The sequence below is a fragment of the Crinia signifera genome, chromosome 19, assembly GCF_055691185.1.
Source record: "Crinia signifera chromosome 19, ASM5569118v1, whole genome shotgun sequence".
NCBI lineage: Eukaryota > Metazoa > Chordata > Amphibia > Anura > Myobatrachidae > Crinia > Crinia signifera.
Window position 1 is genome coordinate 87,761,889 of NC_139226.1, and position 72,089 is coordinate 87,833,977.

The following is a 72,089-nucleotide window of genomic DNA, read 5'->3' on the forward strand; positions in this document are numbered from 1 at the left end:
TTTGGGGTCTATATGAATAGTATGGGACAAAAATTTTTTATCACCAGTGCAACATAACAAATACCAGTACAACTACTTCATGAATGATGCATTATGTTAACATACCGATCTGCTGGTATTCCGGGGCCTGGCACGCCTCCTCCCCATCGTCATCCGACTCCTCCGGTGCAACCGTGGCCTCCTCAGCCCCCTCCTCCGCCAGCTCCTCTGCCACAACAACCTCCTCCTCACACTCCTCCTCCACCTCCTCCTCCTCCTCCTCCTCCTCCACCACCACCACCACCACCTCCTCCTCCACCTCCTCCTCCGCCACCAACACCTCCTCCTCCGCAACCAACTCCGCTTCCACATCCTCCTCCACCACCTCCTCACGCACCTCCTCCTCCTCCACCACCATCTCCTCCTCCTCCACTTCCTCCTCCTCCACCCTTGCCGCCACCTCCTCCTCCGGGTCTTGGGCCTCCTCCTGGCCCAGGGCTGCCTCCGCCTCTTCACGGGCCTGTCGTGCTTGGGCTCTTGCTGTGTGGTAGAAAAAAACATCATGGTCAATGTGGGGTCATTGGGGCACATGTATTAATCCATAACAAGACATACATGGAAGGGTGATAATGATGGCAAACGATGCAGGAAAGTAGCTCCTTACTGTTAATGGATTCCAAATTGTGACATTTAAATTAGTATGTGATTGGTAGTAATTTGTTCACACATTACAACCCAGGCATTTATCAATGTGTAACACATATTAGATCTGGCACATTGTATGCATCATAATCCTCAATGCTATGGCATTACATATAAAAGCCACATGACTGCATGTTAACCAGGAAGAAGCACACATAACAGTCTATGGACTTTTAAACCCATGGACACCCACTTATCATGAGACACATTTTATTGTTTATATATGCTGTGTTGTAAGTGCGAAATTTCATAGCTAAAATACTCACATTCAGCAATTTCGCCCCTGAGTTGCTGGAGCAGCTGGGGCTGGCGCCTGCGGAGGTCCGACCACCTCCTCTCCAGCTGCCCGAGGGACCTCCGCACCCGAGTGCGGGCGTAAATTCGGCGCCCTGCCGCAGCATAGGCCCTCCGCTTATGCCGGTTCGTGATAAAGGGCCCTGCACGGCCCAGCCTTGTCTCCATGACGGAGACAAGAACCCTCAGCTCCGCATGTGTGAAGGGTTCTGCCCTTCGTGTCTCCGCCATGTTGACAATGGCATCTATCAACCAATCAGGTGGTGGCATTGGTTGATCACAGTTATTTGTGTTAATAACTTTATTGTTCATCTTTACATGAACAGCGTCTCTGCGCCAACACAAATGGTGACAAATTCGCTTGCCTTCAAAACAGTAGTGTTGATGTATGGCAATGAACAAATCTGATATATATAAAACACAGTGTGTATGCACTTAGCAAATCCAATGACGCCTCGCTCCGCCAAGCAACGCGTGCTATAGCTTAGCAACGCATAGCTGTACTTAGCATTATTTACTCTATGCATCTATGTGTATGCGTACATTTATGTGTAAAAGACACATACACACACTTGCAGGTATCCTGAGACCACCATTATACAACAGCCCTGCCTGCCTGCCTGCCTGCCTGCCTGCCTGCCTGGCTGCCTGGCTGCCTGCCTGCCTGGCTGCCTGGCTGCCTGCTCCTTGAAATGTTGAAACATGTGAATAAATTCTAATATCATATATATAGATATATATATATATATATATATATCTGCAAACAAATCAGACATCAACACATGAAAAAATCCCAAACACATTACAGAATAAATCAATGTACTCACCAGTCATCAGGGATAGTATCAACTACAATAATGAAGATATAACAAACACATAAGATCCCTTGAACAAGGTATAATAATTAGCACCAATATTTACCTTCCCCCAAAACTAAGCACATATGATAAATATCTCCTATTTCTTTGCCATTAGGAGGGCAGGCTGGCTAATTTTCGTGTTGTAACACTGACAACTAACACACTGTACTTATTTGAAGGGGTGATTTGTACAATAATTGGTGTGTTCTGTCAACTCGATAACATGTACCTGAAGTATCTTTGCGCCACAGAGTCCCGCAGCTGGTATCCCCTCCGGCATTCAGGGGCGCGGGATGGGCGCATGGGCGGATCTTGCGGCTCAGATGGTACCTCCCACTCATCAAAGGGTATCTCACGCCGCACAGCAATGTTGTGGAAAAATATACACAGGCCCACGATCCTCGACACCATTTCAGGCGCATATTGTAAGTCACCACCAGTGCGGTGGAGCACTCTAAATCGACCTTTTAAAAGGCCAATTGAGCGCTCCACCACTTGCCTGGTGGCAACATGCGCCCGATTGAATGCCTCCTGTGGGCCCGGTGCTGGGTAGCTGTACGGCGTAAGTAGCCAGGGCGTACATGGGTAACCGGAGTCACCCAGAACCCACGCATCACGGCCTTCCAGCTCTTGGAGTCTTTGCCATATCCCGGTTTGTCGGATGACATGAGAGTCATGGGCACTTCCGGGAAACTTCGAGTTGAAGGCGAAAATCTCCATGGATGGGCCACATACCACCATCACGTTCAGTGAGTGGAACAATTTGCGGTTCCTATATATCTTCTCACTTCGAGATGGAGGCACAAATGGTACATGGGTGCCATCCACAGCCCCTATCACATTAGGGAAGCCAGCAATTTGATGGAAGGCCTGCTGGCTTCTGCGCAGGGTCTCGGTGGCAAATGTCATGGCCATGAAGTGCCCCTTGCGCCTGAACATGGCCGACGTCACACGCCTCAGGATTCGGCAGAAGGCCGGCTGAGATATTCCAGCAAGTACTGCCACTACTTGTTGGAATGATCCTGAGGCGCAGAAATGCAACACCGCCAGCAGCTGTGTGTGAGGCGGAATTGCTGTCGTGATCCCGTGTAGAGGTTCCAGATCGCTCTGAATTAAGGTGAGCAGATCCAGAATTACATGTGGCGGTAACCGGTACCTAGTAAGTACCTCATCATCGGGCATAGCAAACAGAGTCACCCGTGTGCGATAGATTCTAGCACGTCCTGGCCTCCTTGGCCGACGAGTGGGGAGAGCCGCAAGTGCCCTTAGCCTCCTCTCCATGTAGCGCATAATAGCTTCAGCAACCTATAAAGAAATGAACATAAATACTGATGCACCTATGCACATAATGGGCATATCCCACTACAAATAGATTTGTAGCCTTCAATACGTACAATAGATGGCCGCCCCGTGAAATCCCGCAGATCCATTTGACTCTCTAATGATGACACAATAATATGAACTCAATACACACCGTCCAAAACACACAGATAAAGGTGTCAGCATTTTTTGCCGACATCATGTACTATGACACATTTCATCTATTGCTGGGACATGTTGTCCTGCAATAGATGAACCCACACAGGTTTAAGACCTGTGAGTGAAATAGTGAACATGTGACATGTTGCAATAATGATACACCCACTTTGCTGGCCCAACAATCTGTAGTCAGTGAGGCAATGGTGCATACATTCATACACTTACATTGTTAATGGATATCATATCTACAAGGAGCATGGAAGAGCTTACCTTAGACCCTGACAAGTCCAGATCTGGAGACAAATGATTCTAGCAGGAAGTCACTATTTATAGGGCTCTCACATGTGTGGTCTATAACAGTAGAGATGAGTATTGCATGACTTGTGGCCTGGATTCTCTAAGGGATTGGGCTACTTTTAGCTTGCACTAAAACGCCACAATACCACAGTAGTCATGAATCAAATGTCATGTCATGCTAGCAAATAGCATGTGTATTGTGCAATAGTCACAGGTGTATCAGAAGATTCTATGCAATGTTAGCATTGGTGACCAGTATTTCATGTCGAACTTTCGCCAGGTTTTACACAATGGAATTTCAGCCACCGTATGCGGCGCGAAAAAACAGCGACGTACGCACACGCACGGAACGCAGCTGCCGCTGATGTCCGCCAAACAGGATACACAAACAGTATATAAAGGTGTATTAGAAGATGACCATGTTGTTGCTAACATGTCTGGATCACAACCAGAGGTGGACCCAGATCTGCAGCAACTATTTGACCAGATGGACTCCAGCACCACCTATGTGCCACTGCACATGCGGCCAGTGGGTAATGAGGAGGCTGCTGGCCCTTCTACAGCAGGGGAACCTGCACCTGACCATTCTACAGCAGGGCAACCTACACCTGGCCCTTCTGCAGCAGGCCAACCTGCAGCTGGCTCATATGCACCATCAGCAGAATTGTTTGGAACACAACCGGGGACTTCACAAGGTAGTACCATGGCCAGCACTTCAAGTGCAGCGACACGTGACAGGGGGCGTGGCCAAGGACGTGGCAAGGGGAGAGCCAGGGCAACAGAGGAACCAACTACAAGAAATAAGGCATATGAAGCACAGGAGCTTGCCATCCTGGTTCCCCGAGCACGTGATTGGATTGAGTGTCCATCGGAGAAGCTGACACACACACGCAGATGGAAGATTTGGGAACAGATAACGGCAGAGATTAATGAAGTGGCGCCACAAGTTCGTGAGACGGACCATGTGAAGAAGAGGCAAGTTGTTTTGTGATACATGTGGCCAGTAATAGCCAAGTAATGATTGAATTGATGCTTAGATGCATTTAGCAAATGGGCCGTGAGGTTGTTACGATACACATACATTATTGCCATGTTATTTCGTTGAGAGTTAGAGTAGGGTGATTGTGAATGTGTATTGTAACGGTTGATATCATAGTTGCATGTAATATTATATATGGGACATTAATCACATGTTGTAATATGTAGCACAGAGCAATGGCTGCAACAGCTAACATTGGGAGTGACATGTATTAATATGTCAACTTACATTGCAGGTGGCAGGACTTCAAAACCAACCTGAAGAGGAAGATGACCAAGCGGTGGGAACACAGCCAGACATCTGGGGCCGGGCCCATGCCATCAGGGCTAGAGCTCACCCCCCTGGAGGTGATGGCCGAGAGCTGTATAGCAGTTGAGGAGATCAGGGGGGTGAGCACGATGGATAGCGAGGCCCCAGCTGAAGTGTTTGCGTCTTTTCTGGAAGGTAAATATTGGTCATGCCATAAACTTGTGCAAGTAATTATCGTAGAATGTCTCCTAATTGGGTTTATCTTTTCCCACAGACACCCCACCGCTTGGTGACGACTCTGCTCAGGAGGTGGAGGAGTCCGTGCCACCTGGCCCCAGAGGTAGGCCTGTGCAGCAGCAGGCATCGGCCCAAGCCGATTTGGCCGCCTTGGCCCAGGTGCTTGGGGACATCAACCAGCAGGGAGACTTGGCATCAGAACGGATGCGTAGGACCGAGGAGATCCTGGCGAGCTTGGTCAGCACCCAGCAGTCCATGGCTGCGAGCATGCAGGCCATGGCTGAGTCACATCAGGCCATGGCTGCAAGTGCTCAGGTGCTGGCCGAGCAAGCCACCCGCCAAAATGATCTCCTCCTCCACCATAATGAGCTTATGGTGGAGCTGATTACCAGCAACAGGGTCCTAATGTCATCCGTTTCTGGTGCATTACCACCGGAAACACTCCCTGCTGGCAGGAGGGGTAGACCAGCCAACCCCTCCACATCATCTGCTCCACCTGCCCCAGCATCTGGCCGTCCACGAAGAGCTGCTGCACAGGCCAAGGAGCCTACCAAGGCCAAACGTGGTCGGAAATGAACTTGTGGCTGCATTAATCTCCGCCGTTATGTGTTCCCAAATCTTCCATTGTGCTGTGTGTGTCAGCTTCTTGTGTCCAATCACGTGCTGAGGGTAACCAGATGAGCCCTTGCTTCATATGTCCTTAGTGGTTCCCCTGTTGCCCTCTTTTGCCTGCCATTACTGTCAGCTGTACTTGAAGTGATGGCCATGGTACTATCTTGTGAAGTCCCCGGTTGTGTTCCAAATGATTCTGCTGATGGTGCATATGAGCCAGCTGCAGGTTGGCCTGCTGCAGAAGGGCCAGGTGTAGGGTGCCCTGCTGTTGAATGGTCAGGTGCAGCTTGCCCTGCTGTAGAAGGGCCAGCAGCCTCCTCATTTCCCACTGGCTGCATGTGCAGTGGCACATAGGAGGTGCTGGAGTCCATCTGTGTGCAATTATATATGTTTTGTATTATTATTTATTTTGCAGCATTCCTGCCATGTTGTTTATTGTTTGTATGTATTATTTTATGGTCATTGCATCACACTGGCATTGAGTGTGACATGAATATAAATAAATGTGTTTACTTTACCCAAAATGTGTGGTTTCATGAGTACATGTCGAATACACATGTGTATTGATAGTATTAATATTCTGGCATGTCCATTGTTAGCAGTTTGAAAGGTCTGACAAGTACAGCATATGTGGGGGACTAGTAAGGTTTCCTTGAAGCAGCAATGGTTTCAATTAAAGCACTGACAAGCGGCCTATTAGTCAGTAATGAGTAAAGGAGTAGATTCTATTGGGTTCAGGTGTTAATGGTTGTAGTCATTAGGCGTACGTTCGCCTACCGCATGAACGAGTGGTGTCCGCAAAGCAATAGTACACTTGTGGACACCGCACATTTCTGCCCTTTTTAATCGCGTGCATTCGGAGTGGTTTCCGAATGTACGCCCCCCAACATAAGTGTACTCCCCCGTGTCCGCCCATGTTTCCGCCCCGTTATGCCCACTTTGAAACTACGCCCATGTGTCATTCCGCATGACGCCCATAATACGCCCCTATTTCCCGAATGATAGCGGTGAACAGTTCTGGACGGGATTTGGCCGAACTGGTACCGAGTCAAGGCGTGGCACATGCGCGTTGCGTTCTCCACGCATGCGCAGACGCCGTAAAGACGCGATCCGAAAGTATGCGGTAAAGTCCGCGTCAATCAGAATAAGGGCCATAATGATGTAGATAGATCAATTAGCAATCTGCAGAGCATATCATTATTCACTGCCATTGTCTCACCTCTTTGTACGGTCTTAGGGGTCATTCAGGTTGATACGCTATGCAGCGTATTTGGTCGGGGGATGATGTTTCGGGTCTTCACACACTGTGGAAGCGGGCAGGGGCCTGTCACATGGGAATGCCCAGACTTTCCTGGGCAAGCCCACAAAAAAAAGTGTCTGCTCCCCGAAAAATGCACCCACCCCATTGTCGCCCGTTTCTGAGGAAAATAAAAGTCAGTATTGACCATTCACATGCTGACACCAATATTTATGTTAGCGAGGCAGGCATTTGCTCCCCCGGCAGGTGGCTATTACCCCCTCGCTAAGCAGCATAAGAATTCCGCATTGCGAGCGTGACTTGAATCAGGCCCTTAATTCTGGGAACAGCAAGCGCAGAACTCTAGGCTTGCTTGGCCTGTGCTTCGGCGTCTAAAATGAACCGTTTTGCTGACAAACTCAATTTGTGCAATTCTCTCCACAACGCTGCTTACCTCCAGGTCGCGTTAACCCTCCAGCTATCCCGCAGTTACCGTTCTATCCCCAAGAGGGCGGTAGATCCACTACGGGAGAGAGGCCTCTGTGTCTCAGACTGCACAAAAGTCTTTTTATCCTGTTCTGCTTCCTTGGAGCCCCAAATGAGAATATCATCAAGGCAAACAGTGACACCTTGCACCAACTGCCGTAGCTGCCGTGTTTTCTATAAAAGTAATTTTATACGTGACTGGAAAATTTCCCAACCTTTTGAAAACATCATCAAATTCTGCCATTCCAGATTTGGTGCCTAATGAGATGTCTCATGTCTGGGAGAACTGTTTATTTATGAGACAAAGTTCCTGCCCAGATTCCCTGGTATTTGTATTCTGTCTCCTGACACTGTGTCAGCAACTTGCAGCCTTCACATTCCCCCATAACGGCTGTTAGCTAGCATTGTCCTATTATTGCTAGTAATTGTCCATTACGGGCTCTCAGAGGAGGTGTCTGCTGCCGCGTGGAGGTGGTTTGCATCTTAATACTCTTCCCCCACTATTCTGCTGTCAGTTAATGGATTTCAGTTCTGTTTCCTTCTACAGGAATCCGAACTTGGCGTATAATTATATGGAAATGCTGAAGTATGGGGAGCTTTTATAAGTTTTATGCCTTGTTCTGTAACTATTGGTTTGTCTGCCATTGTTTTATAGTAAGTTTTAAGTATTTTGGGATCACTGAACTGTAGCAGCATTTGCATGTGGTGCTGTCTGTTGATCTGAGGATCACTTGCCATTTATGTGTAGTGGGGGGGGCACTACCATCTTTGGCACCTGGTATGAACGTACGCCACTGGGTGCAGGAATCACAGGGCTGGATTACCAAATAGCCCCACAGCACCTGGAAAGATCTCTGCTGCATATAAAAAAAAAAATGTCTTCTGCTGCAGCGTCCTAAGCCCCGCCCCCTCCAACCTCAAAACACAGCCCCAGCTCATGTACTGTGTAATGAGCATCGCTATTGGTGCGGCGTCACTAGGGGGTGTGGCCGCCCCCTTCCCCACAAAGCTAAAGCTGTATCTGCACAGGAAGGGGGGGGGGGCGCAGTAGCGCACGCAGGGGGGGGGGGATTTGAGTACCCAGAAACCCCCCCAGGAGTCTAAGGACCATCACCTGAAAGCTGAGGGTCCCCTCTTTCCATAGGTTTAAGAATTTTAAAAATTGGCCCATGGGAACCGGAGATATCTGACTTCAAAGCAGTGGTCCCCATCCAAGCCTGTTAATTGCTCTTCTTAGTGAGATATTTCAGGTTCTGTCTGACATAGAGTTTTTCGGAGGGAATATTCCAAAAGCTGTGACTCTCCCCCTTTGATGGACAGTAGTAGCTTGTCTCTACTGTTCCCAGAACCAGAGATATCAGCCTTCCAGCAGCTGGTTACTGCTCCAGCTCCACACACCTGGTATGTAGTTTTATATACTCATTGGCAGATTGCTCTGCCTCCTGAACTCTGATCCCCTAGTCCCCAAAACCATTTGGTAGGTGGGATTCTCTAGTTTTTAATTCCATTAAATTCTAAGTAATCTATTTCCGGGAACTGGAGATATCTGCAGTCAAGCAAGCTGTCCTCCCACCAGAAAATTATGAATAATAAGCCCACTCCACTATACACCCCTCCTCTGCGTATTAAACATCCTCTACCACCCTGGAAGTTATGTATTCATTCAGCCCAATGCCCCCTTCTCCCACTCCATCTCCCACCATCTGTGCAGTAAAGGGGTAATTAGTGGAAATTACTGATCCAGGCCCTACATGCGGAGCGGTTGATATAATACCCCCTACCACTCGTGGGACATCAAAGCTTCCCCCACCCCTAACGCTGGAGGATTGGTAGGGGCCCCAATACATTGCTATGCCCAGGTGTCTACACTGTTGTTGACACTGTATGTATATATAAGTTAGTGTCCACCTCCGTTGCTTTGCTCCACCCCTCTGGAAACCCCCTTCTGAAAATCCTGCGTTTGCCCCTGCGGGGGGCGCTGTGATTCGCGGGTATTAAGGGGGCAGGGCTTAATGCCACAAAGTGCCCACCCCCATCAGATACCTTGGCTGGAAAAGGTAGGGTGCTGTGCTCACTCCCCTCCCCCTGTACCTGACACTCTCTCTCCCCCTCTGCCTGACACTCTGCCCCCCCCCCCTCTCTCTCTGACACTATACATACCCTCCAACATCTGAAGGCAAGAAATCGGTACACATTCAAAAAGGGAAAAAGGGGACGTGGCCACAGGCAAAAGGGGCATGGTCACATCCCCTTTCCGAATGTGTACTGATATATACAAATTAAATTTTTCCCATATTTACAGTTATTTTACATATTGTAGATGTGGGATCAGGCACCTGGGGCAACAGAATTGATTAGCTTATTGTGACCCTAATTAACATGGACATACATTAAATGCATAAATAAATTACCCTAGTTTAGTATAAATAAATTACCCTAGTTGTCAATTGAGAGTGATACTACTGTGCTGCGGCCGGCCGCTCCGAATCCCGCTACAGACGCAGCTCTGCTGCACTGCATTGCACAGCAATGGTGTCCGGCTATATCGGCGGTACATGCACCGGCTGGGTGTCCTTTACCGCATCATAATGGACAGTGATGACAGCCCTGCGGGAGGAGGAGGTCCACGAGCCGCATGCTGATGGCTTGACACGCTGCTGGGTGCCGTGCCCGGACCGCACAGCAGCGGGTACAGGTGCCTCACTGCTGGGCAGTATTAACACTTTACACCCCCGCTGGGCCCAATCCGACCAGAGGAGCAGCTGCCATGCTAACCTCAGAGTTATCAGAATGGGGGGAAATCGATTCGGTACAATCTGTACATTTATTTTTAGCTGGTACAGACCGTTTAAAAAAACGGTACTGTACCGGCTAAATCGGTACACTTGGATGGCATGACCCTCCTGACACTCTGGCCCCCTCACTCTCTGACACTTTGTGTACCCCTCTCCCTTACTTTCTGCCCCCCTCTGCCTGATACTCTGGTCCCCTCTCTCCCTGACATTCTGGTCCCCCCCTCCTCTGCCTGACACTCCCCCCCCCCCCCCTCTTTCTCTGATATTCTACCTCCTGGACACTCTGGCCCCCTCTCTCCCTGACACTCTGTGTCCCCCTCTCTCCCTTACTTTCTGCCCCACCTACTTCTGTGGCAGTCTGTCCCTGTCCTCTCTCCCTTATACTCTGGGCCTGATTTAGCTTCAATCGGCCCGCAGCGAACTTGCTGCGGGGACCGATGATGCAGTTTTGCAAATGCGTTTCAGCAAATATGCGCATGTGCAGGGCCACAGTGTGAACGCCTTCTGCGACTAGCACAGTCACCGAGGTGTTTGCACAGAGGGGGCCGGCCAGTGGGCTGGCGCATGGGGACGGACACCCAGTGTTTTGTGGGTATGCCCAATAAAACGTTGGGCCTCCCTTATACAAATGCAGGCGGGTCGAAGCCTGCACGGGAAGGCGGCTCATGTCACATGATGTCAGCACCTGCCCCCTGTTCGGCCATCTCCGGCCCAGATAAAATTCAGATCAGACTGACTTTAATCTGCGAGCAGGAGAAAAATCATTCGATGGTCGCCGACCATCGAATGATTTTTCGCCCATACGGCCGCATCCGAATGGATGTATAGGAGAACACATCCATTCAAATGCAAATATGGTCATTCGCTTGGTGCAGGGGGACAGGCTTTCGTTTGCCTGGCAGGTGACGTTTGCCCGCTCGGTAAGCAGCAAATTTACACTGCTAATCTAGCCAACCTGAATCACCCCCTCTGTCCCCGTCCTCTCTCCCTGACACTCTGTCTCTCTTGTGCTTTCTCTTCCTCTGTGACTATACTGTCTCTCTTTCTCTGGCTAGACCACCAGGAGTCTCATCCTGTCCCCTTGTTGTTGGGCATGCCTTCACAAGGAAGCTGCCAAATCACGACGCCCAGGGGGTCGCACGGCGTGTTTTTTAAACTAGCCTGTTCCAGTCGCCAGATGTTGTGTTCAGGAGCCGCCATAAGAAGAGGATTAGAAGCCTCGCCACTGGAAGCTCCGATCGGACCTCGCAGCGGATAAACCACTGGAATAAGGTAAGCCCTCACTAAGGCCCTTTTTGTTTTTATCTTGCTCCCACTACACCACCACCAATCTGGCGCTAGGCCAAGGCCCCATTAGTCTTCCCCACTTCCTGCTGGTTAGGCAGGCCACGGCCATGATCGATTTTAGGCACTAGGCGCCAATGTTCTCACCCAGTCTCCCCCCTCTCCCCTTGCACCCTCTCCGCCCTGCATCCCCCCTCTCACACTGTCACCCCTCTCCCTGCATCTCCCCTCATCCTGCATCCCCTTTCTCACTCTGCATCCCCCTCCCTCTGCGCCCCCTCTCACCCTGCGTTCTCCCCCCTGTATCCTCTCTCGCCCTGCATCCCTACTCACACTGCATTGCCTCTCTCGTCCTGTGTTCTTTCACCCTGCATATCCTCTCACCTTGCATCACCTCTCTCACATTGCATCCTCTCCCACCCTGCGTCCCCCCACTCACACTGCATCCCCCTATCCCTGCATCCGCCCTCTCACCCTGCTTCCTCTCTCATCCTGCATTCCCTCTCTCTCATCCTAAATCCCCCTCTCTTACTCTGGGCCCGTTTTCTCTGACAGGTAAGAGCTGATTGGCCGGTGATAAAGACCAGAAACGTTATCACTTCACCAAGCTTAATAAATCTACCTCTGAGTTCTCTCTCTCTCCCTGCGTCCTGCCTCTCTTACTGCGTCCCACCTCTCACTTCATCCTCTGACACCCTGCGTCCTGCCGATCTCAACATGTCCTCTCCCACCCTGCATCCCTCAGCATCACCCTGCAGCCACCCTCTCACCCTGGTTTCTCTCCCAATCTGCACCCCACCACACTGCACACTCTCTGACATTGTACCCCCCTCTCACCCTCCATCCTCTCCCACCCTGTAGCCACTGCATGGACCAGCCGTTCTTCCATCGCTGCTGGAACCTGTCGGGCACTCATGTGGAGTGTCCCGGCTCTCCCCCCATCCGCTGACGGATCCCAGTCGCCGTGTGGCCTGGCTTTCCTGCCGCCCGCCTATTGATCCCCTCTGCTGTGTGGCCTGGCTCTTCTCCCACCCACCATGCGACATTAGCCATCAACACGCCTGCATTCGGAAAGGTACTCCCAGCGTTTTCATGGGCACACCCACCATTTTTATGGGCATGCTCATGAAATGCCGGGCTTTCCCCTGGTCCACCCCCTGCCAGCGCACTATGTAGCAAACGGCTCGGGTCCCGGGGTTTGCACATGCGCATCTTTGCGCATGTACAAACCCAGACCAAGTATAAAATTCCTGATAGGAAAGGTATAGAGCCATGCTCATTATGAATTACACACGTGAAAATGTAATGGTCATATTTAGTGTAAGCCACTCTGTCACTGCCCCTATGACCCTGCTGTCACCCTCTGTCCCGGCTGTCACTGTCCCAATGTCCTTGCTGTGCCCCTGCTGTCCCGCTCCCTGTGTCCTTGTACCCTTGAATTTTTTCTATTCCAAGTGAGTTTTGGCTCATACCATCTAGCTTAATGTGTATTTTAAGTCTGTGAATTTTGGCTCATTCCGTGTGACCTAATGTGACGTTTGTCTCATTCCATGTGGCCTAATGTGTAAGGGGTACTAGATAGAATAAGAGGTCATACTATTGTGGTGCATAATATATTTTAGTAATATTTTTAGTCATTTGCAATATTTTTTGGGGTCAGAAAGGGCCAAAATCGCACATTTGTGATAAAAATAGCACGTATTACCGTGACCAAAAAATAGCTCATCCAAAATCGCAAACATCAAATTTAATAGGGTGCGATCTTTCAAATCGCAAGTGATTTCTGACTTTCATTCACCCGGGGACCCTTCAGGAAGCGGAGATGAATACTTCAAATCCCACATACTTTTATGTTAGCTCCGCCCATTGTTGATTTGTTGCCACCCACATGAGGCCACTTCCAGAAATTTTCCATGGCCACTTTTGTTTCCCAATCCGCCCCTGAAAGGGGGGTATTCAATCCTGGATCTGACTGTCCTTTTTTTATAATGTACCGACTGACGAGTGTCGGAATCTCCGCAAATTGGTGAAAACAGATGTGAATTCGACAATTCACAGCCGTTCCCGACAAAACAGATCCACTGTTTTAAAGTTGGATCTGTGTTGTCGGAAACTGCCTTCAATGCTGTCAATGCTTCAAGTCTAGTCTTCCCTCGCTGCCTTTGGTCGGACGGGTCACGCATTCGCACTGCGTACCATGCTCATGCGATATTCACTCAAGCTGCAAATTCACAGCAGAGTGAGTGAGTCTGAATCAGACCCTTTGTCTGTAACATATGAGAAATCCATAAGTGTGTGCCGTGCTTTCCTCAAATACATGTACCCACTATAACTTCTGCGTCTCCAACAACATAGAAGTTACCGCCAGGTTTCTCAGACTTTACCAATAAACACATTTAACTGCAGGCTTTAAAGATGGCACGGTCACAGCCCATGTAATGTCACCTTGGATCTTTTTATTTATCTGTGTCCTATGAGAGTCACAACTGCATAACATTCACTCTGTGGGGGAACATACTGTGTTATAGCACATCTGTGTTTAGATAATTATGGCTAAATCATTACTCTCACGGGCGGCAATTGCAGTGTTCTTGTCCCCATTTTCCTCGCTCATTTATGTACCAATCAGACAGGGTTTAAAAATCTATTGATGATCTGTAAACTCCTGCAAATATAGTGTAGCACATTTATTGTTGCCTTATGCAAGTACTGTATTACCTAAAACAGGCTTGTCCAACCCGCGGCCCGCGGGCCGCATGCGGCCCAGGTCGGGTAGTAATGCGGCCCAGTGCATTTTATAGGCATTCTAAATATAAATTATAGGGCAACTCTGCCCGCAGCAGCGTCTTCGTGCTGGCCGCGGCACTGTGCCCAAAGTAAAGATGGCCGCGGCCAGCATCTTGTTCTCCCAAACTTAAAATGGACGCGGGAGCGCTGGTGTGCATGCGCAGGCGCACTCAGCTGCTCCCGCGCGAAGGACGTCTGTGCTGGCGCTTTCCCCACGTGCAGCGCGCAGGGCTGGATGATTATTTGATGCGTGGCGGCGGCGTCGGCAGGAGCAAGCAGGCAGCCAGGACAGCGGTGACTTATCATACCCCCACTACCATTAGCTGTGGTTAGTAATCACTACAGGGGGCATTATGAATATAAGTGGCATTACCAGGGGGCATTATATTCATAATGCCCCCAGGTAATGCCACTTATATTCATAATGCCCCCTGTAATGCCACTTATATTCATAATGCCCCCTGGCATTACCAGGGGGCATTATGAATATAAGTGGCACCCTGGTAATGCCACTTATATTCATAATGCCCCCTGGTAATGCCACTTATATTCATAATGCCCCCTGGCATTACCAGCATGTGTGTCACCTGGCACTGTGGGGGCATGTGTGTCACCTGGCACTGTGGGGGCATGTGTGTCACCTGGTACTGTGGGGGCATGTGTGTCACCTGGCACTGTGGGGGCATGTGTGTCACCTGGTACTGTGGGGGCATGTGTGTCACCTGGCACTGTGGGGGCATGTGTGTCACCTGGCACTGTGGGGGCATGTGTGTCACCTGGCACTGTGGGGGCATGTGTGTCACCTGGCACTGTGGGGGCATGTGTGTCACCTGGCACTGTGGGGGCATGTGTGTCACCTGGCACTGTGGGGGCATGTGTGTCACCTGGCACTGTGGGGGCATGTGTGTCACCTGGCACTGTGGGGGCATGTGTGTCACCTGGCACTGTGGGGGCATGTGTGTCATATGGCACTGTGGGGGCATGTGTGTTATCTGGCACCCTGTGTCAGAATGTGAATTTTTTACTCATTCCCTGTGTCAGAATGTGTATTTCAGCTTATTTTCTGTGTCACAATGTGAATTTTGGCTTATTCTCTGTGTCAAAATGTGAATTACGGTTTATTCTCTGTGTCAAAATGTGAATTTTTACTCATTCCCTGTGTCACATTGTGAATTTTGGCTTATTCTCTGTGTCAGAAAGTGAATTTCGGCTAATTCTTTGTGTCAGAAAGTGAATTTTGGCTTATTCTCTGTGTCAGAATGTGAATTTTGGCTTATTCTCTGTGTCAGAATGTGAATTTTGGCTTATTCTCTGTGTCAGAAAGTGAATTTTGGCTTATTCTCTGTGTCAGAAAGTGAATTTCGGCTTATTCTCTGTGTCAGAAAGTGAATTTCGGCTTATTCTCTGTGTCAGAAAGTGAATTTCGGCTTATTCTCTGTGTCAGAAAGTGAATTTCGGCTTATTCTCTGTGTCACAATGTGAATTTCGGCTTATTCTCTGTGTCAGAAAGTGAATTTCGGCTTATTCTCTGTGTCACAATGTGAATTTTGGCCTATTCTCTGTGTCACAATGTGAATTTCGGCCTATTCTCTGTGTCAGAATGTGAGAAACAATGTCAAACATCTCACTAACTTCATTTCCAATTAAGTTTAATATGTTAACTATGTTTTCTATGTTTTTTTGGATGATCAGGTATCGTTACTGTTATTTTATTTTATGTGCGGCCCAAACCAAATTTTCATCTTCTAATGTGGCCCAGGGAAGGTGAAAGGTTGGACACCCCTGACCTAAAACCAAATTGTAATCACTTTAAAGATAACTGTTTTACACTGTAACTCAGATCACGCCCTCCTCTCTACACTGTAACTCAGGTCATAAACTCCTCTCTACACTTTAGCTCGGGTCATACCCTGCTCTCTACATTCTAACTCAGATCACGCCCTCCTCTCTACACTGTAACTCAGATCACGCCCTCCTTTCTACACTCTAACTCAGGTCATTAACTCCTCTCTACACTCTAACTCAGGTCATGCCCTCCTCTCTACACTTTAGCTCGGGTCATACCCTGCTCTCTACATTCTAACTCAGTTCATACCCTCCTCCCTACACACTAACTCGGGTCATACCCTCCTCTCTACACTCTAACTAAAGTCATACCATTCTCTCTACATTCTAACTCAGGTCATACCCTCCCCTCTACACTCTAACAGGTCATACTCTCCTCTCTACACTGTAACAGGTCATACTCTCCTCTCTACACTGTAACAGGTCATGCCATCCTCTTTACACTCTAACTCAGGTCATACCCTCCGCTCTACACTCTAACTCAGGTCATGCTCTCCTCTTTACACTCTAACTCAGGTCATACCCTCCTCTCTACATGCTAACTCAGGCCATACCCTCCTCTCTACACTCTAACTCAGGTCATGCCCTCCTCTCTACACTCTCACTCAGGTCATACCCTCCTTTGTACACTCTAACTCAAGTCATGGGCCAGATTCTGTAAGCTTCAAAAGTGATAAAATGAAGAGCGATAAACAGCCAGCCAATCAGCTCCTGCCTGACATGTTTCAAACACAGTCTGTGACATGGCAGGTAGGAGCTGATTGGCTGGCTGTTTATTACTCTTCATTTTATCACTTTTGAAGCTTACAGAATCTGGCCCATACCTTCTTCTCTACACACTAATTCGGTTCATACCCTCCTCTCTACACTCTAACTAAGGTAATACTCTCCTCTCTACACTCTAACTAAGGTCATACTCTCCTCTCTACACTCTCACTCAGGTCATCCCCTCCTCTCTACACTCTAACTTAGGTAATAACCTCTTTTCTACACTCTAACTTAGGTAATAACCTCTTTTCTACACTCTAACTCAGGTCATGCCCTCCTCTCTACACTCTAACTTAGGTCATGCCATCCTCTTTATGCTCTTACTCAGGTCATACCATTCTCTCTACACTCTAACTCAGTATACCCCCTCAGCTTTACACTTTAACTCAGGTCATGCCCTCCTCTTTACACTCAAACTCAGGTCATACCCTCCTCTCTACACTCTAACTCAGGTCATGCTCCCCTCTCTACATTCAACTCAGGCCATACCCTCCTCTCTACACGCTAACTTAGGCCATACCCTCCTCTCTACACTGTAACTAAGGTCATGCCATTCTCTCTACACTGTAACTCAGGTCATGCCATCCTCTCTACAGTGTAACTCAAGTCACGCCCTCCTCTCTACACTGTAACTCAGGTCATACCCTCCTTTCTACATTCTAACTCAGGTCATACCCTCCTCTCTACATTCTAGCTCAGGTCATGCCCTCCTCTCTACACTCTAACTCAGGTCATGCCATCCTCTCTACACTGTAACTCATGTCATACCCTACTCTCTACACTCTAACTCGGGTCATACCCTCCTCTACACTGTAACTCAGGTCATGCCCTCCTCTCTAAACTCTCACTCTGGTCATACGCTCCTCTCTGCACTCTCACTTAGGCTATACCCTCCTTTCTACACTCTATTTCAGGTCATACAATTCTCTCTACACTGTAACTCAGGTCACCCCCTCAGCTTTACACTCTAACTCAGGTCATACCCTCCTCTCTACACTGTAACTCAGGTCATACTCTCCCCTCTACACTGTAACTCAGGTCATGCCCTCCTCTCTACACTCTCACTCCGGTCATACCCTCCTCTCTACACTCTAAGTTAGGTTATAACCTCCTTTCTACACTCTAACTCAGGTCATGCCATCCCCTCTATGCTCTTACTCAGGTCATACCATTCTCGCTACACTCTAACTCAGTATACCCCCTCAGCTTTACACTATAACTAAGGTCATACCCTCCTCTCTACACTCTAACTCAGGTCATACCCTCCCCTCTACACTGTAACTCAGGTCATACTCTCCTCTCTACATTCTAACTTAGGTCATACCCTCCTCTCTACACTCTAACTCAGGTCATGCCCTCATCTCTACACTCTAACTCAGGTCATGCCATCCTCTCTACACTCTCACTCAGGTCATACCATTCTCTCTACATTCTAACTCAGTATACCCCCTCAGCTTTACACTATAACTCAGGTCATACCCGTCTCTCTACACTCTAACTCAGGCAATACCCTCCTCTCTACACTCATACTCAGGTCATGCCATCCTCTCTACACTGTAACTCTGGTCACACCATTCTCTCTACACTCTTACTCAGGTCATACCCTCCTCTCTACACTCTTACTCAGGTCATGCCCTCCTCTCTACATTCTAACTCAGGTCATATCCTCCTCTCTACACTCTTACTCAGGTCATACCCTCCTCTCTACACTCTGACTCAGTTCATGCCCCCCTCTCTAAACTCTACATACACTTAAACTCATTTGTATACAGTACACTACTCACCTTGTGCCTGATGACAGTCAGTCCTCTTGTCCAGCAGACATTCCCGATCTATGTTGGACAAAGGAGCTCTACATGTACATGTGGAACCCACATGGTTCCTTTCACTTGTATAGCTAGTACAGATAAAAAATTCACATTCATGTTTTTTTTTTTGTACAATTTTTCTACATCTATTTTAGAACGGTTTATAAATTCCCATCATTGTGCTTTAGAGGCCCTGCTGTTCTATAGTCTTTTGATCTGATAATTACACATTATATCATCGTCTCACTGCATGTTCATTTCCTGTTCTGAGTGCAGTTAATGACTGACCTCTTATTTGTTTCATTACTTGCTTTTATAGCACATTTTACACTGTCTAGGTGAGAACATTTTATTTCTGATGAGTTTAGAATTGTGGGGAATGCTGGATCCAGGCCAGATTGAAATAATGTTCTTGCATAATAATTGTTCTTGCGGGCCAGTTTAGTAAAGGAACTCAGCATAGGAAGGGACAGCTACCGGGCATCTGGCATTATGAAAAACAGGCTCCTGACCTCTGTGATAATACTAACAGGCATCTATCTAGTAATCAGTGATAATACTAATGGGCAACATTCCAGTAGTCAGTGATAATACTAACATTCCAGTAATCAGTGTTGTTAATGCTAACAGTCAACTAGCCGATAATCAGCAATAAAACTAACAGACAACTATTGGGTAATCAGTGATGATAACATAATACTTATACCCAACTATCCAGTAATGGGTAACCGCACTAACAGGCAACTTACCGGTAATCAGTGACAATACTAACAAGCAACTAACTTGTAGTCAGTGATAATACAAATAACTAACTGGTAATCAGTGATAATACTAACAGGGAACTATAGTATCTGGTAATCAGTGACAGTACTAACGGCCAAGTATCTGGTAGCAATAATACTAAAGGCCCATACACACTAGAAGATTTTTCAAAAGACTTGGCCAAAATCTCTGATAGATTTATCTTTCACCAAAGTTGTGCGTACACACTGAGATATTTTCCCCAAAGAGCAAGAGATTTTCAGGAAGCGAAAGACTTTGCTGAAAATCTTTCATATAAAGGCCCATACACACTTGCGGTTTTTCACCTGAAAATAGCTAATTTTAGCTGTTTTGAGCAATTTTCTGCTGAAAATCACCTAGTGTGTATGGCCCACCGATGGAAGACTAGCGATGATGCGCGCTCCCGCATCATCGCTAGCAAAGTCTCTCATCTGCTGGTTTTACCAGCATGACAACGATGATGACTGGTTTCTCAGCCATCATCGCTGAGTGTGTACAGCAGCCGGGCAGAAACATAAACTACTTTCAGCCCGGCTGACTGCCCTGCACCCTCCCCCAGCTCCCACCCCCACACCCTGTAAATGGACATACTCACCGGCTGCTGCCCCGCTCTGTCGCTGCCACATGCGCTGCTCTGCCTTCTCACACGCTCTGCTCCCCCGGCCAAACATTCCTGCATGATGCCCTGCTCGGTGGAACGACCCGCTCCCTCCCCCTGCACTGTGTGGAGCATACATGCCAGCCATGTGTATATTACTGTCACCACTGCCCACCAACGATATTTATATGTCAGTAATATATACATGGATGACACATGCCAGCCATGTATATATTACTGTCACCACTGCCCACCAACGATATTTATATGTCAGTAATATATACATGGATGACACATGCCAGCCATGTATATATTACTGTCACCACTGCCCACCAATGATATTTATATGTCAGTAATATATACATGGATGACACATGCCAGCCATGTATATATTACTGTCACCACTGCCCACCAACGATATTTATGTCAGTAATATATACATGGATGACACATGCCAGCCATGTATATATTACTGTCACCACTGCCCACCAATGATATTTATAAGACCGTAATATATACATGGATGGCACATGCCAGCCATGTATATTACTGTCACCACTGCCCACCAATGATATTTATAAGACCGTAATATATACATGGATGGCACATGCCAGTCATGTATATATTACTGTCACCACTGCCCACCATCGATATTTATAAGGCAGTAATACAGATGAGGCCACTCTCCCCCTTGCCGCCAGCTCGCCATATTGCTGTAGCTGGCGGGGGATGGTGGACAGCGGGACGGGTGAGCGCGAGTGTCTCATTGCCGAGAATGTGGCATGCGAGCGTCTCCTGTGCGCACGTCCCATTCTGGCAGACAACGTGGGACGGCACAATGGGAGCCGCTCCAATGCAGCGGCCCCATCTGTATATACATTGCTGCCACAGGCCAGCAATGTATATATTACAGGCACCACAGCCCACCAATGTATATATTTATGGCTGCAATGTATACATTGCCAGCCACAGCCCACCAATGTATATTATGTTATGGTGGTAACGTATACATTGCTGGCACAGGCGAATGGATTTCTTCTTATGTGCAAGGCTGCAAATAATTGTTGCCATGCACATGGGCGGGATTTTGCCCGACTGGGGTGGCGTTTACCTGATCACTGGGCTCCGAATACAGGCAGCCCTGCGATCAGTTCTGAATCAGGCCCCAAGAGCAGAAATGCACTGAATAAAATGGCCCCTGCTCCCACCCTTGGAATTCAAACCCCACCCATTATGTAAATAGCCTAAAGCATCTAAGTGATATTTAGTGATAGTACTAACAGGCAACTATAGTATCTGGTAATCTGTGACAGTACTAACAGCCAAGAATATGGTTGCAATAATACTTACTAACAAACAACTATCTAACTGGTAATCAGTGATCATACTAACAGCCAACTACAGTACCGGTAATCAGTGACCTCTACCCTGCAAGCTCTATCCCAATAACACTAACAAGCAACTAACTAACTCAACTAATTCAGTTATATTTGCTGTCATTAAGGGGAGAGAGGTGCCAGCAAGTGGTGGTAATGGAGGCAGTTATTGTGCAGCACATGATTGGGGTGTTTCTTATGAATAATACCCTGATAATGCTGTGGATGACCAGCTATCTCACAAGCTCTGTCCCTGCATGCAATAATTGATACTTCTGTGCAATAGAATCAATTATCACTGGATAATATTATTACTAAACTCACCATCGGTAACCTTTTTGCCCCACACTTTAACCAGACTTATTTAACTTACACATAATCGTATCACTAAAATAAGGAGACAGACACAAGTGCTGGCGTTTCAAATAGAATGTCAAATTTATTAATTGACAGCTATATCTGACTATGAATGGTGGCGGCACTAAAGAATGGCCATAGAAAACAGCTCACACACACAATTCAAACATCGATGGTGTTCAACTCTCCCATCACACCCACCTGTGCGGATGGTGCAGCCCATCCCCTATCCAGGGGCATGTGCTAACGACATATCGATGCAGGGAGAGCGCACCCCACTATCTTCATACGATTTTCATATATACAAGACCGTTCTTTTCCGCCGCCTAGAAATAGAGAAATAGGAATGGGAGGGTGGGTGGGGAAAACCAGATCAGAGAGGAAGTTCACCCTAACTCCCACACAGCTCCACCCCTGATCCCTAATTGGCTAACCTTTCTTAGACAGAGCACCCTAACAACTTGCTACTTAAAGTGCCAGCCCTCGGTTTTCTATCACATCCACCCCTGAGAGTTATAAAGTGGAAGGAGCGTGATCTCCAGCAGCACATATTATAAGGAGATAAGTGATGAATTAGTGAGGGCAGAACTGTACAGTATGCGCCGGCGTCAGTAACAAGATGTGAGGAAGGGAATAGCGGCAGTCGGTTACTACAGAATGAGAGTTATACAGTGGAAGGAGGGGGATCCTCAGCAGCACAGAGTATATCAGGATATGAGTGTTGTATTAGTGCAGGAAGAGCTGTAAAATATGTGAGCTGTACAGTATGTGACAGGAGCAGTGACATGATGTGAGGAAGTGAATGATTACATGACATGAGGAGGGAAATGGGGGCAGCAGGAAGCCACAGACTGAGTGCTATACAATGGAAAGAGCAGGGTCCTCTAGCAGCAGTAGTAGAGTAATGGGACTCTTATACTGATGCAGGAGGATTTCTCACACTTTTAGCATTCTTTCAGGGGTTTTCTATGCAGTTTATTTTTATGAATTATATCATTAGTGTTATGAAGCAATATAATTTTTATGGAATTCATCTACCCTCCTGGTTTTTACTGTGGAAACTGACCAGATTCTGTGCAAAAGATAAATGACATCTACTTACACTGATGTGAAACGTCAATTAATATGGCTCCAACAATGATGGCAATTCCTCCCCTCAGACCGGACGCAGCGCACTATTTTCAGTTCATCCACTGCTTTACGTCCTGTGACTTCTGCCTTAGCGATGGTGACAGTTTTAGCTTCTGCAGACTTTTATGTGGGGCTTCATATTCACAAAATAACTTTCCTCTGTTTTATAAGCCTCACATAAAAGGTAATTACATGGCAAAATCAATTGTAATATTTACAGCGACTATTCCCCAGTGAATCTGTTGTTGGAAGCACATTGGAAAGTGACAAGAAAATGTGTGAGCAAAACGTTCTCCAGTCAAAGATGAATTTGTTACACCTCCCTGTGGGTTATGTTTACGCAGAGAAATATAATTTGGCAGCAGATAAGAACCACTTAGCCCATCCACACACATACACACACTAGGATTCATTTTTGTTGGTAGCCCTACTCTACCAGTATTCTTCTAGATTGTTGGAGGAAACCGGAGTCTGTAGAGGAAATCTATGCAAGCATGGAGAGAATATACAAACTCCAAACAGTTAGGGCAATGGTGGGAATGGAACCCATGACCTCAATGCTGTGAGGCAGTAATGCTAACCATTACACTGTCAGTACCATGGGCTTAATTCATCATGGATCGCTAATTAAAGAATTGCCAAATCGAGAGATGCATGAGTACAGTCCACATCGCAAGGATATATTAGAATATATTAGAATTAGCGACTGAAAACGGTACTTGTAATATGTGTAATATCTGGGCGCCCGATTTTGTGATCGGGACGGAAAAATCGCATCGCATCATATAGCGTGGCGAGCACAGTGAGCCACCGAGTCCGAAGCGTGGTGAGCGGACGCGGAATACATGTTAGGTAATCCGCGTCCCCTCGCCACGTTTCGGACTTGGTGGCTTGCTGCGCTCACCACGCTATATAAAATCAACTCCATGCCCACTTGGATAGTGGGGGTGTGAACAGGGACCATTTAACATTGAATCCAATGGAAAATCGCATTGATCGCATCGCATGCGATTTGGTTGCATGGGATTTGATTTTCACGAAAAATCGCATCACATCGCATACAATCAAAAAATCGGCGCCCAGATATTACACAAGTACCCTGAAAACAACCTATGGATAATAAATGCAATGTACAGTAGCCGCAGTTTGAACGTCAGGAAGCTGGTGTTTGGGGGCGGAAACCTGCCATTTTATGGGTGTGTTTAAAAAAATACAGGTGTCCCCATTTGTTTTTGAAAGGTGCTTCTGTGGGGGTGTTTCAGGGGGGAGGGCATGCGTACATGAGGAAAAGGGTGTGACAGTGTGATTACATCATCGTGTCCTCGCCCCTACTACACAATACAGAGTTTTTTAGCATTGCGAATAGAGGTCGAGGCGAGAATGACACCAATCCAGGTGAGTCGCATCATCGGATCCCAACGTGAGATTATTCTGTGCACTTGTAGCTTATTGTCACAGGTCAGCCTGCCTGATTAAATACACTGGATTTAAACAAACTAATTATGTAAATGTAATGCAAAAATCATAGGAAAATCTCACTGAATTATTGTAAAGTGCTTATGCATATTTACAAAGCCTGCGGCCCTGAGGTAGCGGAGAGATAAATAAATCATCTGTTATTATTACCCAAACTCTCATTTCACTCAAAATGTTTGGGGCACTTTGTAAGTAAATATTTTATTAGTTGTCCGACTCGTTACCTCGATAGACGGTTTGTTACCCACACAAATTTGTGTACAGATCGGGGAAATGGGCACACAGAGTGCTGAGGTAACGAGGACAATTTTGCCTAGAACTCTGCGTAAGGGGACGATTCTCCCCTGCGACTTCATTTAACTGCATCAAGGAGGAAAAGTACATTAATTAGTAAAACTAACAGTGATCAGATATAATCTATTACACATTGTGGTATTATTTACATACGTAACTTGCAGTCTCATATTTCCGGTGTAAAACATTATTATAGTTTGTGCACAGAGATAGATTTGAAGTTCAGCTCAACTGGAGCCAGATTTAGACTCCATCATTACAGTGATAAAGAATATTAACAATCTCCTGAGGGCACTCAGACATTGATTAGCCGGAGAGACGCCTGGAATAGGAAATCTGCAGCTGTCGGATTAACCGTTCCAGTCATAGTAACTCATGTACCATAGGCATGTCTACCATACTGCCGTATACTTCCTGTATTCCATACGTGTCATATATGCTGTGCGTACATATGTGTGCACTGTACATACATGTGAGTAACACAGATAACTGTACATATAACTCAACACACATTGTACATGCATGTGAATATACAAATACCACACCAAACACTGTACATTCAAAAAAAGAGACTCTCTACATCGTAGCAGGAATCATTTCATTCTCTACCATTTGCAAATTTCATAAAAAGTTCGAACGAAGGAACATTTACTGTAGTTATTCATCGATTTTTTTTATTATTATTTTTTTTTTATTATACTGCCGTGGTGAAGAAATGAATCAATCTTCCCGATTTTATTACTGATGAAGTGATTATCCTATAAGACTTACTGTAGGTATACAGCTCAGGTCTACAAATGCCCTTCTTGAGATTCATTTATAATAAATATACTAAACTACACCTACTGTATTACCATTTGGTGAATGCGGTGCGGAGGGAGAGTTGGGTATTTCACTCACACCTGTATGTCTACACTGCTTTATGTAGAGTAAACCAATCACTCATGCCATATCATACAGAAGTAAATTAATGTACAGTACTAAAATGAACCGTTGCACAAAGCTGGCGTTCCTGACCTTCAAGACCTCTCACCTACTGCATCTACTTATCACACTCTCCGTGTCACCCACAGCCTCTCCCTGTCACCCACTGCCTATCCTGATCATACTCTCCCCATAAACCACCGCCTCTCCATCACCCATTGCCTTTCCTTGTCATTCTCTCCCCATCACCCACTGCCTCTCCTTATCACACTCTCCCCATCAACCACTGCCCCTCTGTCACCCATTGCCTCTCCTTATCATGCTCTTCACATCACCCAATGCTTCTCCCTGTCAACCACTGCCTCTCCTTGTCACACTCTCCCCATCACCCACAGCCTCTTGTCACACTCTACTCATTACCCACTGCCTCTCCTTGTCACCCACTGCCTCTCGTCATACTCTACTCATTACCCACAGCCTCTCCGTCACCCATTGCCTCTCCTTGACACACTTTCCCCATCACCCAATGTCTCTTCTTATCACACAGTACCCATCACCCAGAGCCTTTCCCTGTCATCCACTGTCTCTTCTTGTCACACTCACCCATCACCTGCACCTCTCTTTATCACACTCTCCCCATCACCCACAGCCTCTCCCTGTCACCCACTGCCTCTCCTTATCACACTCTCCCCATCACCCACACTCTCTCTATCAAACACTGCCTCTCCTCGTCACACTCTCCCCATCACACACTGCCTCTCCTCGTCACACTCTCCCATCACACACAGCCTCTCCCTGTCACCCACTGCTTCACCTTACCACACTCTCCCTATCACCCACAGACTCTCCCTGTCACCCAGTGTCTCTCCTTGTCACACTCTACCCATCACCCACAGCCTCTCTGTATCACCCACTGCCTCTCCTCGTCACACTCTCCCCATCAAACACAGCCTCTCTCTGTCACCCACTGTTTCTCCTTACCACACTCTCCCTATCACCCACAGACTCTCCGTCACCCACTGTCTTTCCTTGTCACACTCTCTCCATCACTCACAGCCTCTCTGTATCACCCACTGCCTCTCCTTATAACACTCTCCTCATAACCCACTGCTTCTCTCTGTCACACTGTCCCCATCATCCACAGCCTCTCCCTGTCACCCACAGCCTCTCCTTGTCACTCTCCCCATCACCCAGTCTCTTTCTGTCACACACTGCCTCTCTTTATCAAACTCTTCACATCACCCATAGCTTCTCTCTGTCACTCACTGCCTCTCCTTGTCACACTCTCCCCATCACACACAGCCTCTCCTCGTCACACTCTCCCCATCACACACAGCCTCCCCTGTCACCCACTGCTTCTCCTTACCACACTCTCCCTATCACCCACAGACTCTCCCTGTCACCCACTGTCTCTCCTTGTCACACTCTACCCATCACCCACAGCCTCTCTGTATCACCCACTGCCTCTCCTCGTCACACTCTCCCCATCAAACATAGCCTCTCTCTGTCACCCACTGCTTCTCCTTACCATACTTTCCATATCACCCACAGACTCTCCGTCACCCACTGTCTCTCCTTGTCACACTCTCCCCATCACTCACAGCCTCTGTATCACCCACTGCCTCTCCTTATAACACTCTCCTCATAACCGTTTTGGTTAGGTACTGCGCTGCGGGTAGTCTGACCCCTTTTTTTTTTTTTTTTTTTTGTTTAATATATATATATAATCTCCTAAACAGAATATTAACAAGGACTATTATGCCCCTTTAAATGCTGCTGTTCTGTGGGGGATAGCTCAATTCCCCAAGTTAATTACCAGAAAGAAACAAAAATAGAACTGCGCCATAAAAGGGGGAAATAGTACATGCAATTTATTTATGTACCGATAAAAAACACATATAAAACATACACAGAATAATATAACACAATATAATTGATATTACATAAAAAAGTATATAGGGGGAAGGTTTAAGTAAAAATTATTGCACAACCGGTCGTGTCAGGTTAGTGGATTAAAACCAAGTAATTTTTGCTTCTCTTTTACTTATTGCGGTCACATTAGTATATTAGTTGTAGTTAATTCGTTGGTTACGTAACAGTCTTTGTTTGGATTAGTGAATATAACTGTCCAGGTTTTTTGTGTCTGGCCAGACAATATTATATTGGGGTACCTTACAGCTGCCACCTGTAATTCCTCCGGGCTCCCAGTGGATGGTGCTGAATCACCTTACTTGGTCCAACTTTATCTGGAGTCTCCTTCGGGCTGGTGGTCTGGTTGTAAACTGCGTGGTATCCCCTGTGGTGCAAAAAGAATTATTTATTGATCCAACGCGTTTCCCCGCCTCCGTTAACGGTCTCAGCGGCTTTATCAAGGAAAAAGAAAAGGAAGAGTCGCAAGTGGATGTCCACTTAGTAGGTCCCATATTTATACCTCAGGATGGTCTGAGCGGCATGTCTGTGTGCCGTCTTGCCGTTTCCGGCTAGGCGGCGGCTTTTCCGCTGTTTGTTACTTAGTTTCCGGTCCGTGCGTTCCACTGGGCCGGAAGCGCGTCATTTTGCATTCCATTTCGCCGTCAATGTAGTGTCCGTCTTATGTATTCCCTCTATTTATGTTGTTATCAGCATCTAGGGAATGCAGTTAGTAGCGGCCATTTTTATTAAGGGAATATGTCGTTTCCACTGGTATTCAAATCTGCTTAGGTATATTGCAGAAACCGCAGCGGCCATTGTTATTAAGGGAAGTCATGGAAGAGATCATTTATTTCTTTGGGAAAACATATATTATTTTATTGACATCATAGATTCCCAGTCTCATTATGTTAATCATGTCCATTTCTGACATATTATGCCTTAAATATAGCTGTTATGCCGTATGCTGCGGATACTTTTTTCACACATTTTATCTCAACTGCCTTTTATGGCAGTATAAATGTGTCGACAAATACTCAGTAGACGGTTAATCACACTTTGAGTTTCCCAATAAAGACAATGTAAATATATCACCTAAAAAGCTATTTTCCATCCATCTGTTATCTTCCTATTCCTACATCTGGAGGAGTCTATATCCCAAGGGCAAAATTATTATATATAAACATCGATTAGTCACCAAATTATCATTATAAAAGAGAAAAACAAACCAATTATAATAAGATGCACATAGATATATATACAGAGAGAGAAACCTCTTTTTCACATATGTTTATCTTTTTCTCATATTATATATCTAGATTCATATCTACAACTTATTAGAAGCGGAACAGATATTCCCATATAGATCTATCGATTCCATAGATCTGGGTATCTAAGCAGAAACAAAAATTGTTTATATATCACTTAGAGAGAAGAGAGAAGAGGAAGGGGACGGGGGGGGGAAAAAATATATATATATAATAAAAATAAAAATAAAAATAAGGGAGGGCGGAATGGGGGGGGGGGGGGGGAAATAGGTATATGTACCTCTAGTCAAACAACACCAGAGCATGTACATCTAGAGACATAATTTCATAATTACATGTATACAATTAATTATTCTTTTGTTATTATTTATTTTCAATCACAGATTCATATCAACCATTTCTCCATGTGATAAAGGACCAGAAAAAAACACACATAGAGAGTGGTCGTCATGAATTATTTATACATATAACTATATATGAGCATATAACATGTACCATAATTTTTCAAGAGAAGTCCACACATAGCTATAAGCCCTTAATATTCATTATTCTATAGAGCACTGTATTTTTCTTTTTTCTTTTTAGTAACCATAGAGATAGTGGTGCATATATACACACATATAGCCCACTACATTGTTTCGTCGCAACTATAGCATAGCTCCAAATACATTTTTTCTTTTGAACCAAAAGTTGTTCAGTTGGATTCTAGATAATATTTGTGTTTTCGTCTAGGCGCCGCCCGAGTTCCTGCACATGTGGTCCAGATGGACCTCCGGTCCCACACGTGCAGAGATCCCAGATCTGGCGCCCCGGCGACCCACAACATTTATATTACAATAGTAAGAACAAAGTTCCCCTTTGTTATAGCTAGAAGTAATAAGCCCAATGGGATAATGGAAACTAGGGGATGAGTAAGAAAAGGTGAAAGGGATGTCAAAAAATGATGCAGAGAGTAATAAGTTACAATTTCTATTATAATTATACCTAGTTTAAAGTAAAGGGGAAGTGTGGGGATAGGAAGATGTTAAATCCTATATGAACAATTATGTATTCCCACTTCATTATTGTTTCATGAACACATAAGGATAGGGGTGGAGAGGTGGATGTATGTAACATCAAATAGATTATGACTAGATATTATTTAGTTCTATTGCGTCATTTAGGCCATTTGGCATTAATGAATCCATTCTATAGATCCAGTATGCTTCACGGCGACATAATTTACCAAATCTGTCGCCACCTCTGTTGGTACTTTTGATACTTTCGATCCCAATTATTGTCACATCATCCACCCTTCCACCTTGACATCTGTGTATATGACTTGAAACTGAGTGTGTTTTTACTCCATTGAGTATGTTCCTCCTATGTTCCATTCCCCTTACGTGTAATGTTCTTGTTGTTCTACCTATGTATTGCTTACCGCAGCCGCAGGAAAGCAAATAAATAACATAGGTTGAGCTACAATTTATAAAATTTTCTATTTGAAACACCTCGCCATTGATAATAGATTTATAGCTAGTTGTTTTTCTGGGTGCCATTAGGCATGTCATGCATTTTTCTTTCCCGCATCGATGGTATCCCTTTGGCTTTGGGGGTAACCAGTTTAGTTCGTTATTAATATCCTCTCTCCCACCTCTTTTGTCTGCATTTGAAAAATGGCTATGTATTAATTTTGATTTTAAGTTATCTGCTTTACGGAAAATCATTCTGCCATTATGTTGGATCTCGTTTTTCAAGAGGGGATCTTGTAATAGCATGACAGTATTATTTTTAATTATATTTCTGATTTCTTTTGCACATCCGTTGTATTGGGTTACAAAAAGGCCTGTCATCCCTTCACCAGTTTCTCTCATTGTGTTCTGTTTTATATTCTTTTTATTTTTATTTTCACCTAATAGGTTAGTTCTATCCATTCTATCTACTTCTTGTTTTGCTTGTTTGAGGATAGTCTCTGGGTATCCCTGTTCTCGAAACGATTCTAATAGCATATTTGCTTGTTTAGAATAGGCATCATTAGTGGAACAATTTCTTTTTATACGGACCAGCTGTCCCTTCGGGATATTTTTTTTCCAATTATCTGCATGTGAGCTTTGGTAGTTCAAATATCTATTTTGGTCAACTGGCTTAACATAAGTCTCAGTTGTCAGCATATTGTTTTTTACATGGAGGGCGACATCCAAAAAACTAATGTGACTGGTGCTGTGATTGCTAGTAAATTTAAGGCCAAACTCATTAGAATTTAGTTGATCTGTGAAATTTTGAAGTGATTCTAAATCCCCATCCCAAATAATAAACAAATCATCTATATAACGTCCGTATAGGACCAGGCTCGCCCCAAACCCGCTCCCCCACACATGTCGGTCCTCGACCACCCCCATGTATAGGTTCGCGAAGCTTGGGGCGAACCTGGTCCCCATAGCGGTCCCCCGTGTTTGTAAATAATAACGTGAATCAAATAAAAAATAATTGTGCTCTAGAATGAACTGAATAGAGTGCAATAGAAAGGCACGCAGGGGATCCGATATCTCCTCATCTTTTGAGAGGTACTGGTCTACTGCGTCTACCCCCATTTTATGTGGGATATTGGAGTACAATGCCTCCACGTCGCAGGTTACCAGATGATATGTTTCTTTCCACTCAATGTTATTGATAATATTTAAAAAATGTTTGGTATCTTTGATATGCGATTTCAGATCCACTACATGCTTTTGTAAATAAAAATCAACGAAGGAAGACAAATTATTAGTGAGTGACCCTACACCAGAGATAATGGGACGACCGGGTGGTGTGCTCAGTGACTTGTGTATTTTGGGCAAATAATAAAACGTGGGTGTGATAGGGAATTTGATAAACAAAAATTGTGCAGTTTCTTTGGATATCGCACCTCCTGCCATTGCTTCATCCAACATCAGATGTAATTTTTTCTGATATAGGGCGGTGGGATCGCGACCCAGAACACTGTAGAAGGTCTTGTCATTCAACTGTCTTAAACTTTCTGTAATATAGTCAACAGTGTTCAGCATCACGATCCCACCGCCCTTGTCAGCAGGTTTAATAGTGACTGCCTCATCCTTACAGAGCTTCTTTATAGCTTCTCGCTCTCCCCTGCTTAAATTATCCCTAATTGGTTTTTTATCAGCTTTGTCACACATTTCTTTGAACTGCCTTAATGTTGTGTTATAAAAACAGTCTACATATGGACCTTTGTGCTGGAGAGGATAGAATTCTGACTTATTTTTGAATCTTTTTGTGTCATAAATTTTAATTTCGCTCTCAGATTTACCGTTTATCATTATCGATTCATTTTGTAGACTTTCTAATATTTCAAGGGCCTCATTATCTTCTTGATCTAGAAGAATAGGGGAACAGCCGGTGTTATTGATATCTTTCAATGCTTTACTGGCAAAGAATCTCTTACGGCTCAGAGTTCTTGTGTATCTATTTAGGTCCACAAAGAGTTTAAAAATATTTGGTTTATTCACGGGGCAAAGTTTAATCCTTTCTCCAACAGTCTGACCTCGTCTTCTGTCAGTTCTTTAGATGAAAGGTTATATATTCCTTTTCCATTGGGGGCTATCTTATGCTTAGAGTCTTTTTTGACCTGGACTCTTCTGCCTCCTCTGCATCCCCTTCGTCTCTTTCTCGGTTTCTTTTTAGTGGGGTTTTTGTATTTCTCAGGTTGGTTTTTCCCTGGCCTAAAAAAACCTTTTCTCTGGGGGGTATTTCGTATTCATCCTCAGTTTCGGATGGGCCGCTATTAAATCTGTTTCTTCTCTGTTTGTAATAGGGCCTTCTTGGAGACTCATAGTCACTCAAACTTGAGTATCTATTTGTGTAATCGTCTCTATGGTTATAAGAATTATTTCTAACTCTTCTTGGTCCTTTGTTAAATTCTCTGTAATTAGTCTGATAATGATGTTTATTATTAGTATTTTGTTGAAATCTTACTTTTTTTGCTGATTGTGGTCCTTCTCTTGTTCTATAGGTATTAAATCTCTTTTTTTCCTGAAATTTTTTATTATATGTGTATACCTCATCTCTTTCGTAATCTCTGCTGTCTCTATTCATTTTATTTTCTTTACGTGCAATTAATTCCTGTTCGAATCTTTCTATTTTTTCATTTACCTTATTATCTCGTTCCTTAAACTCCTGATTATTTTCAAATTTTTTTAAAGAAATGTGTGTTTGTTCAATTTTTTCTTGTATTATTTTTACCTGTTCCTCTCTGTATTTAATTAACAATTTGATCAGATTTTTAGAGCAATTTTTTAGAATGTTATTCCATTCTTCTGTGAACGTCTGATCATCACCAAAAGTGGGAGACTTGTTTACCCTCAGACCTCTTGGTATCATGTCATTGTCCAGATATTTCTGGAGGGTGACTTGATCCCACCAATGTCTTGTTTCTGCTAAGCAGAGATCTTCCATTTCATTAAAAATCCTCTGCATATCTGTCGGTCTGTCATCATCTCTTAAACTAGATGGTACACAGTCCGACTTGCCCTTCAGATATAGACTCCTCCTTTCTATTCTTTCGGAAATGCACCTAAGAGAGGCCATTCCTTTTATAAAAAATTAAATCAGTTATATAGCTCAGACTACTCGCTGCAGCTGCACCCAATTGAGCTAGTAGATAGAAAAATAGAACAGTTTTGGTTAGGTACTGCGCTGCGGGTAGTCTGACCCCTTTTTTTTTTTTTAATATATATATATAATCTCCTAAACAGAATATTAACAAGGACTATTATGCCCCTTTAAATGCTGCTGTTCTGTGGGGGATAGCTCAATTCCCCAAGTTAATTACCAGAAAGAAACAAAAATAGAACTGGGCCATAAAAGGGGGAAATAGTACATGCAATTTATTTATGTACCGATAAAAAACACATATAAAACATACACAGAATAATATAACACAATATAATTGATATTACATAAAAAAGTATATAGGGGGAAGGTTTAAGTAAAAATTATTGCACAACCGGTCGTGTCAGGTTAGTGGATTAAAACCAAGTAATTTTTGCTTCCCTTTTACTTATTGCGGTCACATTAGTATATTAGTTGTAGTTAATTCGTTGGTTACGTAACAGTCTTTGTTTGGATTAGTGAATATAACTGTCCAGGTTTTTTGTGTCTGGCCAGACAATATTATATTGGGGTACCTTACAGCTGCCACCTGTAATTCCTCCGGGCTCCCAGTGGATGGTGCTGAATCACCTTACTTGGTCCAACTTTATCTGGAGTCTCCTTCGGGCTGGTGGTCTGGTTGTAAACTGCGTGGTATCCCCTGTGGTGCAAAAAGAATTATTTATTGATCCAACGCGTTTCCCCGCCTCCGTTAACGGTCTCAGCGGCTTTATCAAGGAAAAAGAAAAGGAAGAGTCGCAAGTGGATGTCCACTTAGTAGGTCCCATATTTATACCTCAGGATGGTCTGAGCGGCATGTCTGTGTGCCGTCTTGCCGTTTCCGGCTAGGCGGCGGCTTTTCCGCTGTTTGTTACTTAGTTTCCGGTCCGTGCGTTCCACTGGGCCGGAAGCGCGTCATTTTGCGTTCCATTTCGCCGTCAATGTAGTGTCCGTCTTATGTATTCCCTCTATTTATGTTGTTATCAGCATCTAGGGAATGCAGTTAGTAGCGGCCATTTTTATTAAGGGAATATGTCGTTTCCACTGGTATTCAAATCTGCTTAGGTATATTGCAGAAACCGCAGCCGCCATTGTTATTAAGGGAAGTCATGGAAGAGATCATTTATTTCTTTGGGAAAACATATATTATTTTATTGACATCATAGATTCCCAGTCTCATTATGTTAATCATGTCCATTTCTGACATATTATGCCTTAAATATAGCTGTTATGCCGTATGCTGCGGATACTTTTTTCACACATTTTATCTCAACTGCCTTTTATGGCAGTATAAATGTGTCGACAAATACTCAGTAGACGGTTAATCACACTTTGAGTTTCCCAATAAAGACAATGTAAATATATCACCTAAAAAGCTATTTTCCATCCATCTGTTATCTTCCTATTCCTACATCTGGAGGAGTCTATATCCCAAGGGCAAAATTATTATATATAAACATCGATTAGTCACCAAATTATCATTATAAAAGAGAAAAACAAACCAATTATAATAAGATGCACATAGATATATATACAGAGAGAGAAACCTCTTTTTCACATATGTTTATCTTTTTCTCATATTATATATCTAGATTCATATCTACAACTTATTAGAAGCGGAACATAAAAGGCAGTTGAGATAAAATGTGTGAAAAAAGTATCCGCAGCATACGGCATAACAGCTATATTTAAGGCATAATATGTCAGAAATGGACATGATTAACATAATGAGACTGGGAATCTATGATGTCAATAAAATAATATATGTTTTCCCAAAGAAATAAATGATCTCTTCCATGACTTCCCTTAATAACAATGGCGGCTGCGGTTTCTGCAATATACCTAAGCAGATTTGAATACCAGTGGAAACGACATATTCCCTTAATAAAAATGGCCGCTACTAACTGCATTCCCTAGATGCTGATAACAACATAAATAGAGGGAATACATAAGACGGACACTACATTGACGGCGAAATGGAACGCAAAATGACGCGCTTCCGGCCCAGTGGAACGCACGGACCGGAAACTAAGTAACAAACAGCGGAAAAGCCGCCGCCTAGCCGGAAACGGCAAGACGGCACACAGACATGCCGCTCAGACCATCCTGAGGTATAAATATGGGACCTACTAAGTGGACATCCACTTGCGACTCTTCCTTTTCTTTTTCCTTGATAAAGCCGCTGAGACCGTTAACGGAGGCGGGGAAACGCGTTGGATCAATAAATAATTCTTTTTGCACCACAGGGGATACCACGCAGTTTACAACCAGACCACCAGCCCGAAGGAGACTCCAGATAAAGTTGGACCAAGTAAGGTGATTCAGCACCATCCACTGGGAGCCCGGAGGAATTACAGGTGGCAGCTGTAAGGTACCCCAATATAATATTGTCTGGCCAGACACAAAAAACCTGGACAGTTATATTCACTAATCCAAACAAAGACTGTTACGTAACCAACGAATTAACTACAACTAATATACTAATGTGACCGCAATAAGTAAAAGGGAAGCAAAAATTACTTGGTTTTAATCCACTAACCTGACACGACCGGTTGTGCAATAATTTTTACTTAAACCTTCCCCCTATATACTTTTTTATGTAATATCAATTATATTGTGTTATATTATTCTGTGTATGTTTTATATGTGTTTTTTATCGGTACATAAATAAATTGCATGTACTATTTCCCCCTTTTATGGCGCAGTTCTATTTTTGTTTCTCCTCATAACCCACTGCTTCTCTCTGTCACACTGTCCCCATCATCCACAGCCTCTCCCTGTCACCCACAGCCTCTCCTTGTCACACTCTCCCCATTACCCACAGTCTCTCCCTGTCACCCACTGCCTCTCTTTGTCACACTCCCCATCACCCACAGCCTCTCCATGTCACCCACTGCCTCTCCTTGTCACACTCTGCCCATCACCCACAGCCTCTCCTTTTCACCCACTGACTCACCTTATCACACTCTCCCAATCATACACAGCCTCTCCTTGTCACCCATTGTCTCTCCTTGTCACACTCTCCCCATCACCCACAGCCTCTCATTGTCACCCACTGTCTCTCCTTGTCACTCTCCCCATCACCCACAGCCTCTCCCTATCACCCACCGCCTCTCCTAGTCACCCACTTCCTCTCCTTGTCACACTCTCCCCATCACCCACAGCCTCTCCTTGTCTCCCACTGCCTCTCCTTGTCACACTCTCCCCAGCACCCACATCCTCTCCTTGTCACCCATTGCTTCTCCTTGTCACACTCTCCCCATCACCCACTGCCTCTCCTTATCAGAAAAAAAGAAAGTAGTGCTATACGCCAATGAGAAATATATATGCAAATGTAATATTGATAAACAGAATAAAAGTCAATTTAAAAGCAATTGGCACCTCTGACAATAAAAAGCTGTTGGGATCCATTGCTATGTTGCCGTCACTAATAAGTCCTCATGTAATTATCTCCAAAAGTAAGTCTCTCAGTGTGGAAAGTTGGTATATTTACCACTACTTTGTCAACTACCCCGCCTCTCCTTATCACACTCTCCCCATCACCCACAGCCTCTCCTTGTCACACTTTACTCATATCCCACAGCCTCTGCTTGTCATTCACTGATTCTCCTTATCACACTCTTCCATCGCCCACAGTCTATCCCTGTCACCACTGCCTCTCCTTTTCACACTCTCCCATAATCCACAGCCTCTCTCTGTTGGCCACTGCAACCAGGGCCGGTGCAAGGCACCGGAGCAGTACAGACCCGGGTGGGGGGGCTGAGGGCTACCTGCTGCGCCATCTGACAGGAGTGGGCAGGGGTGTCCATGCCATGGGGGTACCTGCAGTGCTGTGTAATAAGCTGGTGGCGGTGGCGGGGTCCCTGCAGTGATTAGCAAATAACTAGCGATATCCAGCGGCCGGGCGGCGGAACGGGAAGTGCTTATGACTTTCAAAACACTTGCCGCATGCTGATTGGCTGAATCTCAGCCAGTCAATCAGCATGTGGCAAGTGTTTTCAAACCCAGCAGCGCTTCCCGCGCCGCCGCCCGGCCGCCGGATAGTGCTAGTTATTTGCTAATCACTGCAGGGACCCCGCCACCACCACCAGCTTAATACACAGCACCGCAAGTACCCCCGCGGCACGGACACCCCTGCCCGCTCCTGCCAGAGGGCGGCACGGACAAAGCGCCGCAGGTAGTGGTACCCCTGCAGCACAGACACCCCTGCCAGCACCTCCGCTCACCTCCATGTGGGGGGCGAACTGCCGCCCTCCAGTGGCCGGCGCCCTAGACAAATGCCTAGAGCTGCCTAGCGGTGGCGATGGCCCTGACTACAAGGCCTTGTCACACTCCTCCCATCTTCCACTGCCTCTCCTTATCACACTCTCCACATCACCCACTGCCTCTCCTTGTCACACTCTACCCATGACCCACAGCCTCTCCCTGTTGCCCACTGCCTCTCCTTGTCACACTCTCCCCATCACCCACTGCCTCTCCTTTTCACCAACTTAATTTCCAGTTTAACAGGATCCAGCTACTTGTTCTGCTTAAAATGGTCCCATCTCCTGTCAGAGCCCAGACAGAGGCCCGCTGCCAATCAGCCTCTGCCAAGAGACTCGTACTAATCTGCTTTACACATATCAAGGTGCCAAGGAGGGAATCTGCTGAGTTATCCATCACAGCAGAAGATAAAAAGAAACAAAATAAACTAAATGCAACTCAAGGAAACAGATAACAGAAATAATGATGGAAATGGAGAAATTACATGCACATAAAATAAATCAGAAACGTGAATGGTGGTAAGCTTTTTACTAAGGTATACTATATTTCCTTCTAGGTAATGGTCTAATTCCAGAGCATACGAAATTGCATTATATTTTCTTAAAATGTTTTTTTATTTATTCTGAAGCAGAATTAACAAAGAATTGAACCGTGTACAATGTCATAATAATATGTGTATCCTTATGCATTATCTTATATTAAGGTGTAGTGGAGGAGTAGTATGCGGTCAGGAGTTGGCCCCCTCTGTGTCCAGTTGCTGGCTGTGTACTGTCTCCGGGGTTCCTGCAAATGCCTGTAGGATTAACGCCGCTACTGCAGAAAGAACTGGAAGTGACGCAACATGGTTCATCTCCATGGCAATGGGAGACTTCTTCTGCCTTATACCAATATTATTATTTCCTGTGTCAGAGTGGGACACCTGTGTCAGAGTGGGATACATGATCGTTGATGTCCGAGGGCTGCGTGGGTAGCTCCCAGTGGATTGACAAAAGCACGAGGAGACGCTGATGATACTGCAGACGAGTTCAGTGGCGTAACTTCAAATATTGCCCCCCCCCCCCGCCAAAGGGTTCTGGCATACCTCCCAACTTTTGCAGCTCAGCAGACGCGCCGAAAATTTCAGGGGCGTGGCCTATACTCGCGGCTCTCCCACGAGGCCACGCCCCCATTGTGCCGCTATGGGGGCATGACCCAGAGGCTCTGTGAGCCTCTAGCCATGCCCCCAGCCCCCTGGCTGCGGGAATAGACGCTGTGCATAGTTACATAGTTACATAGTAGGTAAGGCTGAAAAAAGACTTGCGTCCATCTAGTTCAACCTGGTATAGATATCCATTGCTGATTTGGTAGGTTCTGGTATTTTACAGACAAATTATATTTCTTATTTGTACCCATGGATGTTATTCTCCAGTAAATGTTTGTCCAACTTTGCCTTGAACGCATTTAATGAGCCAGCCGTTACCACCTCTCTGGGAAGAGAGTTCCAGAGTTTGACTGTTCTGACCGTAAAGAAATTCTTTCTACTAGCTGAATGAAATCTTTTTTCTTCTAATCTATACTCACGCCCTCGCGTCCTAGATTCCTTTCTAGTAGAAAATACTGTAGGGTGTGTGACAGTTCCTTATATTGGCCCTTGATATACTTGTACATGTTGAGCATGTCCCCCCTTAAACGTCTCTTTTCTAATGTAAATAGTCCCAAATTGCTTAATCTCTCCCCGTAGCTTAAATTCTCCATTCCCCTAATAAGCTTTGTTGCTCGCCTTTGGACTTTTTCTAATTCTATGATGTCCTTTTTATAGTGTGGGGCCCAGAACTGTACTCCGTACTCTAGGTGAGGTCTCACCAATGCTTTATATAGTGGCATAATTACCCTTGAGTCCCTAGTTTCCATTCCCCTCTTAATACATGCCAGAATTTTGTTGGCATTTTTTGTAGCTACATTACAATGGGCACTACATCCTAGATTGCTGTCTATTTGGACTCCTAGATCCTTTTCAAGTATGGAATTACCCAGTTCCTCTCCGCTAAGGTTGTAACTTGCACACTGGTTGTGTCTCCCAAGGTGCATAACCTTACATTTATCTACATTGAACCTCATCTTCCATTTTTTTGCCCACTCATCTAGAATTGCAAGATCATTTTGAAGCATGGTGACATCTTCTGGTGATTTGATGACTTTGCTAAGTTTTGTATCGTCAGCAAAGATGGATACATTGCTGAGTAACCCTATCCCAATATCGTTAATAAAAATGTTAAACAAAATGGGCCCCAAAACCGAACACTGGGGCACTCCACTTAGTACCGGTATCATATCTGATACGGCACCATTCACAACCACTCTTTGTTCTCTATTACATAGCCAATTCCCTACCCATCTGCAGATATTTTCACCCAATCCTAGGTTCTCCATTTTATTAATCAATCTCTTGTGTGGGACAGTATCAAATGCTTTAGCGAAATCTAGGAAAATCACATCTACAGCATTTCCATTATCGAGGTTTTTGCTAACCTCTTCATAGAACCCTAGTAGATTAGTTTGGCATGAACGATTTTTCACGAACCCATGTTGGTTAGTACTGAGTAGACGGTGATGATCTAAATATTCCTGGATACCATCCCTTAAAAATCCTTCAAATAGTTTACCCACAATTGATGTTAAACTAACGGGTCTGTAATTAGCGGTATCTTCCTTTTTTCCTTTTTTGAATATTGGCACTACCTCTGCTATTCTCCAATCTTTTGGTACTATACCTGACGATAGTGACTTGCTAAAGATATAATGTAGGGGGGTAGCTAGTTCATCCCTTAATTCCATTAATACCCTCGGATGAATCCCATCTGGCCCTGGTGACTTATTTGTTTTGAGTTTGCTTAGCCTCAGTATTATTTCCTTTGGCATGAAATCCACAATGAGATCTGGCTTATTTGTCCCGTTTGTGGTAAATGTTCGTTCCACAGTCTGCTCTCCCTTAGTAAATACTGATGAGAAGAACTCATTTAACAGTTTTGCTTTTCCCTTGTCCTCAGTAACACTTTTTCCACTAATATCAGTTAGTGGGCCTATGTTTTCCTTAATTAAACGTTTACTATTTATGTATTTAAAAAACTTCTTTGGGTTGGTTTTGCTTTCAGTGGCTATGCACTCTTCATATAATGTTTTAGCTGCTTTGATTACCCCATTACAAGTTTTGTTTGATTCTTTGGGCGGTATTCAATGAGAATACCTGCGAGGTGCAGCGAATCCTTTTTAGGATTCGCTGCACATTCGCCGCACATTCGCCACGTTCCGGAGCCGGCGGGCTCCGGTATTCAACGTGTCAGGGGCTCGCTGCCCCTGACTGGCAAATATGAGCTCCTGCAGCGATTGCCGCAGGGAGCCTGAGGACGGTGCCAGGCAGAGAGATGGAAGTCTCTCTGCCTAGCCCAGAACGTTTGTGGGGGTTAGGTGGGCTCCCCGGGTGCCAGGCAGCACAGGCTGCCCCCCGGGGGTGCCAGCTGGGGAGCGTATATTCACTACACACGATCGTAACGATCGTGTGCAGTGAATATATGAATATGTAATGAACGGCTCGGCTCGGCGCCCCTTGCTGGCTGCTGTGTAAAAAAAAAATAAATAAATAATTTTGTTTAAATTAAATATATATTCATGTGCTTACAGCACATGAATAAAAATAGCATGCCCCTCCTCAGAAGAAAATTCCTGATTTTTTTACATCAAATGTAAAAAACAAAACACTTTATTTTAAAAGTTCACATTCCACTTCACCATAAAAAGATAGCGATTGCTACTCGGTGAATCATGGTGAAAAAAACCTTCAAATATATTCGCCATCTGCTCATTGAATAGGGTGATTCACCGTTTTAGTCAGAAATTCGCCAAACAGCACAAATTCGCCAAAAAAACATGGCGAATCAGGCTCATTGAATACCGCCCTTTGTATTTTGCGAACGCCTCCTCATTCAAGTTATTTTTATAGAATTTAAAGGCTCTGGTTTTATTGTTGATAGCTGACCTTACTTCTTTGTCCAACCATGGTGGCTTTTTTTTGTTGAATTTACCTTTAGTTACTTTAGGAATGTATTCAATAGTTAGTGAATCAGGCACCTTTTTTAGAGTATCCCACATTTCCTCTGCATTTTTTCCCTCCATAACCGTTTCCCACCCAATTCCTGTTAGGGCTTCCCTGAATAATTCAAAGTTCGCTTTTCTGAAGTTTAGTATTTTTGCAGATCCTTTTTGATGTAATTTACTGAAGTTGATTTCCAGTGAAACCATATTGTGATCACTATTCCCTAATTGTTCAATTACTTTTGTGTTTGAAACTAAGTCTGTGTTATTTGTTAATACTAAGTCCAAGAGCGCCTCATCACGAGTTGGAGTTTCTACCGTTTGTGTAATAAACTGGTCTTTAAGTAAGCTTAAGAACCCATTGCTTCTTGCTGATTTACCTGTTTCGTTTTCCCAATCAATGGGCCTTATTTTGGTTCATTCTTTCTGCCAAAATCCTTCTTAGATGGACAAAACCATGTGCACTGCAGGGGGGGCAGATGTAACATGTGCAGAGAGAATTAGGTTTGGGTGAGTAATTTTGTTTCTGTGCAGGGAAAATACTGACTGCTTTATTTTTACACTGCAATATAGATCTCACTTTGAAGTAAAACCCCACCCAAATCTAATTCTCTCTGCACAAGTAACACCTGCCCCACCTGCAGTGCACATGGTTTTGCCCATCTAAGAAGGATTTTGTCAGAAAGAATGAACCAAAATAAGGCCCAATGTCGGGTAAATTAAAATCCCCCATAATTAATACCTGACCCTGATTTGATGCTTGTTTAATTTGGTTTAAAAGAAGAGACTCTTCCCTTTCATTTATATTTGGTGGTTTATAGCATACCCCTATTATAAATTTGCTTTTTGGTTTCTTATTATTGTCGGTTATCTCTGCCCACACTGTCTCCGAGTTGTCGTCTTCCAGGTCTGTGCTCATATTTTTCTCACATGATGTTAAGTTATTATTTACATATAGGCACACACACCCGCCCCTTCTATTTTCCCTGTCTTTCCTGTAGAGTGTACATGTTTAATGCCCAGTCATGCGACTCATTACACCATGTTTCTGTAATAACAATGATGTCGTAGTCATCCCTACTGATCACCGTTTCAAGCTCCCCGATTTTACTCACTAAGCTTCTTGCATTAGCCAGTAAGCATTTTCATTTATGTTTATTTTTAGATATGGCTCTAATATTGGCCCTTATTCTGATCGGTGCGGCCCGATCAGAATATGCGGCCGCGACCGTGCAGGCGAATCCCCGCCTTCCATACGGATCGCCACCTGCCGTCCGTACGCGGATATGTGGCGATCCGCATGAAATTGGACGGGGATACGCCTCCTCCGTCTTGGGAGCAGCCCCTGCATTCGATGGTCGCCGAACATCGAATGCAGGGCCGCACGCTCCACCAGGTCCCGCCACACAAGACCACACGGACACTTGTCCGTGTGAAATCATGTATGGGGGCGGGCAGCTGACATCCGGCGATGTCAGATGCCCGCCCCGTACCCACGCGTCACGGCCTCATTACCATGCATACGCCCCGCGTTTGCATGGGAACGCCCATGAAACGCGGGGCGTATGCATAGGGTAATGAGGCTAAGTAGCCCCTCATGCCCCTCTACGCCCCCTGTGCGGTGTATAAAGAATCCGTGCGGCGAAATCGCCTGCACATGCGCAGACTGACCTCTGCACATGCGCAGACGATCAACATCGGCGGTCCGTCCGCATGCGGGAATATCCGCACCGATCAGAATAAGGGCCATTGTGATTAGTTTCACCCCAGGACCCATTTGAATTCTTTACTAGCTTCCTCTTTCCCCTCTCCCCTTCAATAGACTCTCTACAGGCCTCCCCACCATGCACACTGCCTGCCCTCTCCATAATTCCGGGAATTCTTCCTCTGTCATTCCCTCCTTCCCGTATACTAAGATCATCTGTACATAAGAACTGTAATGGGGTAAGGTGACTGTTACAACATAACATTTTATTACATGACATTCCTGATGCACCCTGAGAGTTACCCCCGATTATACCCTTGTTATGTGCACAGTGTTTATTCCCCGCTGCTTAGCAGCTGACAGGGGGGACTCCCAACAGCCCCCCCCACACCGCGGGACACTGCCGCCCACGGGTGGGACAGCGGGACAGGCCCTGATAATCGGGACTGTCCCGCTAAAATCGGGACTGTTGGGAGGTATGTTCTGGTGCCCGCCCGCCAGCCAAACACATATATACTTACATACCAGGACGGAGTCCGCCTGTCAGCGATGCGGGCAGCGGGTGGGAGCCGGGATGTGAACAGTGCGGGTGGGGGCTGGGATGCCTGTCAGTGCTGCGGTGGTCCCGGCTCCCATCCTGGCTTTATTCTGATATGGATCAGAGAACTGTCTGCTATATGGGGGCGGACATTTTATGATGGTCCGTCTCCATAGGCTCAGAATGAAGCCAGGATGGGAGCCGGGACCACCGCAGCGCTGACAGGTAAAGCTGCGGGGGTGGGGGGGCATTAAAATAGCACCGCAGCCACCCGGCGCCTGCACTTATGCTGGGTACACACCAGGACGACTAGGGCACGATTCTGTCAATTTAGATCCAATTCCGACCGGTTGTATGCAGATTGTATGTACTATCGTGTGTTTTTGACATTTATTTGATCCGATTCCGATCAAATGCGCGTTCACGCCGCTCGTTTGGTCGCATCTTTGGTCCTACGTGCTGCAGGTAGGATCTGTCAATCCCAGGCCGACCGACCGTCAATCGTATGCAGATCGTGAGTGTTTTTTGCCGCCTCCGTCGTCCGTCCGTCGGTGCGTCCGTCGTTTGATCCAGCCTATTTGAGTGGCATTTCCTAAACACTCCCCCGGCGCCATGTTTTTCCACATAGCAAACAGCGCTGGCGCAGCAGTTGGACTCTCCTTCTTGTCTCATCTCCCAGAACAACAACCTGGTATGTTTGCACTCCCAATGCTCTTCTATGCATGCCCACTGTTGCCACCAATGTATATAGTGTGTATAAAGCACTGGTTTGGCAACCGTGCACCCGACCATGTCACTGTTTTTTTTGGGTGGGCCCCATGTCTGTGTGTATACATATAACCAATGTCCACCATTGCAGTATTCAAAGCACTCCTCTCTGCTAGGCCCCATTCACCTGTGTGTGTGTGTTTGTGTATATATAGATATATATACATAAACCATTGTCCACCATTGCAGTATTCCAAGCACTCCTCTCTGCTAGGCCCCATTCACCTGTGTGTGTGTGTTTGTGTATATATAGATATATATACATAAACCATTGTCCACCATTGCAGTATTCCAAGCACTCCTCTCTGCTAGGCCCCATTCACCTGTGTGTGTGTGTTTGTGTATATATAGATATATATACATAAACCATTGTCCACCATTGCAGTATTCCAAGCACTCCTCTCTGCTAGGCCCCATTCACCTGTGTGTGTGTGTTTGTGTATATATAGATATATATACATAAACCATTGTCCACCATTGCAGTATTCCAAGCACTCCTCTCTGCTAGGCCCCATTCACCTGTGTGTGTGTGTTTGTGTATATATAGATATATATACATAAACCATTGTCCACCATTGCAGTATTCCAAGCACTCCTCTCTGCTAGGCCCCATTCACCTGTGTGTGTGAATAGCAATCTGCACAATAAAATGTATAGTGGTTTTCATAAAAGTTTATTAACATTTTAAATACTTAAAACATAAGAACTAGGTAAACTGGTAACTATAACTATAAAAATTTAAATATGAAACAAAACATGGGTATAACTATAACAACTAAAATGGTTTTATCTTTTTACAGTCCCAATGTCCAACGCAAAGGAACAAGAGTTTTTGGAAGGGTTTATTGAAAAATATCGTACACACGAATGCCTGTGGAGAACCAAATCCAAGGAGTATTCAAACAAAATGAAAAGAAACCAAGCCTTGGAGGAGTTGGCACGCTACAGTCTTCCATTTCACCCAGAGGCCAATGTTGAATGGGTGAGGAAACGCATCCAGAATATGCGCACGGTGTTCTTAAAGGAACACAAGAAGATGGAGGCTGCAAAGAAGTCTGGTGCTGGAGTCGACGAGATGTATCAAACATCGCTCTGGTACTATGACCGGTTGACATTCACCCTCAGCCAGGAGTCGATGAGGACAGGAGTAGTCCTTATGGTCGAACAGGAAAACCAAGAAGTCGCGGCGCAGGAGGAGGAGGAGAATTCGCAGTCTGCATCGGTGAGTCTATTTTTTTGGCTATCTAATTGATTCCTCCTGCCAATCCACAGCGCCCTCCCCATTAAAGTAGGCCATGTACTCTTCCCTCACCTGTTTGGCTCGTGCACTCCCTGTGTAGCGTTGTGTTGGGGTTTGCAAGGAGGATATCTGCACTACCTCCTCTGGCAGTTCTTGGTCTTCTTGGAGTGCTGTGCCTGTAGCCCTTTGCTGTGTGGCTTTTCTGCGGAGCAAATTGTGCAGGACACAGCACGCCGTGACAACCCAGTCAATTTTGTCCACCCTCAGGTTAATGGCAGTGTGAAAAATGCGAAACCGGCTTGCCAGGATGCCAAAAGCATTTTCCACAACACGCCGTGCCCTGGATAGCCTGTAGTTAAAGATCCTTTTGTCATGGTTCAGGCCCCTTTGCGCATATGGCTTCATGACATGCTCGTGCAGGCCAAAAGCCTCGTCAGCCACAAAAACAAAGTTAAGCCCCTGTTTAGTTTCCTGGACAGACGGCAAGTGAAGGGTGTTCGCTATGAGCCTTTCGTAGAACTTTGTGTCCTTGAAAGTGCCACCATCCGATGCACGGCCATTCCTTCCTACATCCAGGAAGATAAACTCATAGTTGGCATTCACCACAGCCATTAGTACAATGCTAAAATAGCCCTTGTAATTAAAATAGTAGGAACCACTATTGATAGGCTGGGCTATGCGGACATGTTTGCCATCAATGGCTCCACCGCAATTTGGGAAGTTCCATCGCTGTTCAAACTCCTCTGCGATGACTTTCCATTCATTCACGCTGGTAGGGAACTGAAATTAGAAGTAAATAGAATTGATTAGTAAACATGTTCAATTTTTTTACAGCTTGGTGACTACCCACCTGCAACCCCAGACCTATCTGTCCTATCTGATAATGCATGCACATCTAACGAAGTTCCTACTCCGGCACGCACTCCGCCACCCACCCTGGAACCCACTCCACCACTCCCCCGTGCCAAAAAAATGCGTGGCAAAGGAAAAAAAGGAGAAGCAGCGGCACATGAAGAATTTATGATGCGGGCACATCAAGTCCTGCAAAGAAACCCGGACAAACATGACAACTACTTCACTTATGTGGCAGAGTGTGTTCGCAACATGGCTCCTGACCAGCAACTTACTTTTGAAAAGTTATGCATGGAGTTGGTGTATAATGGCAGTTTAGGGTATCTCAACAGTGGCACTAAAATAGTTGGCATTGGTAGTGCACCAGACACACCACTGTCATTAGAATCACCAGTGCCTACTCCGCCTGCCACCGTAGCAGGCCAGTCGAGCACAATTCCAACACATACCCAGTCAACACCTACACAGCCTTCTCAACCCCCCCAGTACCGTCAATTCTACAGTTCTTTACTGATAGAAGATCCAGAGTGTCCTGTTTTTGAGGATCTGTCTTAAAAAATAGGCTACTTTATCATTTACCATCGACATGGTCTCAGCTGCAGGTATGTGATGGCCACTGCTCACATGGCGTATGGCGCACATCAATGGGGCCGGGACCATTGCATCTGCGCCATGCGCCATGTGGGCCGCAGCCTTTACATATCTGCAGCAGACATCCTCTGCCACACAAGGGCCACAGTGTGTATTTTTGTTTATTTATATGCTGCTACCTGTACCTGCATTACCAGAGGGAGAACAGGATTCTCCTCAATCTGGATAGCAAACTCCATTTATTGCCCTTTTGTCTTTACCAATAGTATGGGGTACTGTGCGGCAGACATGGTCTCGGCTGCAGGTATGTGATGGCCACTGCTCACATGGCGTATGGCGCACATCAATGGGGCCGGGACCATTGCATCTGCGCCATGCGCCATGTGGGCCGCAGCCTTTACATATCTGCAGCAGACATCCTCTGCCACACAAGGGCCACAGTGTGTATTTTTGTTTATTTATATGCTGCTACCTGTACCTGCATTACCAGAGGGAGAACAGGATTCTCCTCAATCTGGATAGCAAACTCCATTTATTGCCCTTTTGTCTTTACCAATAGTATGGGGTACTGTGCGGCAGACATGGTCTCGGCTGCAGGTATGTGATGGCCACTGCTCACATGGCGTATGGCGCACATCAATGGGGCGGGGGCCATTGCATCTGCGCCATGCGCCATGTGGGCCGCAGCCTTTACATATCTGCAGCAGACATCCTCTGCCGCACAGTACCTTATCCCTACTGTTGTAAGGGCATGTTCCAGAAGTTACCAGAGTGTCTTTTGTCTTGGTTTTCTACATATATGCTGCTACCTGTACCTGCATTACCAGAGGGAGAACAGGATTCTCCTCAATCTGGATAGCAAACTCCATTTATTGCCCTTTTTTCTTTGCCAATAGTATGGGGTACTGTGCCGAAGACATGGTCTCAGCTGCAGGTATGTGATGGCCACTGCTCACATGGTGTATGGCGCACATCAATGGGGCGGGGGCCATTGCATCTGCGCCATGCGCCATGTGGGCCGCAGCCTTTACATATCTGCAGCAGACATCCTCTGCCACACAGTACCTTATCCCTACTGTTGTAAGTGCCTGTTCCAGAAGTTACCAGAGTGTGTTTTTTGTTTTTTTATATGCTGCTACCTGTACCTGCATTACCAGAGGGAGAACAGGATTCTCCTCAATCTGGATAGCAAACTCCATTTATTGCCCTTTTGTCTTTACCAATAGTATGGGGTACTGTGCGGCAGACATGGTCTCAGCTGCAGGTATGTGATGGCCACTGCTCACATGGCGTATGGCGCACATCAATGTGGCCGGGACCATTGCATCTGCGCCATGCGCCATGTGGGCCGCAGCCTTTACTTATCTGCGGCAGACATCCTCTGCCACACAGTAGCCCGTACTTATTGGGAAAGTTTAAACTGGGTCATACATACTTAAATCTTTATATATAGTGTGTGTTTTTGTACAATATCTTTTATATATGGTATTATAATATATTTTTGTTGACACAATCTATTTACTATTTTACATGTTTTAACCATGAAAGGCCTAAAAAACCTGTTTCTGTCCTAGGCCTAAATTATAAATAAAAATATTTTGTTTGCACAATAAAGTGTACAGTGTATATTTCATCCTTACCTTGCAATACTGGTACTGCAGCACCTTCACAATGGCTTTGCAGGTCTCCGGGATGATGAGGCCCAAAGCTTGCGGGGAGATGAGGGATCCAAACTTTAGGTCAGCAAGAGACCGTCCTGTCGCCAGAAACCTCAGGGTGACCACCAGCCGTTCCTCAGCAGGGATAGCCATGCGATACTTGGTATCCTGCTTCTCGATGTGGGGAGTCACCAGACGCAGCAATTCCTGGAATGTGGCATCATCCATCCTCAAGAAGTTACGGAAATCGTCTGGGTTATTCTCCCTGATGTCCCTGAGCAGTGGCATGTGCGAACGAGTCTGACGCTGAAGTAGCCACTGCTTTGTCCAGCATGATCTTTCTCTCCTGCGCTGGGCTCTCTGACGCCTGAGCTTCAAAACTGCATAATAGAGCAGGTACTGTTGCTGGTGACTACCCATCACTGCATTCTCCATAGTGCAGGGTTAAAAGACACTTTGTAATGGCAGGCAAAACAAAGTAATGTGTAAATAGCTATGTCCAGCGTTCAGCAGGTATAAACCAAGCCTCACTAGTAACAAAGCAGAAATACACTGGTTTAAAATGGCTGCTGCTATTCCTATCCCCCTCTGCTAGTCCTCCCCCTCTGCTAGTCCAGCCCCTTCATTCAAATTTCAAAGGCCCATCTGACGACGGTCGCATGTGTTCTTGCAAAAAAAACAAAAACCAGCGATCCGACCGTCTTAACGACCATCGCGGGCGCATCGGGATCGGATCTAGATCGTTCCGCAAAAAAACACAATTTTTGCTAATCGTTTGCTGGGGACTGCCTGGGAGCTCCCGGGAAGTCCAAGGGAAATCGTTCCATGGTCGTCTATCGGTCGTGAACGACGGTGGTCGTCCTGGTGTGTACCCCACATTACACTGCGCCTGCCCGCGACCGCGGGGGCTGTGGTTCTATTGTTAGGCCACTGGACGAGTGGCGGTTTTTACCTATCGGCTGCATGGCTGCAGCCCCCCAGGTCAAATCCTCCACTGTTCTCTGCCTAAGTGAAGCCAGATGCAGTCTATGAGACTGCTCTGACTTCACTGTGACTTGCAGTGGCTAAGGCTTCCTATTGGAAGTCCGACCTGCCAGTCACTCAAGGCAGTCCCATTGGGAGATGTTCCCTACCTCTGGGACACTTCTAAATGGGCTGCTGAGTGGCAGCCCATAAAGACTGGGGTCTACGCATGCGCAGTACGAGGATGATACTGTGCATATGTGCCGGACACGGGACCCTGATTATCAGAGCCGAATTTCCACATGTTTGGGGGCGGCACTTGGATGCCTGTGATAGTACTGTCAGCCCAAAATATCCACTGTACTGTACTATATTCCATCTTAAATAGAGTGTATATGGATAGGACATGCAGATACTGCCCCTGTAACTGTCCTACTTAGTAAATATGTATACATAATAACAGAACATGTCACAGTTAGTGGCTTTTTTTTATAAATCATTACACTGGCTATTATCAAATGAGGGCTTATAAGTAATCAATAAAAATAATACAATTAGGCGGGGGGGGGTGCGAACTTTATTGTTGTGCCATGGGGTGCCCTCATCCCTAAATCCACCCCTGCTGATTATGCTTCTGTGGGCTTCTGTGGGCTGCTGCATATGCAGTACCGAAGAAGCTACTGCGCATGCACCGACCCCGCGGCGTGGACTGGGACCGGGATTGGCAGCATCGGGGACCACGAGCATAGCGGTGCCAGCAGAGGGGGGCCCGCATCGCGGCAGCCCCCCCATCTCTGCAGAGGTAAGAACCACCGCTACTGCAGCCAGAAATGGAAGTGACGCAACATGGTTCATCTCCATCTTCTTCCTCCTTTGCCAATATTATTATTTCCACCTTTACAAATAATAATTGGCTTTATACCTGGCTGTAGGCCAAGATAGGAGAGTATTTAGGGGGATACTGTATCTCAGTCCAAATCAGAGAGATAATGGCTGAGGACTGTTTCTAGCTCCACCTAATTGAAAGAAATGATAAAGTTTCCTTGTAGTGGAACAAAGACAATGTACTGTAAACAACCTTAATAGAGATGGGCAAAACGGATCATTAAGCTGAGCCGGGATCCGCCGAATCTCTCAGTGGAAAGATACGGATCTTTTAGACCAGACATGTCCAACCTGCGGCCCTCCAGATGTGCTGAAACTACACATCCCAGCATGCATTGCCATCATTCTAGCATTCCCTAATAGCCAAATTGTGGCAAGGCATGCTGGGATGTGTAGTTTCAGCACATCTGGAGGGCCGCAGGTTGGACATGACTGTTTTAGACGGTCCTCGGCTCGCTTTAAAAAAAAAGGGGGAATATACATGACCGAGTAAAAACACTGATCGATGGCTGGGTGCAAAATCGCCATCGATGGCAACCATCGATGGCGTCTGCACCGATGGCCATCCCTGGCAGCAGCAGCTAATCTTTCTATCACTTGTAGTCAAAGCACTGTGCTCAGTCTCCAGAGGTAGTACATCTCAGCTGCCACAGGTGGCAGCACTGAGATCAAGAAAATGCATTGTAACGTAAAATTAAAAAGAAACGGATCACCTTTTTGGGCTCGGCGGCTCACTCGTTCTTGAATGGGATCCGTGCAAAAGATCTGGTTCGTTCGCGAATGACCCATCTCTAAACCTTAACCCTTTGAGTGCCAACATCTCTGTGAGAGATGTTCAAGATATCTGTTAAAAATGTTATATAAATTAAAATAATAATGTTGTGTGAAAAAATGTAATGGGTTGCGTTTTGGGGGGGGGGGGCGATTATTTTTTCCCCGCAAAATCGTCCGTTTTCGGCCATTTTTTGCAGCGAAATCGCACATTTTGAAGTGGCGATATTTAGTCACACTTCAATTTGCATCCAGATGTTTTCCCATTGGAAAGCATCTAACACGCACATGTAATAGGGTGTGATTTTTGGTAAAGGTTATTAAAAATCGCCAAAAAAATATACCAGGATCTGGCTGGTGAATTTGACAGAACCATGCACAGATCATCGTGATCTGTGCATGGTTCTGTCCAAAAAAGGGTTAAAAAAAACGGGGGAAAAACTGCGTGGGGTCCCCCCTCCTGAGCATAACCAGCCCCGGGCTGAAAGAGCCGGTCCTGGTTTAATAAAATCACAGGAACAAACAAGTCGGGGTTCCGTAGATTTTATAAAACCAACACCAGGCTCAAGGGCCGGTCCTGGTTCCCAAAATACAAGCGGCCAATCAGGAGCCGACTTTCTCTGCTTTTTCTCCGAGAAAGTCGGTTCTTGATTGGCCGCTAGGCAGAAAATAGAATAATTTGGATGAGAGACGTGGAAGATGAAACATCTCTGCGCCTCTCATTCCAATCGGGTACCGGCGGCTGATGCGGTGGACTACGGCGGAGACGGAGAACATGACGGGATCTTTGCCAGAGGATGTGGTGAGTAGGATTACCTTACACAGGTCCCCCGTGGATTTATTCAGATCCAGGACCCCGGACTCTTCAGCCCTGGAGCCCCAGACCCCGGACCAGCCCCGGAACCAAGGCACCGGGCCGGACCCAGGGACCTACCGACGCGCTCAAGATAGGTAAGTATCAGTATGTATGGGCTTTGGATGTATTAAAGTTTTATTTTTATTGTGTGTCTGTGTGTTTATTTGACTATTTTTATTACTGTGGAACTACAAGTGCCAGCGGGCCCTTTAATGCCCCACATGCTGGGACTTGTGGTTCTCCAAGTCCCTGCATGTGGTGCAGGCTTGCTGGGACTCATAGTTCCACAGCAATACACAATAGTTTTTCTATTTTTTACACAAGTATCAGCTCGATGCCCACCGCCCAGGGGCATCGAGGACAGCCCCGGGCTTCAGCATTGGCAGGTAAGTTCTGGAGGCGGGAGCCCTTCTTTGGGGGGGTACCCACTCTCCCAGGACCCCTGCCCATGCTGACCGGTCAGGGGGATGAATGCTTTGGCCGGGGGGACTTGCATAAAAAGTCTTCCCCCGGCTGTGGCATTACCCTGCTGGCTGGTTGGGCCCGATGCTGGTTCTTGAAATAGGGGGGCCCCCTAGTCATTTTGTCCCCCATATTTTGGGAACCGGAACCGGGCCTTGAGCCTGGTGCTGGTTCTATAAAATCCACGGAACCCCGACTTGTTTGTTCCTGTGATTTTATGAAACCTGGACCGGCTCTTTCAGCCTGGGGCTGGTTATGCTCAGGAGGGGGGACCCCACGCAGTTTTTTCCCCGTTTTTGTTTTTTACACAAAATCGCATGTTTCAAAATGCGCACATTTTCATGAGTAAAAATCGCCCGAAATCGCACTTTTTTGCTGCGAATCCGCATCTCATTACATATGCGAATTTGCGGCAAAAAATGCGATTTTTTTTTTTATGTGTGATTTGGTGCGATTTTTTTTGTAAGAAAAAAATCGCACCAAATCACACATTAAAAAAAAAATCGCATTTTTTGCCGCGAATTCGCATATGCGCATTTTAAAACCCTATTACATTTCGCCCTATATTTCCTATATAAGTTAACATTACAGGTCATTATAAATTTATAATGAATGCAATTTTCACACCTATTCACAAATTCACTGGGCACTCATGGGGTTAAACTGCACATAGAACAATAAAATCTACTTTATTATCTATTGTGTCACATTCAAGAATGGCAGCAGCCTCTTTACTACTTGCAATTATCAGTAGAGATGTCACGGTGCCCTGGCAGAGGGGGGCCTGGGGTACAGTATGCCATATATTCCCCGCCCCCCCCCCCCCCCCCTTAATCATATGCCCACAAATGATAAGTAAAGGTTTACTTGCTCATATAGGAACTTTTCCCATTTTATTTTACCCATTGTGTTCTTCCCATTTTAATCTTCTCATTATTATTTCCTATTGTGTTCTTCTTATAATACTTTTTAGGGAAGGCCATCGACCATCATCAATGGTTTATGGCCAATATCGAATAATTTTACCATTGATGGGGGAGAACCAGATGTTTCTTTGTTTTTTCAAGCTGCCGGGACACGGAGCATAGCCCCTCCGACAACCCTGAAGCCCCACCCCCACCTTCTGATTGGCCTATGGGCCAGTCAGACAAAGAGAATGGATGGAGAATGGATGACCATCTATAGCTAAAACTATCTATCACATAGCTTGTAACTACCAATGGCTAGTCGCAGAATCACCATTGATGGTAACCATCGATGGCGGCTGCACCGATAGCCAACCCTAGTACTTTTCCCATTACAGTCTGAGTAGGGTAAACTTTACTCTTCCACTGGCAGGTGCTGCTACTGCCCACTGTCCTACCCTGTCGCTGATTCCCACACAGACAAGGGTGTGCTGATTATGACCCTCCCCGGCATATACAGTATAAATTAATGATTGTATCGGGGGACACATATCTGACCCCATCATAAGTCACATCAGTTCCTAATCCCGCTCTTCAGCCTGTGCGATATTACAGATAAGACCTGATGAATTAATTTCTAATGCTTTTATTCTGTTGCTTAATAAATCTGTGTGTGTATAGGATATGTCAATGACATTTAATAACTCAGAGACGCCGGGAGAGGTCTTTAGGAGTGGATTATAGCTGAGGACGCGGGACTGAATAGTTTTATATGTGCAACCCATAGAACGGAGCTGCGGTATTTTATCACATAACACTTAGTCATTACGTTTAAATGTCAGCCAGCCATAACATAGATGGAAAAAGAAATGTCATCTGTAAAAGCCACAAATGAGAAATAACTCCTAAGTATTATGTTCCTGATCTGTTTCGCTCATCGGACGGACGATCTCATTGGTGCAGGTGGCTCTTACTCCGAAGCCCTGCTCTTGGAAGATGTTCTGTAGGAGAGGTGAGACGAGGCTCCTGCCCAATGTAAATAGATTTGCCTAAAGTCTTCAAACAACAAAAAACAAACAAATGAACAATGTAATAATTAAAAACACACCATCATCATTATCCCTTTATGTAAAAATCCTGCAGCGAGATAAAAACATCTGTCATGTATATGTATAGCTGGCTCGTGTGTTAAAAATAGAAAGGCGTTCTGAACAAAAGCCATGTATCAATGTCCCTGCTCTGTCAGTCTGGGGAAAACTTCGTTCAGATTTAGAGAGTTTATTTGGTTCTGGTTAAAAGCTTCTCAAAATATTGTCTTCTGCCATGTACTTTCACTTTGAGCTGTGACAGTTTTTGCTTTAACTTTGAGCTGTGACTGTTGATAGCCCACAAACACTCCAACCCACCCCCAGTACCTATCCACTCCTACCACCAATCTCGGTCTTCACAGCTTCCTCTCTCCATATCCCACAAGTTTGCAACAGATCAGTGTCCCTGCAAAAATAGCTTTCGCTGTCTGCTACGTGTTAGTGGCGGTACTTCACCTCTATACTGTATATATATTTACTGTATATAGATAGATAGATACTGTACATAGATATATGTGGATGTTGTGTAATAGTACAGGGCATGACCAGCATATTACACTACAGAGAGGGGGATGTATTATTATAAGGGCACGTATAGGGGACTTTACTTACACTATTGGAAATTAAGCTATGCATTTTTTATTTTATTTTTACTTTTTGTATAATTGGTTTTGACTTTTCCCTTTTGCGCTTGTTCGTTGGATGTATCTATAAATAAATCATTTTACTGTATATACAATGGAATATGCTGCGCTATATAAGAAACTGTTAATAAATAAATAAATAAATATACTACATCGTATTGAGGAACAACTCCTGATCACTACAAAGACATATACTGTAAAAGTGACGTGGAAAAGATTTCTTGCTGTGCTTTTAGCAACAGATTATCTGGTATGCAGTATAAATATCCTTCTAATGTAGGGTACACACCAGGACGACCACCGTCGTCCACGACCGATAGACGACCATGGAACGATTTACCTTGGACTTCCCGGGAGCTCCCAGGCAGTCCCCAGCAAACGATTAGCAAAAATTGTGTTTTTTTGCGGAACGATCTCGATCCGATCCCGATTCGCCCGTGATGGTCGTTAAGACGGTCGGATCGCTGTTTTTTTTTTTTTTTGCAAGAACACATGCGACCGTCGTCAGATTGGCCTTTGAAATTTGAATGAAGGGCTGGACTAGCAGAGGGGGATTGGAATAGCAGCAGCCATTTTAAACCAGTGTATTTCTGCTTTGTTACTAGTGAGGCTTGGTTTATACCTGCTGAACGCTGGACATAGCTATTTACACATTACTTTGTTTTGCCTGCCGTTACAAAGTGTCTTTTAACCCTGCACTATGGAGAATGCAGTGATGGATAGTCACCAGCAACATTACCTGCTCTATTATGCAGTGCTGAAGCTCAGGCGTCAGAGGGCCCAGCGCAGGAGAGAAAGATCATGCTGGACAAAGCAGTGGCTACTGCAGCGTCAGACTCGTTCGCACATGCCACTGCTCAGGGACATCAGGGAAAATAACCCAGATGATTTCCGGAACTTCTTGAGGATGGATGATGCCACATTCCAGGAATTGCTGCGTCTGGTGACTCCCCACATCGAGAAGCAGGATACCAAGTATCGCATGGCTATCCCTGCTGAGGAACGGCTGGTGGTGACCCTGAGGTTTCTGGCGACAGGACGGTCTCTTGCTGACCTGAAGTTTGGATCCCTCATCTCCCCGCAAGCTTTGGGCCTCATCATCCCGGAGACCTGCAAAGCCATTGTGAAGGTGCTGCAGTACCAGTATTGCAAGGTAAGGATGACAAATACACCGTACACTTTATTGTGCAAACAAAATATTTTTATTTATAATTTAGGCCTAGGACAGAAACAGGTTTTTTAGGCCTTTTATATGTAAAACATGTAAAATAGTAAATAGATTTATTGTGTCAAAACAAATATATTATAATACCATATATAAAAGATATTGTACAAAAACACACACTATATATAAACATTTAAGTATGTATGACCCAGTTTAAACTTTCCCAATAAGTACGGGCTACTGTGTGGCAGAGGATGTCTGCCGCAGATATGTAAAGGCTGCGGCCCACATGGCGCATGGCGCAGATGCAATGGCCCCGTCCCTATTGATGTGCGCCATACACCATGTGAGCAGTGGCCATCACATACCTGCAGCTGAGACCATGTCTGCTGCACAGTACCCCATACTATTGGCAAAGACAAAAGGGCAATAAATGGAGTTTGCTCTCCAGATTGAGGAGAATCCTGTTCTCCCTCTGGTAATGCAGGTACAGGTAGCAGCATATACGTAGAAAAAAAAGACACTCTGGTAACTTATGAAACAGGCCCTTACAACAGTAGGGATAAGGTACTGTGTGGCAGAGGATTTCTGCTGCAGATATGTAAAGGCTGCGGCCCACATGGCGCGTGGCGCAGATGCAATGGCCCCGTCCCCATTGATGTGCGCCATACGCCATGTGAGCAGTGGCCATCACATACCTGCAGCTGAGACCATGTCTGCCGCACAGTACCCCATACTATTGGCAAAGACAAAAGGGCAATAAATGGAGTTTGCTCTCCAGATTGAGGAGAATCCTGTTCTCCCTCTGGTAATGCAGGTACAAGTAGCAGCATATACGTAGAAAAAAAAAGACACTCTGGTAACTTATGAAACAGGCCCTTACAACAGTAGGGATAAGGTACTGTGTGGCAGAGGATGTCTGCTGCAGATATGTAAAGGCTGCGGCCCACATGGCGCGTGGCGCAGATGCAATGGCCCTGTCCCCATTGATGTGCGCCATACGCCATGTGAGCAGTGGCCATCACATACCTGCAGCTGAGACCATGTCTGCCGCACAGAACCCCATACTATTGGCAAAGACAAAAGGGCAATAAATGGAGTTTGATCTCCAGATTGAGGAGAATCCTGTTCTCCCTCTGGTAATGCAGGTACAGGTAGCAGCATATACGTAGAAAAAAAAGACACATGGCGCATGGCGCAGATGCAATGGCCCCGTCCCTATTGATGTGCGCCATACACCATGTGAGCAGTGGCCATCACATACCTGCAGCTGAGACCATGTCTTCCGCACAGTACCCCATACTATTGGCAAAGACAAAAGGGCAATAAATGGAGTTTGCTCTCCAGATTGAGGAGAATCCTGTTCTCCCTCTGGTAATGCAGGTACAGGTAGCAGCATATACGTAGAAAAAAAAGAGACTCTGGTAACTTATGAAACAGGCCCTTACAACAGTAGGGATAAGGTACTGTGTGGCAGAGGATTTCTGCTGCAGATATGTAAAGGCTGCGGCCCACATGGCGCGTGGCGCAGATGCAATGGCCCCGTCCCCATTGATGTGCGCCATACGCCATGTGAGCAGTGGCCATCACATACCTGCAGCTGAGACCATGTCTGCCGCACAGTACCCCATACTATTGGCAAAGACAAAAGGGCAATAAATGGAGTTTGCTCTCCAGATTGAGGAGAATCCTGTTCTCCCTCTGGTAATGCAGGTACAAGTAGCAGCATATACGTAGAAAAAAAAGACACTCTGGTAACTTATGAAACAGGCCCTTACAACAGTAGGGATAAGGTACTGTGTGGCAGAGGATGTCTGCTGCAGATATGTAAAGGCTGCGGCCCACATGGCGCATGGCGCAGATGCAATGGCCCCGTCCCCATTGATGTGCGCCATACGCCATGTGAGCAGTGGCCATCACATACCTGCAGCTGAGACCATGTCTGCCGCACAGAACCCCATACTATTGGCAAAGACAAAAGGGCAATAAATGGAGTTTGATCTCCAGATTGAGGAGAATCCTGTTCTCCCTCTGGTAATGCAGGTACAGGTAGCAGCATATACGTAGAAAAAAAAGACACATGGCGCATGGCGCAGATGCAATGGTCCCGGCCCCATTGATGTGCGCCATATGCCATGTGAGCAGTGGCCATCACATACCTGCAGCTGAGACCATGTAGATGGTAAATGATAAAATAGCCTATTTTTTAAGACAGATCCTCAAAAACAGGAGACTCCGGATCTTCTATCAGTAAAGAACTGTAGAATTGACGGTACTGGGGAGGTTGAGAAGGCTGTGTAGGTGTTGACTGGGTATGTGTTGGAATTGTGCTCGACTGGCCTGGTACGGTGGCAGGCGGAGTAGGCACTGGTGATTCTAATGACAGTGGTGTGTCTGGTGCACTACCCATGCCAACTATTTTAGTGCCACTGTTGAGATACCCTAAACTGCCATTATACACCAACTCCATGCATAACTTTTCAAAAGTAAGTTGCTGGTCCGAAGCCATGTTGCGAACACACTCTGCCACATAAGTGAAGTAGTTGTCATGTTTGTCCGGGTTTCTTTGCAGGACTCGCTGTGCCCGCATCATAAATTCTTCATGTGCTGCTGCTTCTCCTTTTTTTCCTTTGCCACGCATTTTTTTTGGCACGGGGGAGTGGTGGAGTGGGTTCCAGGGTGGGTGGCGGAGTGCGTGCCGGAGTAGGAGCTTCGCTCAATGTGCATGCATTATCAGATAGCGCAGACAGGTCTGGGGTTGCAGGTGGGTAGTCACCAAGCTGTAAAAAAATTGAACATGTTTACTAATCAATTCTATTTACTTCTAATTTCAGTTCCCTACCAGCGTGAATGAATGGAAAGTCATCGCAGAGGAGTTTGAACAGCGATGGAACTCTCCAAATTGCAGTGGAGCCATTGATGGCAAACATGTCCGCATAGCCCAGCCTATCAATAGTGGTTCCTACTACTTTAATTACAAGGGCTATTTTAGCATTGTACTAATGGCTGTGGTGAATGTGAATTATGAGTTTATCTTCCTGGATGTAGGAAGGAATGGTCGTGCATCGGATGGTGGCACTTTCAAGGACACAAAGTTCTACGAAAGGCTCATAGCGAACACCCTTCACTTGCCGTCTGTCCAGGAAACTAAACAGGGGCTTAACTTTGTGTTTGTGGCAGACGAAGGCTTTTGGCCTGTACGAGCATGTCATGAAGCCATATGCGCAAAGGGACCTGAACCATGACAAAAGGATCTTTAACTACAGGCTATCCAGGGCACGGCGTGTTGTGGAAAATGCTTTTGGCATCCTGGCTAGCCGGTTTCGCATTTTCCACACTGCCATTAATCTGAGGGTGGACAAAATTGACTGGGTTGTCACGGCGTGCTGTGTCCTGCACAATTGCTCCACAGAAAAGCCACACAGCAAAGGGCTACAGGCACAGCACTCCAAGAAGACCAAGATCTGACAGAGGAGGTAGTGCAGATATCCTCCTTACAAACCCCAACACAACACTTCACAGGGAGTGCACGAGCCAAACAGGTGAGGGAAGAGTATATGGCCTACTTTAATGGGGAGGGGGCTGTGGATTGGCAGAAGGAATCAATTAGATAGCCCAAAAAAATAGACTCACCAATGCAGATTGCGAATTCTCTTCCTCCTGCGCCGTGACTTCTTGGTTTTCGTGTTCGACCATCAGGACTACACCTGTCCTCATCGACTCCTGGCTGAGGGTGAACGTCAACCTGTCGTAGTACCAGAGCGATGTTTGATACATCTCGTCGACTCCAGCACCAGACTTCTTTGCAGCCTCCACCTTCTTGTGTTCCTTCAAGAACACTGTGCGCAGATTCTGGATGCGTTTCCGCACCCATTCTACATTGGCCTCTGGATGAAATGGGAGACTGTAGCGAGACAAGTCCTCCAAGGCTTGGTTTCTTTTCATTTTATTCGAATACTCTTTGGACTTTGTTCGCCACAGGCATTCATGGGAACGATATTTCTCGATAAACCCTTCTAAAAATTCTTGTTCTTTTGCATTGGACATTGGGACTGTAAAAAGATCAAACCATTTTAGTTGTTATAGTTATATCCATGTTTTGTTTCATATTTAAATTTTTATAGTTATAGTTACCAGTTTACCTAGTTCTTATGTTTTAAGTATTTAAAATGTTAATAAACTTTTATGAAAACCACTATACATTTTATTGTGCAGATTGCTATTCACACACACAGGTGAATGGGGCCTAGCAGAGAGAGGTGAATGGGGCCTAGCAGAGAGGAGTGCATGGAATACTGCAATGGTGGACAATGGTTATATGTATATATCTATATATACACAAACACACACACACAGGTGAATGGGGCCTAGCAGAGAGGAGTGCATGGAATACTGCAATGGTGGACAATGGTTATATGTATATATCTATATATACACAAACACACACACACACAGGTGAATGGGGCCTAGCAGAGAGGAGTGCATGGAATACTGCAATGGTGGACAATGGTTATATGTATACACACACACATGGGGCCCACCCGAGCAAACAGTGACATGGTCGGGTGCACGGTTGCCAAAACAGTGCTCTATACACACTATATACATTGGTGGCAACAGTGGGCATGCATAGGAGAGCATTGGGAGTGCAAACATACCAGGTTGTTGATCTGGGAGATGAGACAAGAAGGAGAGTCCAACTGCTGCGCCAGCACTGTTTGCTATGTGGAAAAACATGGCGCCGGGGGAGTGTTTAGAAAATGCCACTCAAATAGGCTGGATCAAACGACGGACGCACCGACAGACGTCCGACGGAGGCGGCAAAAAACACTCACGATCTGCATGCGATTGACGGTCGGTCGGCCTGGGATTGACGGATCCTACCTGCAGCACGTAGGACCAAAGATGCGACCAAACGAGTGGCGTGTACGCGCATCGGATCGGAATCGGATCAAATAAAGGGCAAAAACGCACAAAAGTACATACAATCTGCATACAACCGGTCGGAATCGGATCTAAATTGACAAAATCGGGCCCTAGTCGTCCTGGTGTGTACCCAGCATTACTTCACCTGAAGGTTAATAATATCACACTGTCAGGTGCCTTTCCTGTTTGAAATGAGAGGGCAGGAAAAGAAACTCCTTGACGTGCTCTCTCTGATTCTATATCTGGTACGCATAATTTATTATTTCTTGTATAACAGTATCCTTACATGGGGGGAAGTGGTAACTGCTTGACATCTTGTGTGCAGTTATCAGCTGCCCCTGCATACCATCTGGGCACTAATATGTTCCAGTACGGGCATGAAGTTACGACTTACTTGCCTACCTGACCCTCTCCATGCGGGAGAAAATGCTCTGCTCCTGGACTTCCCTGGCAATGTATGATTGCCAGCACCTGTGGTGAAACACCTTTACCTAGCTCCCCACAGGTGATGGCAATCATACATTACCAGGGAAGTCCAGAAACAGAGCATTTTCTCCCGCATGGAGAGGGTCAGGTAGGCAAGTATGAGTTACGAGCTGATACAAAGTTTAGAGGGGTGGCTTCAGACCATACTTGCCTACCTGACCCTCTCCATGTGGGGGAAAATGCTCTGTTCCTGGGCTTCCCTGGTAATGTATGATTGCCATCACTTGTGGCACCTAGCTCACCACAGGTGATGGCAATCATACATTACCAGGGAAGTCCAGGAACAGAGCATTTTCTCCCGCATGTAGAGGGTCGGGTAGGCAAGTATGCTTCAGACACTGTAGCACAACTGAGGCAACTTTGAATGCACCTCATTTCTAAATAGTCTTTGGCTTCCGGAGATGCTGCCCCCCCCCTAACCAGTAGAATATCCAACATGCTGCAATGTTTAGGGCACTGCCAGCGACTCTGCCTCCCCAGACCTGCACATGAACAATTTAGAATTGGTGCACTGAGGGGGTTATTCTGGTTCACTCCTTCTGGCAAATTCCTTCTTAGATGGACAAAACCATGTGCACTGCAGGTGCATACCTCCCAGCATGACCCTCTCCAGGAGGGAAACAATTCTCTGCTCCTGGACTTTCCTCTTAATGTATAATTGCTATCAGCTGTGTTTTAAAATGCCTTTTCTTTTCAATGAACCTCTTCAACACAGGTGATGGCAATCATACATTAAGAGGAAAATCCAGGAGCAGAGCAATGTGTCCCTCCTGGAGAGGGTTATGTTGGGAGGTATGCAGGTGGGGTAGATGTTACTTGTGCAGAGAGAATTAGATTTGGGTGGGGTTTTACTTCAAAGTAAGATCTATATTGCAGTGTAAAAATAAAGCTGCCAGTATTTACCCTGCACAGAAACAAAATAACTCACCCAAATCTAATTCTCTCTGGACATGTTACATCTGCCCCACCTGCAGTGCATATGGTTTTTGTCCATCTAAGAAGGAATTTGCCAGGAGTGAACCAGAATAACCCACTGAATGTGCAACCTGCAGCCCTCCAGCTCTTGTGAAACTACACATCCCAGCATGCCTTGCCATAGTTTTGCTATTAGGAAATTCTATAACTGTAAGGCATGCTGGGATGTGTAGTTTCACAACAGCTGGAGGGCCGTAGGTTGGACATACCTGGTGTAGATAAATGTGTAGATACCTATTTTATTCATATCTAAATCACTTTTCTTGGTTCTGGTTATAAGAAATAAGAATCAGACCGTAAAAGAAAAGCTGCTGGCACTACGTAACTCTGAGTACTTCTAGCACATGATAGGCGGACGTGCGGGTAAGTCAGGCTGTTTCCATGTTTGATGCAGGTCTCTGTCAGAGTATGGCAGTTATTTGATGCACCTGAAACACTCCCATGACACACCCATCTGGCCATGCATCTCATTGTTACCCTGGCCTGGAACGCCTAATACATTTCCATTACATTGCTGAGACTATGCGTCTCCTATCAGATACTCCTGTGCAGCCTCCTCAGTTTGGGCTCCTCCTTTCTGCTGTGAGCAGCACAGCGCTATAGAGGCTCCTGGCCACGCTCCCAGAATGGTCTGAAAGCTCCAAAAATCAGGTCACTCTCCCAGCCACCCCGGAAAAAGTGGGCAACCCTCCTGGTTTACACACACACACACCCCTGCATCTCGGAATTGCAGCGATTTGCGGCTTTTCGGTGGGAGGCGCGGGGCTAAAGATGCAAATCACATCTTGATGATGTCTATATCAGGCCCCGCCCCCGAAGAGCTGCTGACAGTCTCCTCTCTGGGCATCTTCCGGAGATAAGACTTTAGGCAAATATGGTCTGAGCACTAGAGGGCCACCATTTTTCTGGTGATTTTCACATCTATTATGACAACTTCTTGGCAATCAAAGGGTTAAGTTCTATCAAAGCTAGGACATTTTTATCTATATCTGGTATTTGTATATAACTTTAAAAATACTTTGCTAGCAATATATAATGCATTTATGAAGTCTGGGGGTCCCTCCTCCCGCAGCCTGTGCGAGGAATGCTTTATCTGCTTCAGAATCTGATTAGAATGCACCAGAGCTGAGCCTGATGTTTGAACTCGCTCTCCCCGCCGCTTTCCAGAGCTCAAGTGGCAGGATCCAGCGAAGAGCTCAGACCTGGATGTTTTTCATGTCTGTATAATTAAACGTACAGCCTTTTCCTTTGGTATAAAACATTTAAATAGAACCGAGAAGGAGATGATCATAAATAGAGCGACTTACAGTATAAAATATTCTCTAATAGAGGGAATGAGGAATATTTCTCTCTGTGCGGCTGCACTTGTACTTTGTGAATATTCTACGAGGCCAAGGATAACACAAAGTGCCATTCTTTAATCAGCATCGCGGAATAAGAGCCTGATTGAGCAATGGACGGTAATCACGTCGCTGCTGTGTCTTCGCATGACTCGGATCTGAGAAGATGGGAAAGGAACACTGTCACGGCGTAAATTTACTAAAGCTTCTAAAAATGAAAAGAGCTGATGTTGCCCATAGGATTCTGCCTATAATTTATCTATTGCATTCTAGGAAATGATAGAGAGAATCTGATTGGCAGAGACAGATTAACGCGGACATGGGCTACTTTACCCCGAGCCCCTTCATCTCTCAGGGACCCCACCGTACAGGTAGCACTGTGCCTCAGTACTGGACAGGGGGGCCACTGGTGGGACACCAAGCAAAGAGCTCCAGTGATAGCAGAGCACAGAGCCCAGGCACCAGCAGAGGGAGCAGCTCCTCTGACATGGCCTCCAGCACTGACAGTTCCCCTCTCCCTTAGTCCATTGTGTGTAGGGATGCCAATCCCGGGGCATTTTTTCAATCCCGGGATTCGGGATTGAAAAATGCACAATCCCGGGATTCCCGGGATCCCGGGATTGGCTTTCCTAATAATAAAAAACACCCTGGCCGCCCGAGCGCTGGGTGGGTGGGCGGGTGTCAGGGACCGCTGGGTGGGTGGGCGGGTGGTTGTCAGGGACCGCTGGGTGGGTGGGGGGGGGTGGGTGGTTGTCAGGGACCGCTGGGTGGGTGGGGGGGTGGTTGGCAGGGAGCGCTGGGTGCCCGTGAGCGCTGGGTGGCCGGCCGTGAGTGCTGGGTGGGAGGGCGGGTGGCCGTCCGTCAGCGCTAGGTGGGCGGGCGGGTGGCCGTCCGTCAGCGCTGGGTGGGCGGGCGGGTGGCTGTCCGTCAGCACTGGGTGGGCGGGCGGGTGGCCGGCCGTCAGCGCTGGGTGGGCGGGCGGGTGGCCGTCCGTCAGCGCAGGGTGGGCGGGCGGGTGGCCGGACGTCAGCGCTGGGTGGGTGGGCAGCCGTGGATGTGCGGCTGTGCACTGCGCAGCGTGACCTCGTCACGCTGCGCACTGCGGGGTATGGGGAAGCCGGGCAGCGTCTGAGTGCTCAGACGCTGCCCGGCATTAAACTGCGCATGCGCAGTTTAATCCCGAAATCCCGGGATTGGAAATTCCAATCCCGGGATTGAAATCCCGGCGTTTTGGGGGCCAAATCCCGGGATCCCGATCCCGGGATTGGCCACCCTAATTGTGTGTGTGTGTGTGTTTGTGGTCTTTAGTCCTTGTCGGCCCCCTTGTCATGCTCAGGGCCAGGGACTCATGGGCCTGGAGTTGAAAATGTGCAAGGTGGAAGTGGAGGTGGGGCCAAATCCATGTAGCAAACCTCTCAACTGTCCCGCTTTTCATGGGAACGTCCTGTTTTTTTGGGAAGTTCTCGCATCTCTCCCGAGGCTGGAAGTGTCCCACGACGGGGGGGGGGGGGGGGGGGCAGTTGGGACCAAGACAATTTATATTAGCAGAATAGGCCTTCAATAGTAGTTCTATATAAACTATAATCTGTGTTTCCTATTTTATGTGGATCTCCACCTATTTCATTTAAATTGATCCCTCTATCCTATATAATAAAAGGCTAATGCTGCTTCTCACCTCTACGGGGGGAGTTCAAGTGTTTTGAGTGCCGACACCTGAAATGGTGCTTGAATGAGCAAGTCAAGTGTTGCTTCGTTCAGGCGCACATAGCCACCAGGTACTGACATTACTGTTATACTGTTCTGTCATTTTGATGGGTTGGTAACAACCAATGGTACAGTACATTTTGACCACTGCCTTTTGGTTGAAATCGGGCACTTAAATATCAGCTTTTCCCTTAAAATGTTTGGTATATTTATTAAGTAGTGAGGATCACCTTTGCCATGACGATATACAGTAACTTGCTATAGTATTGCCCTCCACAAGCACTTACTGCCAAGTTACCAAGGACCTTATTCTGGTCCGTAAGCAGTTCCCATATTTTCGATTTGCACATGCGCATTTCTGCCCATGTGCATGCGTTGGGTGTGTGCGTCCATGGTGAACAAACTGTTCGCTGGGTGCACGTACTAATCCTTCCGAACGGAGGGCAGGGGCCGCATGTCGGGCCATTACCATATGGAAATGCCCAGTGTTTTGTGGGCGTTCCCATGAAAACGCACAACGTAATCATAGGATGTCAGCTGCCCACCCACTTCCTTCCGAATGTGCACGCAGATCGAAGGTTGCTCTGAACAACCTTCGATCTGCGTGCATGTTCCACATTATTCGATAGTTGGCGACCATCCAATGATGTGGGTGTTACCCCGCAGGCTGTGAATGGATGTTTATGTAAAATATCCATTCGCAATCAGTGTGAATGCACACACATTGCGAATGGTGCAAATTCATACCCGAGTGAATGAACCAGAATAAGGCCCCAAATGCCTTGCGCCGGTAAAACCTGTCCTGTTAAATCTATGTTAGAATGAACGGGACATAGGTAGATGTGCACAACTCTGTAGGCCCGGGAAGCGGTACGTCACCTCCTCTCGCTTCTCCTGTACCACTGCGTAAAGGCAAATACGTGTTTTTTTAATTATTTTACAACCATGAAGAAAACACTGTTAATAAAGTGGCTTCTGGAGTGTAAAACCGTCCAGATAACTGTCAGTGATAACAGATGTGTTTCTGTCAACGTCGACCTTGTGCCTGTCAACCGGAACCACTTAAATGCTGGTGAATGACTACTAAGAATTAACATCTGTTTTTTGTGTTTTCCCAAAATTTCAGTTTAATAAATACGCCACCTAAGCTCTTCCATAATTTGCCTTTTAAACAAATCAACACATTAGGGGAGAGTCATTTAAGGCCAAGGTTCACTCTCATGCACAATGGCGCAGTTGATTAAATGGCAGCTTCCATTGTGCATAGGTGACAGGTCCACTTTCAGGAATGAGGGACTCCATCCGCTCTTAGCATCAGAGCCGGCCCTAGCCTAAATTACGTCCTAGGCAAGATTTTGACTGTTGCCCCCTAGCACCGCCACTAGTTCCGTCTCTGACCCTGCTCCCCTTTCCCAGCACCATCAACCCTCATCATAGCAGTCATCATTTTGGTGTCCCTACCCGCAATATTTTAAATAGAACCAGCGCACCCATTCGGTGCCTTTTTTGCTGAAAATTCATCTTATTTGCAATGTTATGACCAGCACACACAAGGAGCTTCTGATGATTAAAATGATATGCAGCATGCCTATATTCTGTGTGCGACTGTGGTTGTACCTGCATATGGAATGCTATGTTACAGTGATTTCCATGAATACACTATTTCATATGCAGATACAGCCTCACTCACACACAGAATATAGGCATGCTGCATATCATTTTAATCAGCAGAAGCTGCTGATGCCCCTAGGCATTCCAAATGCCCTAGGCAATTGCCTAGTTGGCCTATGCCTAAGGCCGGCTCTGCTTAGCATGTCCTGATGTTTGAAAACTGCCTATCTATCCTACATTGAAATCAGTCACATCCAGCGGCGGCTGCAGCACAGTTTAAAATTCAAATAGGGGAGCCACAGCCCCTGCCATTCCAAACTGATTCACTGATAGTTGCTGCGGCTGCAGCACAGTTTAAAATTCAAATAGGGGAGCCACAGCCCCTGCCATTCCAAACTGATTCACTGATAGTTGCTGCACTGTGCTGAAGCCCCTCCTCTGATGCTGCCACTGATGACATCATCATCAATTCCACTGGTCCATCACGGCCAGACCCAGCCTGTATAGGAAGAGGATGCACCACCCTCCATGTAGCATCCTCTTCTCCTTGAGATGATGTGAGCACTGTGTTGTCCACAATTTTACACAGTGACCATGGATCTAAAGGGTCCAGCTAGCTTAGGTTATCCTCTGTTTCTGAAAGAATAGCGGGTCTTTCACGGTATAGGCGGAGGGTCTCTTAGGATGACACACATCAGAGTAGGCTTCCATCTTGGCTTTAGAAGTGTAAATAATTTGCATAAAGTCTTCCCTATAGTGACTCATGTTGGAGATTTTCATTCCGGTTCTGCAACTGAGATAAGTCTGTTGCAGAATGTCGATCTGGGAATAGAAAGCAGATTCTGTTTCCAATACTTACTTCCGATGTTGTTCGGGGAAAGGATGTCATTGTGCTCTTAAATTTTTGAAATGCCCCATTAACTTCTGGCAACAAATTAGTAATTAATTAGATTGTCGTGAGGCATCCCGCTACTCTCCAAGATTTCTCCCACAAACTTCTAGCACCATACTGCTGTTATAGTTCTGGTAATATGAGGGGAACAAATCTCATTCCCCTTTACATAGCGAATAATCACATCCCAACAGGAATAAACTCTCCTGTCCCCCAGACATTGGTGGAGGATGAAATTATTTAGTGCAATGTACAAAACATACACAATCTATGTATTTAATGAGCAGGACTGACATAGTAAATGGCAGTTGCCCAGGACTGACACAGTGGGGCCCCTTCCCTTCTCAAACCCCTCTGGTATCAGCTGCACTCACTGCACTACTCAACCTCTACATCAAGTTATGGGAAATGTGTACTTTGTTTATGACAAATTATACCTGATAGACTCCAGTCCTGGGCCCCCTTTTTGTCTGGGCCTTGGACAAGGGTCCCAGCAGTCTCCTCAAGATGGTGTTCCATGAGATTTTTGCACTACTGTACAAGTAGATACTATATGCAACATATATGCTGTTAAGAAAAGGAGACATACTGTACATTACATGTTAAAAAAAAAAAAAAAAGCTGAGGTGATATTCTCAGCTATTTCCAAATGGAATAAGTATAGCATACCTCCCAACTGTCCCGATTATGGCGGGGGAACTGGAGATCGGAGAAGGTGAGTGGTGAAGAGATGCTGCGCGCATGCATGCAGCATCTCTTCAGTGCAGGCAGGGAGTGCTCCCCTAGCAGCTGGGCATGCCCCCAAAGGTGACAAAAGTGGACGTGGTGGCGCTATTATTTGTTGTGGAAGATATATATATTTAAATTCTAATGAACATTTTTGTTTATTTGTTTTAAGAATCATTATCTACAGCTGACCAGTACTGCAATGGGAACCAGGTTTGAACCTAGCTACGCAAATTTGTTCATTGTATATTGGGAGCATATGGGACAAATCAGACCGCTCGTAGTGGTTCACTCCATAGTGGATTGGCAGGGGGTGGGTACTGGGGACCACCCGGCGTTTCATGGATATGCACACAAAAAAACAGTGGATGCGCAATTGAAAGCACTGGTTATACCCCTGGGAATGCCCACCCCCAATTTGGTGGATAGCGGGCTCTGGAAAAGTCAGTCCAGGCTGACTTTCCTTAGAGAAGGCAGGAAAAATCATTTGATGGTAAGCAACATCAAGTAATTTCTCCTCCTTGCAGCCGAATGCAAGGGGATGTGTTAGAATACACTTCACTTTGCATGCTAGTGAGGGAATTTGGGCAGTTGGAGGGGAGGGGGGGGGGGATTGTCGGTGCAACTGTCGCTAGACTGCTAAATCAACCCATAAATCTGTATTTGTGGAACATAGCTAGAGGGCACACCTGGTTTCCTGGGTACGATATATAGATGACATAATATTCATTTGAAAAGGTGACAAAAAAACATTTTTGTTTATACTTAAATTTAAAAACAACATCCATTTTCACTTAGCATTCCAAAAGAGTACAGTATCCATACATTTATTAGATTTGTTAAGAAAGGGTATAAAATTCAGACCAAAGGTGCATGAACATTGGGCATTTTGCGGCACCTCCGATATCATTACAAATTTATCGGTGGTGCTGCGGATGAACGATATAACACATGCACACTGAGCGATATCAATAACTCTATGATTCAGTGATGTCACTGAGTCACCCCCCCCCCCCCCCCCCTCACTCAGGGCTGCCACTAGTAATGTTGGGGCCCGGGACTGACCCCCCCCCCCTGCGTGTGCCGGCGCACCCCCGCCCTCGCCGGCACCCCCCCCATCGCATGCCGGCACTCCGCCCCCCCCATTACTAATACTTACTAGAATTGGTGGCGGTGCGGCATCTTCTCCCTCTGGGACTCAGAGCACTCACTGCACAGTGCAGCCTGCAGAGCCCCTCTGTATCCTAGGCTCGGCGTTGTGCAGGCTGCACTGGGTATTGTGCGCGCCTGGCCGCAGGCGCTGGGTGGGGGATACTGAGAGGGTGCAGGGGGGTGGTGCCATGCCACTGTGGGCAGCTGCCCGGGCCCCTGCAGAGGCCGGGGCCAGGGGCAAACGCAGGATTTTCAGAAGGGGGTTTGCAGAGGGGCGGAGCAAAGCACGGAGATGGACATTTAGGTGATCCAGTATATGCCGGGTCAGTTAAAGTATTATAGATAGACCAAATGTATATAAATAATAATAATAATAAAATAAATATATAAATAAATATATATATATATATACATACATATATATACACACACACACACACATATATATATATATATATATACTGTATATATATATATATATATACATACATATATATATATACGGTACTCTTTACCTAGAAGGGCGCCCATCGTAGGCATCGCATGTACATCGCATGCCATTATAATGGCATGCGATGCGACCGATGCGATGCCCGCGATTTTACATAGAAATGCATGTTAAAATGTAAATCGCGGCGGTCGCATCGCATGCGGCCAAAAATCGCATGCGATGCGACCGACGCGATTACCGCGATTTTACATAGGGAACAATGTTAAATGGCCCAATTGACCCGATTTTACATAGGTAACAATGTTAAATGGCCCACAGACCCCAAATAGCCACCCTGAAGTGTGAAATGTCCCACCCAATTGTTAACGCCACCCCACGATCAACGTCAACCCCCACTATCCACGTCAGCGTGGAGTTGAGAAAAGAAAGTGTGGCGAGCGGATACCTGTGAAGCCCGCGAGGGGACGCTTCGGCTTCGGCTCGGTGGCTCGCTGCGCTCGCCACACTTTCTATTCTCAACTCCACGCCGACGTGGATAGTGGGGGTATGAAAAGGTTGGAGGACACGTACCGCCGCCGTTGACGTTGATCGTGGGGTGGCGTTAACAATTGGGGGGGCCATTTCACACTTCAGGGTGGCTATTTGGGGTCTGTGGGCCATTTAACATTGTTCCCTATGTAAAATCGGGTCAATTGGGCCATTTAACATTGTTCCCTATGTAAAATCGCGGTAATCGCATCGGTCGTATCGCATGCGATTTTTTGGCCGCATGCGATGCGACCGACGCAATTTCTTACCTTGCGATGCCTAAGATCAAAATCGTGGGTGCCGTTCTAGGTAAAGAGTACCATATATACATACAGGGGCGTCAACAGCAGTGTAGACCCCTGGGCATAGCAATGTATTAG

The 72,089-nt window shown here is 46.0% G+C and overlaps 1 protein-coding gene across 1 annotated transcript; it reads left to right on the plus strand.

The window, feature by feature from the left end:
• The first annotated feature begins 35,472 nt into the window (after positions 1–35,472).
• Positions 35,473–55,028, plus strand: LOC146041577 (uncharacterized). Its single transcript, XM_083161527.1, has 5 exons — positions 35,473–35,528; positions 35,743–35,807; positions 45,639–46,060; positions 46,913–47,039; positions 54,985–55,028. The coding sequence occupies exons 1-5, from the start codon at positions 35,473–35,475 to the stop codon at positions 55,026–55,028; spliced, it is 714 nt and encodes a 237-aa protein (XP_083017653.1).
• Positions 55,029–72,089: the final 17,061 nt, after the last annotated feature.

Bases quoted from the DNA above. Each gene is read 5' to 3' on its own strand.
- LOC146041577 (XM_083161527.1), top strand. From the start codon at position 35,473: ATGGAACGCAAAATGACGCGCTTCCGGCCCAGTGGAACGCACGGACCG. The intron at 35,529-35,742 runs GTAACAAACAGC...TTTGCACCACAG, and splicing joins ACGCACGGACCGGAAACTAA to GGGATACCACGCAGTTTACA. The intron at 46,061-46,912 runs GTGAGTCTATTT...ATTTTTTTACAG, and splicing joins AGAATTCGCAGTCTGCATCG to CTTGGTGACTACCCACCTGC.